Raw genomic sequence first — 72,089 nt, 5'->3', positions numbered from 1 at the left:
AAATCATGCATAATTTATTCCAAATGAATTTTTAAAACTAATAAAGGTAATTTAATATTTTTAGTTGTATTTTTTTAGAATGCCAAATATCAAATTAATTTTTTTTAAGAACTCTTTTGTTGAGGAGGACAAAATCTGGAAATATTAGATTTTTCGTCCTCAAACTTTACTCATTTTTTTCAAAACTTTCCTTCAAACATTTTGAATTAACAATATTAGTCCTCAATCAAGTCATTTTTGACATAATTGTCTGCCGTTTACATTTTCAGTTATGTTGGATGGAAAATGACATGTGCCTCTCACGTTCAATTTTCAACACTACAAAAAAATAGATTTTTAAAAAGACGCATTGCTTTTTGTTAATACATAATTTTCATAATTATGTTTTATAATTAAATTTGATATAAAAACAAAAATCACGTAAATTCGAAAAAACCAACTCGATAAATTGTTTCACAACATTTTTAGAAATATTGTTTAAAAAATCAAAAAAATCTATACTACTTATAAAAGGAGGAATCCTACGGTGGTTTCTTCCGTTTTTTGAAGAGACAAAAATAAGCTTTGGCAAGTTCAAACCTTTAAGGACAATTGAGTAATATAAACTGATTGTTAATTATTACAAATTAATATTAACTTATGACATTAAATAATTATATTATTAACTATTGCCAAATATAGAATGGACAAGTTTAAATTATTAAGGTCAATTTATATAACAACAAATCTAGATGCACTTACAATAGAATTAACGAAAAAATTAATAGCAACATAACAGTTTAAAATTAGTTTTAATTATCTTAACATATATCGTTATCTAAAATGTAATTAAAAAAACTCTTTATTTAATTAGTTAGTATCAAATTTCTTCAGTTGAAGAATTTTTAACACTCTCCGAATTTTGAATATCTATGTCTACTAATAAAAAAATAGTTTATAAAATTCATAATTTTATCTATGCCAATCAGAAATTACTATAATATGTAAGATTAGAAGTACGAGTAATATAAATAAATAAATAATTAGTTTAATTTATTTATAAAAATAAATTGTAATCTCATTTTGAATACAATTTCTATAATTCACAAATACTCAATATTGATAAGCAAAAACTGTCTGATTCCTAATGATTGTTTAACTAATTCCTAATGTATTTATTAATATTTAATTAATGGCAACTTTATTGAGCTTGAAATTTGTATAGTCTCAAGTCTTTAATGTAGATTCATTATACCCTCAAACAATTTTTGTTTAAAAAATATGGCATTAAAGATAAATTGCATATGTTTTTGTAATCTGTTTTATGCTCTAGACATACCGAAAATAAGGTTACGCCATGATCCACCACGGCACCACCACCTACGACCATAAAAAATGTGGAGAATCAGACAAGAACCATTGGTGGTTACATAACATCTTACATTGATTTTTCAAGAGATAGCTCTTCGCATTTTGCGGTTTCAATGGCAGTAATGCCGATATGCACGGTGACAGGAATGAATTTAATCATTATCAGACAAATTATGAAAAAAAAACCCTGAGGTAAGGTCTAATTACAAAAATCCCCTCATATTTGTGTGATTACGAAAACCTCCTGAGGCATGTTGTCGTCTTACACAGTTTCCCTACGATGTTACTTTTAACGGAATCCTTTTTATTCCAATGGAACATTCATCTGAAAAGGTCATTTTGGCCATTGTTGGGTAATTGTAAGCATATTAATTACTTAGGGGGGCATAATGTAATATATTAAAGAAAAAAATTGTAGTTACTTTTAATTTTGAAACAATAATGTATTTCTTGTGTTTATAATTATTGAAAATGGAAAATATATGTAAACGAATTAAAGATATCTTGTAATATTAAATTTTTTTATTCGTTTTGTATTTGTTTTGTTTATAATTTTATAATTATTTGTTCGATAAAATCGTTTCACATATTTTGGAAACATATTCCCGTATTTCTTATTTTAGGTTAAAAAGATTTTCATTATTTTTTAATAAATTTCTAATAATATTTCAATTTTAACAAATAAAATTTAAAAAGTATATATTAAATATAAATAAATTATAAAAAAAAATATTATTTTATTCGTCAATAGTAACATCATAGGGGGCATGTGTAAGACGACAACATACCTGACATTACATCGAAGGGTTTCTCATAATTTATCATTTATTATTTTTTAAATAACAGAAGGGTAAAACAGACAAGATACATTTTATGTGAATTTAAACGGTCAAACGCTGGTCAGAAGAGGATTTTTATAACTACATAAACATGAGGGAATTTTTTTTTAATTAGGCTTTATCTCATAGGGGTTTTCATAATTTGCCCTAATTATTATAAAGATACATGTAAAACTTATATATTAATTATTTGTTATTTTACCTTTTTAGGTTGGCTTCTATTTGTTATATATTCATTTCTTGGGTGACTGATTTGACTTCAAATTTTCTAGACCACGTAAGTATTTGTTGACAACAACAAATATAATAACACCTCAGGCTAGACTCAAATTGTAAATTTGGAGGCAAGTTCTCGAGATTTCAATACTTACAATTTTAATTGATATATTTGATAAGTTTATGTTATATTGTTTCTTCAATAATTGAAATTTTTTTCATTAATTTTGGATGTTTTAGTTCCAGTTTGTACTCTCGAGATGTAGCATTTTGGCACTTTGCATCTCTAAAAAATAATATCACGTTCACCCCAATATAAGTTTCAAGATTAATGAAGATAATTTCATGTATTAGTAGCATTTATAAATGAGTTTCTTTTATGTGATAAATATAATTCAAAAATAGAATTCTGATATATAAATTACAAATTTACTGGATATGTACCACTTTTTCGGAATTGGTAAAAAATTGATGATTTTTTTTGTATTAAAACGATACATTTTATGTAATTTGGTGAAAAAATAGTTAAAGCATATAAAATTAAAAAAATTAATACGTTGTACATAGAAAATAAATATTTTTATATGGGTGTGGTCATCGATGGTATTTTGATCTTTGCATATATATTTTTGTGGTGGAAAGTGTCAAGTTAAATTGTTTAGTTCTCCCCACCATTCAACCATTTAATTTCACACTAAATTACTAGAAAATTTCCGTAAATTATATATATATATATATATATATATATATATATATATATATATATATATATATATATATATATATATATATATATATATATATATATATATATATATATATATATATATATATATATATATATATATTCTTACTAAAGATCAACCAAACAAATAACATACTTAGAGAATTTAGCTAAAAAAATTGGGTTGCAATGTGATCGATTAGTTACCTTTTGAGAGTGCAAAGTGTTGAATGCTATATTTTGAGTGCCAAGTGGAATAAATAAGTCATATCGGAAAGAGAAAAAATGAAATGAAGTTGTAAAATCTTCACAATATTTCAATTATTTTGGCTGACATGTTTAGGGTTTAGGGTAGTTAACATATATCTCACTGCAAATATTGTTAATTTACTCATTTTCTTGAGTTACAATTTCAATGTATCTTTCTGGGTTATGAATATGATCACATGTGGTGGTAATAGATGTTTCCTTGTGTTACATTATATTACAAAAAAATTTTGAAGAAAGTTTGAATAAAAATTAATCACGTCAGTGAAAAACATTACTACAATGATATTGATGACCCACAAAAAGATCATTTCACTCACTCGAAATTTAGCAAGAAAAAAAAAATGAAAAGGAAAAAAGGGTTTAGGGAAATGGATCAATAAAATCCAAGTTCTTGCAAACTTTTGAGAATTTTTTCTTGCTTACTATGTGAATGAGAAATCTTCTTAACCTATAAATCAGGAAAATGAGTGTATTTGACTATATTTCTATTCCATGTCCTCATTATTTCGGCGAAGCAGTTTAACAACCAACTTTGTTTCATATCTTTAAAAAAATTCAATTCAGTCCCCAAATGGTTGTTATTAAAATAAGGAGATATATTCATAACTTACACTTTCACCCCTCAATTGCGATTTTCTTCATCGTTTCACCATTCCGCAATTCCAAGGAGTTTTTAGGTATTGTTGCAAAATTATCGTGATGTAATTTTTGGAGTTCGCTTCATGATTTAAAAACAAAAATTAAGATACAAAAAATAAAAAATAATTAATGGAATCATGAATACAAATATAAAGAGAAATTATATGAATCTAAACATTTTATATGATAATATTAATAGTTAAACTATAAATACCTTAGCTTTTAACAGTCAATAAATTCTATTTTCAAAAAGAAAAATAATGACAATAATAATCTATCTATCCAAGAAAATATGATAGTGTTCCAAGAAGAAGTTGCAAGAAAAAAATAATGCATATAAGAAGACATGGGTAAATAACATTTTCCAATGATGATCGATGTGAAAAAAAAAATCAAGAGGAAAGAAAAAAAAATATTAAATGGAATATAGAACACAAATATAAGTAGAAATTATGAATCTATACATATTGTAATATTAGACAAAGTTTGACTAATGAATAATATCAATATACTCCAAATAACTTCGATATTTTAATTTTATTATTATTTTGATCGAATAATAATATCAATATTCTTTCTCTTGTTTAGGATGAACTCCACCAATATCGATATATTTGAGTTTTGATTTGGGATCACATGCATAACATCAAATTTATACCTCTAGATTACAATTAATCGCAATTGAACTAAGTTGGACCATGGAGCTTGTTGTTACATATCCAGACAAAATGGAATGGGCATCGAAGAAGTAAAGGCAGGAGTGGGGAATTAGGGCTCAACTAGAAGAATTTGGTGTTCAAGAAGACGACAGCGTTTCGACGCACGGGTTTGGGCGACGACAGAGCAATTTTGAATAAGACGATTGCGCTTTATGGGTCGAATCAGGTAATTTAAATATGGCGGCGGTTATATGCAAGCCCGTTTTTTTATTAGTTCAAATCCATATAAAGGAGTTTATTAGTTCAAACTCGTAAATTAATCTAATTTTATTACATGAAGACCAAAGATGACATATATACCCTTATCCACAAATAATACTCAAATACAAATAAATCCTATTTTTAATTTGTTCAAAACCAAAAATAAAAAAATAAAAAAAACAAAAAGAAAATATCAAGACTGCCGCCAGACCGCCGCGACGCCGACCAACGAGACTTCCACCGCACCGGCGATGACCAGCGACCCACCCACCGCACCATTACCACCACCGCACCACCACCAACAAGTAAGTCCTTTTTACTAAACTTTTGTTTGTAAATTCGAAAACATTAATCGAGCATTGATGTCCTTTTTACTAAACTTTTATTTATAAATTCGAAAACATTAATCGAGCATCGATTCTTGATAAATATCTATGAATGAACATTAATCTATGCTTATTTCTTGTTGGGTTGCAGTGCTTTGGCCGATTTTGGAAAAAAAAATGAGATTGAAATTGATTTTTTTTTTTCATTGGTTTCCCAAATCGGTTTACCAAGACCGATTTTTGTACACGAAAATCAGCGTCATAATGGCGATTTTTGTTAACCAAATCGGCGACACAATGTCGACTTAACAAGTCAAAATCGGCGTTCTAATGTCGATTATTGAGTACAAAATCGGTTTTCGGATACCGATATTTTTCGGATTTTGTTTTTTAAATAATACATTATATATTTGGTTAATTGATATTTTTAAAAATTTTGAAACGAAAATGTTTATCACCATTCGGTGGCGTCTACCAACTCCTTTAACCCAATCGAGTAGAGCTTTCCGTGTCTCAAATATTTATTCGTAGATAATTCATTTGAATAATCCTCCATCAATTCCCTAGGTTGCTGCACGAAAGTATCAGAAAACGGTCTTAAAAAAACACATGTAATAAAATCGGTACTTAAAACCCGATTTTTGTAGTACAAGTGGGCATGACAATACCGATAATACAAAAATAAATCGGTGTTGTCATGCCTATTTGTACTACAAAAATCAGTTTTTAAGTACCGATTTTTATTAAAATAATCGGAATGTGGTTACCGACTTTAGTAACAAAAATCGTTATTTGCAGACCGATTTTTGGTATCGTCGAATTTTTTTCCCAACAAAAAACAAACGACCCAAAAGCAAAAATAAACGGTTTAAAACATACTTCATTGTGTTCTCCACCCTCGTAAACCACCATATCATTGTTTTCTGGTTTCATCGTGAATGTTTGGTATGTATTTGATAATTTTGGTGTGTAGGATTTCTTGGTGGGTTTGTGAAGAAGAAGGAGGAGATTTTTAAGTCGTGAAAGAAGGAAGATGTGTTTCTGGATTTATGCATTTTATTTGGTCTTGCACAAAGGAAATAATTTTTTATTTTTTTTGTTTTTAATGTTTTGTGTTTTTTATTTGATTTTAAATTTCATTAAGGATAAATTAGTATTTTTATGTTGGAGGTTTTGAACTAATAAAAAAATGGGATTGCATATAACCGCCACCTTTAAATATTATTGAAATAACAATAAATGGGGTTATATGATAAAATCCAATTTTTACTTCTTAATAAATCCAATTTTTAAATTGTTATTTGCCATAAATCCAATAAACTAAAATATCTTATATGCCCCAATTAATTATTCTAATAAATTAAAAAAAATTATGTTCATATATGCAAATCCCCTTAATATACCCCCATATCACGCCATTTCAGTTTCAATTTTTCCTTTTTTTTTTCTTTTTTTTTTTTATGGTTTCCTTTATTTCAATTTAAAACAAAAATTGGTTTTTCTATTATTATTATGTTTTTCGGTTTTTTTTTCATTATTTTTTTCTTATTTTTATTTTTCATGTTTTTCTTATTTTTTTAAACAATGGCTTTATTTTTATTTTTCGTGTTTTAATGGTTTTTTTTCTTAATTCCAATTTTTTTTTTAAATTGTTTTTTTCCAAAGCTTTTTTGGATAAAAATGTTTTTTTTTTCAATTATTTTTTTATTAATTTTTTTTTATTTCGATTAAAAAATTATTATTTGTTTAATATTAAAAAAAAATCCAGCAGGTTTATCAAAGTGGAATCCACTGTAAACTTATCAAAATCCGCTATAAGTTTGTTGAAAACCACTATAAATTTATCAATATCCACTACGAACTAGACGAAAATCCACTATAAATTTGTTCAAAACCACTATAAATTTATCGAAGACAAAGTCTGACATTATGAAAAACCACTCTGTATAAACCGCTATATAAACATGAAAACCACTTTGTATAAAGCAACTATAAAAACATGAAAACCACTCTGTATACATAATTATATTAACATGAAAATCACTTTGTATAACCAACTATATAAACATCGAATTAAAAATTTGTATTAAAATCCACAAGTGGTTTTAAATCCAACTGCTATAGGGATCACAAAACTTGTATATGGAAATGTGGTCAGTGAGGTTTTTATGTGCCAAAATATTTTATTCATCAATTCCAGCAATTTTATGTGTAAGATCCAGAAGAACAATATATTCAAACAACTACACCAGTATAAAGTACTACTGTGCATATCCATATAACAACACTATCTTGGGAATGGTAATTACAGTAATGTATTATTAAAATCACTAATTATCTTGGCTCGGATAATTACATTAACGTATTATCAAAATCACTAATTTCAAATATGCAACAAACTTAGAAAATTACATATGTCCTACTTAATAAGGTCTACTATAAAAACAACATTACTAATCCATAAAAAAACAATTTTTTTTAATAAATCCAGAAAATTAACAGAATTAAACAATAACAAACATGTTCATCTATCTATAAATCAATTATCAAAGTAATCGTCTACTGAAAATACGATACTGGAATATATTCACAAATTATGTGAAAACCACTATGTGGCAAGCATATGTGAACAAGCATATTCCAAAATCCACTATAGAAAAAGAAAACACAGTTAAGGAAAGATAATCAAGAGTTGAAAATTAAGGAAATAATAACTTACGAAGTGATATCAAAAGAACCGAACATTTTTTTAGTGGGAAAAAAGAACCAATATGAGTTTGATGATATTATTAGAATTATGGAAGCAAACAGTAACTTTACTGTGTTCCATTCTCAATAGCCTTTAATGTCAGGGAGAAAATAAGGAGATCGAAATTACAAACAATTATAATATAGGCCAACAGAATCAACATCTTATATGCATATCTCTCCCGCCGCACGGCCCTTCACAACCCCGAAATCAAGCAACCCGTCATACGCGCCACCACCTACCACGATTCCTCCTCCGACCGCCGCAATTATTTCCGATGCAAGGCCTCCGCTGTCATGGGGTGCTAACAAACGGTGGCGGCCGCCTGTAACTAAACCCAACCACCGCCTTGCCTCTAGCCATAGATGACGCCAAGTCCACCGTGATGCGAATCAAACGTCTCGTGTCTGAAACCCCAGTCATCATCTTCAGCCGATTGTACCGTCGTAATGGAGGAAGAATCATCGAAAAGAAGAGAGAGGCGGAAGAGAGATTTGTGCGTTTATTGAGAACGTGATATATACAGAAAATCAAAAGGCGAGATTTGTGGATTCGTTGGGAACGTGATTTAGAATAGAGTAAGGGTATAATGGTGATATTGAATTTTTTTTTTAGTAAAAAGTGTTTTGGATTTATCTTAAAATGCAAAATAAATTTGGGCTCATTGTAAATGCACATGTCTCATCGAGGGGATTTTGTCAAATAATCCCATAAATAATTAATTGTATAACTAACTTTAAATTTTGGGGAAATGACAAATAGCGCCATGACAAGGGCACTTAATTAATCAAGGGATATCCAAATAATTCCAGCTCATTCAAACTTATTTGTAACTAAGGAAAACACTTTTATATATATATAAATTACCCTCAATTCCTTGAAACCCTAATTCAACTTCAATTTGATCATTTAAACCCTAATTTAGCCCGATCTCACCAATTAACCAATTTTGACCAGCCACTTCCGGTGGCGTTGACTTTTTTGTTTTATTTTTTCAAAAAACAATTCTTAAAAAAAATATTTTAATTAATATTATTGTCTTGGCTGCTAAATTACTGTCTCCAACATTAATTTAACTGTCGGAGACAGTAATATTACTATCTTCGGCGTTGAGGTTTTTTTTTTTTTGATTTTTTTTCCTTAAAAAAAATATTTTAATTAATATTACTGTCTTGGTTGCTAAATTATTTTCTCTATCAGTAATTTAAATGTCGAAGACAATAATATAATTGTCTGAGACAGTAATATTACTCTGTGAGACAGTAATATTACTCTGTGAGACAGTAATTAATTTTATCGTCTTGGCCTGCAATTTTGCTGTCTTTGACTGTAATATTGTTGTCTCCGACCGTAATATTACTGTCTCCGACCGTAATATTACTGTCTCGTGCAATAATATTATTGTTTGGGACAGTAACATTAGTAATATTACTGTTCGGGAAAGTAATGTTCATAATATTACTGTCCCAAACAGTAATATTACTGTCTGAGATAGTAATTTTACGAGACAGTAATATTATTGCTTGGGACAATAATATTAGTAATATTACTGTTCTCGTATTCAATATTACTATTTCAGATAACAATTTTGTTGCTAACACAGTAATTCAGAGAGAAAAGAATTAAAAAATTAAAAAGTCAACGCTGGATACCGGCTGTTAACGCCGGTTGCGAGGCCGGAAAAAAAATTTCAGTAAAGAAAAGTTTTTCAAAAAAAAGTCAACACCGGAATCTGGCCGCAAAAAAAAAGTCAGAAAAAAATTTATTTTCTGAAAAAAAAAATTCAGAAAATTATTAAAATGGGGTTAATGTAATATATTTGTTCAAATCCGAGGTCAATTTGTAATATTGAGGAAGTTAGACTGTATTTGATGGAATTGATAAAAATTAGGGTAATTGTAATGTTCCCCCCAAACTATAGTGGTTTTGCACTTTACCCCCTAGACTAATTTGTCTTACAAAATTTCCCCTCAACTCAGGAAATGCTGGTACGGTGCCTTAAATTGGCAAATTCTCGTCTATTTCGCCGAAATCACACCCACATGAGCTGCATGTGAGATTTAGGAGGGCACAATTGTCAATTCTATCACAATTAAACCTAGCCCTCCTTTTTACAACAATTTTTCCTCGTTTTTTACTAAGATTTTCCCTTTTTTTTTTATTTTCATTCCCTTGCTATAAAGTACTCTGCAGCAATGTAACCTAGGCTCCTTATTTCGTTGTTCTATTTTGTTATTTTCTTGCTGGAAATGGACGTGAGTTGCTATTGTTCAAGGAAGCCAATTTCAAAAACTTCATGGACATATTTAAATCTAGGAAGAAGATACTCCACTTTTCCGAAGTACAGGGTAGTTTTTTCTTGTATATACCTTGGTTTATGTATACTTTCAACACCTTAAAAGAGTTCTCTATTTTATATTCAAAATTTGTAGGAAATTGGAGGATGCAATTACTTTGTATGGATTGACCCTCCAATGTGTGAAAGATCGCGCATGATTATACCCGGTTTACTTCGCAAGACTAACAAACACGAGGAGGAGTTGAAGAATAAAAGTTTGAGAGAAAAATGGATTTGGATGGTGTTTGTAGATTCATGGTGTGTGATGTATTTTATTTTGTGAAAGAAGAAAATAATTTTGCAGAATATTGGTGGCAGAATGATGTATCTGACTATGTGTAATTGTAGTAGGAAGTGAAAAATTGTGGGTTAATGAATTTGGTATTGTAATGCTTTAATTTCTTTGTTGTATGTAATATAATGAAATTATGCTTTTATTGGCTCAGTTGTAATGTATTTTGATGTAATGTTAAACAACAAATTATGTTACAGTAGTGTGTGTTTAATTTTGGATGCAATTCGTTGCTTTATTATTACAGTAGTGTGTGTTTAAAATTTGGATGTAATTTGTTGGTCTCATGAATTTATCTTCTTACAAAATTATATTGAGTAACTAAGACAACAGCGGTAAGGGAAAAAACTGACTATTTTAGAAATACACACTTTCTCCAACTTAGATTAGAAATTCTTAAAAAAAATATATAAAAAAAATGTACGCAATAACGTAATATAATATATTGTCAAAACATAGTGCAACTAGCACAATCTGTAACAAAGTTAAACATATTACATCCTAAATAGTGGAACTTGCACAATCTATACTAAAGCTATCACAATGCCAAAAAATAGTGCAACTTGCACAAATTGTGTCCAACAAAAAAATACTTTCGTTATGCAGAACCATAAAGGCTTACAAAACATAATCATCCAAATGTTAATACAAAACAAAGTCATCAAAAAGTGTGCATATTACAAAAAAAAAAATTAGATTTACCACTGCATATTAACAACCAGTGTCATTCTTCTTGCAACATTTTCCATTTTCACTTATCTTTTTTCTTTCCTAGTTACTTGCAACTTGGATTTTCTTTTGGATCTTTTCTCCACTTCCACATTCATTGTTGCCTTAAGTATCTCCTTATCAACCTCTTAAAAAAATGCATTAGCACTTAAGCTTATAAACTGCAAAAATAACAACATAGAAAACTTACAAAATCCAGTAATGGTTCATACTCAGCCATCAATGGCTCATTCTTTGCCCTCGATGGATCCTTCTCAGCCATTCTTGATGTTTTTCTCTAGGAATTTAAATGCAAATACAATTAGAATAAAAAAAAATGACCTATAACTGAAATAATATATTAAGTAAAAAGCTTATTACCTTTCTTTTTGGTTTCTCAATTCCAGTAGGATTCTTCAATGGACAGCCAAGAGCATTGTAATTTTTTTGGTGACAAACACTGCATGACATGACCACTCCTTGCCTTCCTAATTTTCCAATATTTTTTATTGTCCTGCCAACTTGTGCTGGTATTTCTTTGGTTGATCATTCATCTGGCTACTTCTAACTACTATGATGTTTTGGCCTTCCAGACATTTTTTCAATCTCATGAGGTAGCAAGTTCTGTTTTTCAGAATGTGACCAAGCATCATTCCCTTCCATGGTGTCCATCAAGTGGCTATATACTCTCATATAAGTCTCATTCTTGTAACAGTCCTCCACATAATCTTCAGGAGTGTATCCCATGAAAAACATTCCAATAATTGCATGAGCACAAGGGATACAAGAGAGCTGCCATCTCCTTCAACTACAGGCCCTATGTTCCAAATTCACCTTAAGCCTGTCCCCATAGCAACTTTCCAATTCAAACTGGTTGCTTCCACTCCAATGTGCATTTTACTCCATTCATTTTTTCTTCAACTCTTCCAACTGTCTTTGGATGTTAGAGCATATTTCACCATTATATTTTGCCATCTTATCCCTTTTTACATAAATCCTCTTCATCAGAATTATCCTAATTTCTTATAACATGTCAATTATAGGACAACCTCTAGCTTTTAAGATCATGGCATTAAAGCTCTCACACATATTATTCAGCAAGCTATCACATTAGGATATTGTACAGAACCAAGCTTTGCTCCAATGGGTTGCCGGCCTTTTAGCAAGCCATTGATATACACTTTTGTCCATTCCGTTCAGGTCCCTCATAATTCTTTCAAAGTCAACAACTCTAGATGTTCTTGCAGCCTTCCACAATATGTTTTTGAGAGCTAATCTACGATGTGACAATTTAAAGTTGGAGTATAAATGCATCACACATAACCTATGTTCACAGTTTGGCATCAGAGCGTCCACTGCATCAATCAACCCTTTTTGTTTATCACTCATTACTGTCCACATACCACAATTGCCTATCTCTAGATCAGTTTTCAACAGGTTAATAAACCACAACCATGATTCTCTTTTCTCCTTTTCAACCACTGCATAGACAAAGGGGTACATGCAATTATTAGCATCAATATCAACAGCGCATAGCAATATTCCACCATAATCAAACTTCAAGTGGCACCAATCAAGGAAGATCATAGGCCTACAACCATCAAGAAATCCCCTTTTTAGAGCCCCCAACACAAATAAATTATTTTAAACTTAAGTTCATCACCTACAACTTCAGTTTTGATTTTCACAGTAGTGCTAGGGTTAGTTCTAACAATTTCAGAGGCATATCTCCAAATAAGGCCATATTGTTCCACACTAGAACCTTTATTTATTTTCTTAGCCATGGTTTTATCCCTATACATTTGCCACCTACTAAATAAAAGTTTACAATCATTATGCACAGCTGCCATCATGGAATCAACAGGCCAATTGGGATTTGTCCTGATATGACTGGATATTTGTTTTCCAACCACTTTGAAGTTGCACATGTGACCCTTTATTTCATAGTGCACTCATGAATAGCAATAAGAATCTTAATCTGAAAGGTAGCCTCATTTCTCAGCTGGGATGCATAAATTTTCCAAAGACATGTTTTGTGTTTACAGATAGCTTGGACCTTGTTCTCCTCGTTCTTTTCAAATTTTATATGTCTGGCATGTGGCTTCATTAGGAAATCACAGGCCAATCTCAAATTGTGGATCTGCCATATCAACATTTGGATTGAAAACAGGGAAATTATTGTGAGTGAATTGACTCTTCATTTGTTTGCTTGTACACTCATCCTCGTCAACAAGTGATCTGAATCTCCTTGATTTTCTAAGTTCAAGAGCTTTAGAAGTGTTTTCCCTAAACAATCCCCATTCAGCATCAAAATCAACATATTGATCATAGTTGAAATCATCATCAGACTCAAAAAACTCAACTACTACAAAAAAGGTATATTATGACGCCCTTAACCGTCACTTCAGCCAACTATTGTAACGCTTCATCTATTGCGACGTCTCCCAAAGTCGTCACATAGGTGGCCATCATAATATCCTGTTGTGACGCCCCATCGTCCCTATATAGAGACTATTAGGATGTTTTTTTTCCGCCTCAACAACGGGTATATTGTGACGGCCGGTACCGTCACATTAACATTTTTTCTAACCACCGTAACTACCTCTTTATATGACGGTATTAGGTGTCTTTAAATCATGGTATTGTGACGTTTATGAGTGTCTCAACAAGTTAATTATATGACACTTGGTGCGTCTAGATAAGCATTTATTGTGACGGTTTTATGGTCTCAATATGCATTATTGTGACACTCCTCAGCGTCATGTTATTGATAATTAACTACCATAACTACCTTTTTATGTGACGGTATTAGGCGTCTTAAAATGTGGCTATGGTGACGTTAGTTTGTCATAATAAGTTAGATTATATAACATCGTATGTGTCCAGATAAATAGTCTTATGACATCCCATTACCATGCATATAGTGACGATTCGATTGTGTGTAATTGTTATGCACCGATACTATACAATAATGTTTTATATGTAAAACTAACACAACAAAATAATTGTATACACAAGCTCAACCCACAAACGAGCAAAAATAAAACTCATTTGCATGAACACAAAATTTTTTTCTTCAAATTGAATCCATTATAGATGCATATTCTCTACTCATACTGGACATGCATATTCTCATTTAGTACTCCACCCAGTTATAGATGCAAGGCCGCGGAAATCACTAATCGTCCATAATATGGTTGCACGCATTTGAAAATTTTCTTTCGTTGAAGCATCATAGGTGTTCACTCCAACCAAAGAGTTCCTTTAACTCAACAATTGATGGCTGCAAATATATATCAAGATTATTCCCTGGTTCTGTGGGTCCAGCTATAAGCACAGACAACATAGAGTACAACTTAATAAATATTGATATGGTTGACAAAATATTGATGTGGTTGACAGTAATATTATTGTGTTTACAGTTATTTTACTGTCAACGACGACAGTAATATAATTACGTTGACTTGTCAACAAATCTAACAAAATGAAAAAAAACAAAAAAAAAAAACTAAAAAATAATAATATTGTCGCTGACTCTAATTATACTGTCAACGACAATACAATTATATAAATGTATTGTAAACGACAGTAAAATTACGTTAATGTACGGTCAACGACAGTATAATTACTATTAATGACTATACAATTACGGTCAACGTTTAACGGCGGGCGTAAAAAAATGGATGAAGATTTTAGGAAAACAAAATCACTAAAAAAAGTCAACACCGGAGACCTGCAGTCAACGCAAGAAACCGGCGGCGGAAAAAACTGACAAGAAAAAGAAAAAAAATCGAAAAGTCGACGCGAACGGCAAAAAAAAATTCTATAAAAAAAAGTTATAAAAAAAAGTAAAAATTAGATTTTTGTTGTCAAAATTGATTAAGAGGGTGTTTGGCTAAGCATATAAGATGTTGAAAGGAACTTATAAGATGTTTTAGAGCTTATAAGCTCTTCCAAAGTGTTTGGTAATTTTGTAACAAAAGATCTTAATTTTTTTATAAATAAGTTGCTGGAGAGCAAATAAGATCTTTTTTTAAAAAGTGGATAATTAGCTAGAACCCCCTCTCCCCCCAACTTATATAGGTGGGGGTCCAATCTGTTAGATGATTATAGCTATAGGTCCCTTACCAAAAAAATAATATAAATTAAGTAAAATGATAAGTAAATTTACATAAATACCCCAAACAATGTATTGTTTTATTTTTGGAAATAAGAGAGCAAATCTCTCATATTAAATGATGACGTGATTCATTACTTATAAAAAAAAAGTGACGTGACTGCTGAGAAAAGTTTTGAGGGTGGAGGGAGAAGAAGGTGAGCGGCGTATGAGAGATTGAAGGCGGCGGAGTTTGATACGATGTAAGGCAATTAAGAAAATTCTCGCCCCGATCTTGAGTAGTGGTTCTACGGCAAGCGACCAACCAGATTTTATGACCTCTTAACGGGCGTTCGAAATCCACCTTCCGCTTCGTCCCCTATAGTATCTCCGTCTTGGGCTCCACCATCCTCTTCGAATTTTACTGGTTGCACTCCATTGATTGGGTTAATTACGACGACGGCAACCCTAGGGTTTGTGGCAGAGCTAGGGGTAGCGTCAATGGATTTGGGGTGAGATGTTGTTTGTTGGCAGTAAGTCTCTTTTTCCGTTTTGTTGTTTGCAATTTGCAATTTCATGTTGCACATTAGTCTTTCATTCAAAAAGTTAGTGTTGTTTTGATTAATTTGTTTTCTTTTCTTTTTAGTTTTTTTCATTTTGCATTTTGCAATTTTCAATTTCATGTTACATATCGTTTTCTCTTTTTGAACTTTTTTTTGGAAGAGTAGATTTTTTGTTGTTTGATGTTTGCATTGGCGTGATGTATATTTTTTTTTTCATTTTGCAGTTACTGTTTGCATTCAGATGATGCAGTTGCTTGTTAGCATATGTCAAGTCATTGGCGACAGGGTTTTTTAATTGGGATGAGAGAGTTTATGGGATATTTTGATTTCAAAGAGAGATTTTTACGTGATTTGATTTAGGAGAGAGATTTTGGAAATTTAATTTGAAAATAATAATTTCCTTATATTTCTTAAGGGTATTTTTGGCACAAACTGTATAATGAACCTATAGAAAAATAGGACTTATGACTTGGATTTATTGCTATAAAGTTTAATTTCTAGGGGGCTGCAACAAATTGCCCCTTTTAAAAAATACATTTACCCCACCTTTTTATTTAAGATCTTATAAAGAGTAAAAATAGGAAATAAGTTCATTATCCAATCACACTAAAAATTAACCCTAAAAATAAGATTTAACATCTTATCAGCTCTTAAAACATCATATCTGACGTAACAGCTTACCAGCTGTTTAAAATAATCGTAGCCAAACACCCTCTAAATTAGGGTTACAATAAAGAATTGGGCGTAAAAGGGTGGGGTTAATTTTATCATATACATTATTTTTTCATTTATTTATAATACATATGAAAGGGATGGGCTTATTAACGAAAGAGATATAGCCCCTGAACCTAGAATAATAAAGATGGTTCGTCAGAGACTTATGCAAAAAAATCCCTACTTAGATTACCTAAGAACCCTTATACTATCATTGAATGATTATTTATTTTTGTGATTACATATCTACAAATTTGCAATCCATTATACTGCCAAACTGTCCAAAAATATTTGTAATTGAACCATTGTTTATCATTATTTTTGGCAAAGTAAAGACTTGGTCTTTAGACAACTAGATCATTTTCTAGTAGTGTCTAACATGAGACTTTCAATAAGACTATCTTTATCTTAGTGAGTTTAATCTATAAGATTACATCGTCTAGACCCTCGTCTTTGACATCAAACATTTAATTTTTATTTTTTTCCATTATTTTCTCAACGTTCAAAATAATATCATGATCACTAACTATCTCATGATTATAATGTCGTCTATAGACATATACTTCCATGTGTTTTTAAAATAAACACACTGGTCACACTCGTTATTACGAGAATTATTTGATACCACAATTTTATCCAATATTGCTTTAGAATAACTTAACGAGTTTCAATATCTTGTTATAAATAATCAAGATTTTTTCATAGCTATCTAATTTAGGGTTATAGGACCACCCTTTTAATTCTTCTTTTGAATAGTCCATCTAAACTTTAATGGTTTACTACTTGGAAGAAGACAAACTAACTTCCACGTACATTCATCTAATGTAGACAACATTTCATTAGTTGTCATTTTCCCATTCTATAACTCATAAGTTATATATTCAATCAAAATCAAACGTATTGATTTTCTTTGGCATCTTGTTGTATCTTGGTTGTTTATCACTTTGATGATTTACCACTCTGATTTGCTCCAAAATAGTTGAGATGATGACGTGTTCTCGATTAAAGGACTCATTTTGTGCGATTTAACGTCTCTTTTTTGCGCGATTTAACGCCTCATTTTTGCTCGATTAAACGACTCATTTGCTCGATTTAACGACTCATTTTGCGCGATTTAACGCTTCATTTTTCCACCGATACATTAGTTATTATTGTATTAATATATTCTATCCAGGTGATGGATAATTTCATGTTTCATGCCATCCACCCTACACATGACTTATCCAGGTGATAGGATAGTTCAATGAAAAATAATCTATATACAGACCTTACTCGAGCAATAGTTCAGCACTTGTTGAGTAACATGCATTCTTCGAAATGTTTTTCAGCATGCAAAGAGTTATTGCCATGGAGGAATGGCACATTATTAAATAGAGAATTTACCTCGCAAGGATATTAGGAGAGGTTCGAGCTTTCATAGATTCACGTTTGAGGTGGCGCTGCGAGCTTCATAGGACCAATGCGAGATAGGAGAGGACTACAAGTCTCGAAAAATCCCGCTTCGAGATAAGAAAACGAGCTCAGCAGCAAACAAGATCGTTAAGTACTCGCTTTTATAACTTGCTTTTATGTACGAGAATAACTCTGGCCTCGACGGGCATTGGGTCGGCGAGATTCGGTTAGAGAGCACCAAGATGGCTACATTCAAGCCGGCGAAATCTGGCTCGGAGTTGTGGGAGAATTGGCATAGAAGTGCGAGCAATGTGAACGCAAGCTCCCGGGATAAAGTAAGTTTTCAGCAATCTCGCCGAGGGGACAACTCCGAGCTTTAGGTAGAGAATGCGAGCTAGGAGAGAGCCCCATTTTAAGATAGAAATATGAGCTCCGATAAACCTGGTGGTGTTAACACTTGACCGCCTTGACTCGTAGTGATCTCTTGCTGAGGTGGAAACCTCACATCGCCATAAAGATATGGCTTGTATTTTCTCTTCTCACATAATCTCCTCTCGTAATAAATGTGAGCGACAAAAAGTCCAATTACCATAAATGAATTTGAGGTGTGAGTTGTGAGTGCGAGCTTCAAGGTTTCACCAAGCGTCAGGTTCATTCCGAGAACTCCGAACTTCAAGAAAGCCCAGCCCCGCTAAATCATGGGAATAAACTTTGTGCCTCGAGGGATCTTCTGGGGTATATGAGAGAAAATTTGAGCCCTTGAATTAATAAGGCATGGATATCTGTTAAGCAATACCAAGCTAAGGGGTAAGGTCTAGGCCTGTGGCGCCCGAGTACCCATGCTGATCGGTGACCTTAGATGGTCAGGTTTAGAGAGGCGAGTTTAAGCATCCCGCCACCGATCGAGAAAAGAAAACCAGGTTGTCCGAATACATCCCTCAGACGGGTTCTGACTCAATATGCATCCACGGAGGTGGTGCTGAGTAGAGAACCAAATTTGCATAAGTGATAGGTCCGACATATTCGGCTCGACGGGCACTGGGTCGGCGAAATCTGGCTCGGAGTCAGCTGGCCAAGCCCCAACCGATCAATACGGACTTCAAGAATTCGTTTCCGAGAGAATAATGTGATCTTGAAAAACTCCCTCTCAAGGAATTAGTTTCGGGTTTTGTGAAAACCATCATCTCGCAACTTATAAATCTGAGTATTGTCGAGCTTCATAGAGAGCCCAAATCGTTCACGAGAAATATTCGAACTCATTCAAGATCGAGATCTCAGAAGATTGAGCTTATAAATGGTGGGCATTCAGAACCCCTCAGTTGATTGAGACGTCTGGCCCAACCGAAAGGGCTTGTAAATAACATGCAGCGGGCTCTTGGAGAATTATGTCCCATCATTGAGCTCGCAAGCTCAAAGTGTTCGTCTATCTTTTTTTTTTTTTTTTTTTTTTGTAATCCCGATGTAGATCATGTCGACAAATGCGGGCTAATATTGCTTTTGGCTCCAGAGGAGATGTAACTTCTATTATTCTGGACATAAAGACATATGTCGATACTTTAGTTTTTGTTCAATTCATGTACCACTCCCCCAAGTTATATCTCCGATGGGTGAATGTTTAGTGCACAAGACATTTTCCTTTCGAACACCATGTGAAGAAATGTTGACCGACAATCTCATGCTTGTCAACGCTGAGCTAACCAGTGGCACAAGATTCTCGGTACTGAACACCATCATATATCCAAAAGGGTTTGGATAATCGTCTCTTTTTAGTGTATGTTGTTGTGGTTATGTTTCTTTGTTTTGTTTTGATCGCATCGAGCTCATGCAAGATCGCTGAGTTCTCGAGGTCCCGCTTCACGAGACGGGTTCAAGTTTCTTGAAGTAAATATGACTGACGAAAATTCCGATTACCATAGATAAATCTGAGGCATGAGTTGTGATTGTGAGCTTCAAAATTTGCTCTTTTTCAACTCGTAGAAGTCTGATAGGTCTCATGTTGATTTCATAAATTTGCTAAGTGTCGAGCTCCTCAGGATGATATCTGAGTTGTGCAAGAGGAATGCAACCTGTAATACGAGCCTCCAAAAAATCCCGATGAAGACGAGCTCGAGGGATCGAGCTTCTTGTTTTAACTCGCAATGACCATATCCTAGCTCGAGTTTGATGCAAAGAATGCGCAAGACAACTCCTTATGTTGTAATTATCTCATTACGGTGTGTAGTGGCACTCAGCTAATCCGTCTTGGAAACCATTTACCAATTCCGAAATGATAAACACAAGGATTCATACCCAACTCGGGAGGTGATTAGGAGAGGTTTCTTCCTTCGTAACTTTATGCTCGAGATGGCGAGCGAGGTTCATATGACCAGTGCAAGGTAGAAGAGAACTACAAGCCTTAAAGAATTCCACTTCGAGATAAGACACGAGCTCAGCGGCAAACGAGATCTTTAATTACTCGCTTTTGTGTCCGAGATATAACTCTGGCCTTTTAAGAGCTTTAAGAAATATTTCCCGGAGTTTGAGATGTACGAGGCAAATTTGAGCTTCAAGAAGGGCGAACTCTGAAAAATTCAAATCTCGGAGAATTTTTAACAACCATAAGTTGCTCAAGAAGACTGTCTCTGTAAATGTGGGTTCCTCGACAATACATTTGTAAGTAATATATTGGTGCTCCAAGCAATAAACATGAGCCCCACGAATCATTGTTTTAGAAATAAATCTAAACTTCAGGAAACTTGAGCAGCAAGAGGTGATTTTTGAAAATATTCGAGCTAAAGAAATCCAATTTCGGGAAAATCACGTTGAGAATAGTCCAGTCGACCTGGCTCAATTGGGGCTATTATAAATAGATTTGCTCTTCTAGAAACTCAAGGGAAATAATTTGCGAGCTCCAAGACCAGCGAATCTTTCGTGAGTCATGGTCAGCTTATATACAGATAGTCCTCAAGTTGATTGAGACATTAACCAAATCAAAAAAGGGGCTTGTGAATGATTTGTACCGAGCTCTTGGAGAGGTTTGTCCCATCATTGAGCTCGCGACTTCGAAATATTCATCTCGTGGTAAAGAAACTCTTCAATTCTTCTTACTTTCTATCAATCCCATTGTAGATTTCGCGTTGACAAATATGGGTTGAAGTTGCTCTCGAGTCTGGAGGAGATGTAACTTGCATTTTTTCTGGGCATATATTGATACTCTACCACTCCTCCGAGTTATATCTTCGATGGGTGACTTTTCAGTGTGCAACGGAATTTTCCTTTGGAACACCGTGCGAGTCAATTTCAATTGACAATTTTGTGCTTATTAGCTCCGAACTAACAACCGGCACAAGACCCCCGGAAAAATTATTATTCCACACCTCTTTTCAGAAACTGTTGAACACCATCCTATGAAAACCAAATCATAGATCCAATTGTGTAGTGTTTTTATGCCGTGATTGAGTCGTCCCGTCTCGTCTCGTATTGAACCGCATCGAACTCATGCAAGATCGAGCTCCAATATAAGCTTATCTCATATTTCCACAAGTATTATTGTAATGCTTCCCACTTGTAATGATTTTTCATGGGCCAGAACGACCTCTGCCCAAACATCTTTCTCGGAGGTCAGATTGCCTCACTGTCTCGATAATTGGGAAGAAGTCTTGATCAAGAATCATTTCGATTTCCTCTTGCCACCCAATTTGATGTTTAATATCATACCTCCTCGATAGTTGTGTTGTCAAATGCTAATGTGTCATTATTCCCATCTCTCAGTAAGAGATTATACTCGGTAATAGCTCGTCCCAGCTTCTCAAAGTACAGCTCGACTGCCATAGTCTTATAAACCCAAAATATCCATCAATTGGTCGATGAGCTCTGTTTTTATCTCACTCCTTTCAGCAAACTTCGGCTTGATTCTATCCTGCAGGGTCACCTGTTGCGTACGGTCTGGCCAAGATATGATTTATAAAACGAAGTCGCGGCTATGCTTTCATAAAATGTGCCAGCAAAAGCCTACTGTTCTCCTGGACCTTCGATCAAACACTTTATGTGCACCATCAGGACTTCCATCTTTCACTTCGGTCTACCCAACCAAAAATTGTCGGTATCCAGCATTCTTCGACAATCGTTTAAGATTGCTTCATAAAACTGAACATTCATTGTCAACAAAACTAATAACTCGAAGTGCTCATAATCCTGCTACAAATGCGACATGGGTCGGCATACTCCCTTTTTGTTCGTTCTCCCTATTTTTTTATTTTTTTTTCAAAAATATCAAGATTTTGGAGGTTCCAATCCATAACACAAGTGCCAGAATAGTGAACCCGGGCGAAGAGAACCACCCTGATATTAATTTCTACACAATTTGTTGCTTTCAAAGAGAACCGTCATGCTAAAGCTTTAGCCGTAGTTCAGATACAGATGCGCGTTTTCAATAGACATAAAAAATCACGAGTTCCTCTTTCCAACAACTTCAAGACAAACATGGAGCTCGATTCCAGCCTTGGAAGTTGACCAAGTCATAAAATCTCTGGTGCAACTGCAATCCGATTGGCGAAGTGTTCAGCCCAGAGTGTCCTCTTTGGGGCCTTATATCGAACAACTTGCGGGTGGGTCTATAGATTTAGGCAAAATCATACGAGGGGATAGGGGTACTTCGAAATTTTCCCCTTCTCTTCCCGATTATTCTCGATCTCAATCTTTCCACATGTGGTGATTTTTCGAGATTCGATCCAGACGAGGTCGACGATACTTGGCTCGGCGGACATGGGTCAGCGAGACATGGGTAGGTGAAACTTTGCTTGGTCGACGGGATCGGCAAGACTTAGCTCGGCGGACATGGATCGACGAGCACTGAGACGGGGTTGAATCCAGGTTCCAAGGAAGTCAGCTTCTAGAAATCAGAATAGAGCATCGGGCTTAGCCAAATCGTATAGAGAAAATCAAGCTTCCAAAATAACCATTTTGAAGGGTAGATACGATCTCGAGACTCGTGTGATGTTGGCTTTGGCATGATTCACAACCACTTTACCTTATAACTTTCGTTCTCCACTGTTTTGCCAAGCTTAAAGTTGAAGCTAACTTGCTCGGTGTTTGACAAGCTTCAACAAATGTCCCTCTGAAAACTTCTTGGCCTCCTTTCTTTTCCCAACCTGATTCGTCAAGCTCTTGACTCAAAATTTGGACTCGTTACATGTTGTTTACCTCGTGAATCTACTCTGATTTCTTTTTCTCTTTAGATTTTTGTCGAGTTCAGCCATTAGGGCAAGATTTATTTCCAAATTCTTCTCTTTGTACTTCATCGATTCATCTGATCTAGATTCCAAGCACCACATTTGAGCCCCTTTCTTGGTTTCCCCTTAAAAAACTCCCCAAGAAATACAGTGAACCGTTCTTCTTCGATCTTGCAGCTCATTATCTCCAACTTCATGGAGAAGATCCCAAAAATCAAATCATCTCACGTCTTAGCTCGAGATCCTTCCCACAGACGGCGCCACTTGATTATATTTGCTCCAAAATAGTTGAGATGATGACGTGAAGATATTTTGGATGATAGCTTGTCGGGGATTCCGCCGGAGGGATACCTGCAACGCCGGGAGGGGTTTCCCGGCGTAGAAGCTCCGACAATCAAGTCAGTTTTTATCCAGAGATAATCGAGTGTGATATGTAAGAGAGAACATAGAAGTGAAAGTTGGTGATAAGTGTTCTCTTGGGCCAGATATGACTTTGGGCCAAATACAAGCGAAAACCCAATCCACGGCCCAATAAAGAGTTAGGAAACCCCGTGAGGACAATTTGGTCCGTATCACACTCCTACATATTTTAGCTTCGTTGTTCATCACTTTGACAATTTACCACTTACACATTTATAAGTTCTCTTATTTAGAATTTATGTATTTCCTTTCTTGACAAGAAAATCCAATATAATCAATTTGCATCAAGAATGACTATCTTATGCACAATCATTATTTGCATATTCAATGAAAATGCACTTAACTATTTTTGGCCTCTTATCTTAGGTACATTTACCTCGGCCTTAACACCCCCACATTTCCAAATATTTAATAATGTGGTTAACTCGGGATATCTAATTTTCCCCACAAATTCTAGAGTATGTATTCTAGAATTTATCAATATGATATCCATATACTTTTTCCAAGAGCTTCAGTACTCATTTTTTAATTCATTTGTCAAAGTTGGTGATAAGTGTTCATTTTGCATGATTTTCACTTATCAATTCTTCGAGTTTTGGTCTTCGTTCGTCCGAGTTTTCGGCTTTATTTGAATATATTATGCGTTTCTTGTTTTATTTCTATTTTAAGTAAAGAGAAGCTATTTTTGCCGATTCGAAACGATTTTGGAAGAGAAGCCGAAAATCAAACCAAACACGTGCAAAAGTGCATTATCGCGGGTTGTGGCACTGTTTCGTATTTCAAGCATAACTTTTGCATACGACCTCCGAATGAGCTTATTCAAGTGGCTTTAGGAAGATAACTTCAAGATCTACAACTTTTTCGCAATGCAAAATTGTCAAATTCGGGCTAAAAAAGGGTCAAAAAAGTTTTTTATGTTAATGCAGAGGCCAGATCACGATCCAGAAACACCGGATCGCGATCTGGTGGCAGATTCCAGTAGCAGCGAAAAATTGGGGCAGATCGCGATCCGCACCTCCTGGATAGCGATCTGGCAAGGCGGTGCGTAGTTTTCGAGGCTGCCAGCGCGATCCAAGAAGCCCAGATCGCGATATGGGCACAGAAATCGAGACAAGATATTTTTCTTTGATATCTTACTATAAATAGAAGGTCTTTTTTTCATTTTTTCAATCTCTAGACTTATCTCTCGACCTTTTCTTCGGTTTTCTATTCGGTTTTCGCTAGTTCTTCGCGGGAAGCTTCGACGAGGGTTTCGACGAGGGTTTTTCATAAGCTTTTCTTTACTTTTTGTTTATGATTTCTCGTGTTCTTCATTTTGATGCTACGTTTGTAATGAACTGAGCATTTTCTTTTAGGGAAATAAAACCTTGTATATATTGATTTTGATTTCCAGATATGTGATCTATTTGTCGTTCTTTGATTCTGTTTATGTTTTCCTGTATCAAATGTGTAGCACCCCGTTTACTTTATACTCTATACCGGAAAATGGTATAAAGGTTTTTCTATTAAGTTGCAGCGGAAGACCTTTTAAAAATACGGTTTTGTTTTTCGAAACAAAGTTCTAGAGAAAGGGGGTAAAGTTTTCTCTAGTTTTGAAAATACTTGAAGTGGTTCGCTTCAATTTTTGTTCAATAAAAATCTTTCTTCAAAAAAAAACCTTTGAAGTCGAACCCTTCGTATATTTAGTCAAAAACATTCTCTCTTTATTCGGTGCCACATTTTCCTTTAAACATTTTCTTGCTTCAAATAATAAATTCGGATTGTGGTGGAGCTCTTAAGAAATCAACATTAGAAAAGAACAAGAATAATCGGAAAACATTATATTATACATAAGGGTTAAAAATGGTTTCCCGATAACATATTCAATTACTACGGATTACAATCCACTAAGAAGATTCAAGTACCAAAACGGAAGTTTATTAAAATCCACATATATTCCATACGGCTCGATTCCTCGACTTTCCCCGGACTTGGTTCAACTTTGCTCCTCGGATTCGGATCATGAGCTACCTACACCAAGATAACATCTATATGAGCCTTTAAAAAGACTCAGTAAGAATCCGGAAGAAATAACAAGGTTTTGAAAAAGACTTTACACATAATTTATATATATACACACATATATATATAGGCATACACGAACACATAATAAATTTACGATCATTCGAAACTTGCACTTGCTATACCTTACCTTTACCTTTCCTTAAAATCTTTCAAGGATACTTTACATCCTTTCATTTCTTTCAAAAGTCGGATACTTAACACCCTTCTTTCTCTTTACTTTAATATGCAAAAGTCGGGTACTTAATACCCTTCTTTTCTATACTATAATATGCAATATGCATGAAAATGAGACTTTAGACTTTTAAGACTTTTCATGAGAAAACATTGGGCCCGTTTGGAAAAACAATCGTGGAGTTCGGCAATAAGCCGTGTATTTTGGAGCTTGTGATCTATAACTTTACTATAGTCACGACTATAACTTTACTATAGCCGAGTTAGTGGTTTATAATCCCGATTCCTATGTGAATCAGTCCCTATGTGGACAGGCCCCTATGTGGACCCCAACTATCAACCACTAACGGAATACCAGCCCCCCGTATCCCATACTTATTCACCTAGATCCACAACCAATTTCCAAACATTTTTAACTTTGAAAAATCGTGATGTATGCATCTTAGACTTACTAATGAATGACATGAAGCTTACATGATCTATCTATGTTTAATCAAATAAACAAACATAAAAGTAACAAGTATCACAACAATTATACTTCACATTTTCAATCAAATCATTGAACACATAACCATATAGAACATAGCACCTTTACTTCACATTTCATTCCATAAACACACATAAATATTTAATATCACATAGTAGCACCAAGAAGGGCATTCTTCAACTTTAACCATATTGTAATCACATAATCATATAACCAAGTCATTCATAGCATATCAATATCACTCATATCATGAATTATGAAAATTATCATATACGGCATTACTTTAGTCTAATCACTTAATACATAAACCTTTATTTCAAAAGGGTCACATAACATCACAAATAATATACGAAAACAATCAAGTATTCTAATTTATCATTATAAATCAATTAATCATTTTTCTAAATCTTGCACTTGATTCATAACTCCGTTCTAGGCTAGTACACTCTAATTCTCTCTTATAACATGCAACATAATACCTAAACTTAGATCATTAGACCATAACTTAGAGGTTTCACCTTCATCACTAACTTATCTTTCCTACCTCGTATATTAGAACCATGATCACAAATCATACTTTGATAAAAATAGTCATCTTAAGAAAATCAAACAGCTTTGGTATCCTAACTTTGAAAACTCATTTCTCTTGCACCACAAATCAAAAGAATTTGAAAGTTTTACTAAATACTCCTTTATATGTCTTTAAAACCACCGAGAAACAGTTTAGAAAAATCATTATCCGAGTAAGAGATATAAATAAATTTCTAAGGTGGTACAGTTTTGAAATCTGAACAGAGGGAGTCACTTTAAAAATTTATTGCGCTTTACATATTCATCCAAACCTTTTGAAATTTTAACTACATATACTATTAGGAGTCTTACATACCCCAGAAAAACAGTTTTAGAAAATATTTATGAAATTAGGATAAATAAGTAAAATGGTACAGTAGTGCAGTTTAAAACTCAGAACAGGGGACGGGACTTCAAATATTTCTTATAAATTATCTACTGTATCAATCACTGTCAAATATTATCACAGATGAGTTCTATAAGTTGGCGTTCTAATCCAATTGGACTTACTAAATTTTAAAGAGGAAAACATTAGATTTAATTACTAATTCTAAACTAACTCTAGTTCTGTACAGTTTCGGTAAATAATTCATAACTCATTCATTTCTACTCCAAAAATTACAAGCCACCTATCAATATGACCATAATAGAGAGATCTATCCTCATATAAAATTTCGTAGTTTTCATAAATAAACTCGTGGGTGAAACATGGGTTAAAATCCGTACCTATGAATCTGAAAATTTTACATATAACCATCTATTTCAAGATTCTAGACCCAATCAACTTATGTGCCTCAAATCAAAACCTTAAACATATAATCATAATTAGTAAATCTTAACATGCAATCATTATAAACATCGAGATAATTAATTTCATAGCATATAATCATCAAATTTTCGGTTTCCTCACCAATCTTCTATTTTCTTTCAAGAATCAAGAATCAAGAGCTAGATTCTCACATGCAAAGCTTTAAACATGAAATTAAACATATCAAAACGTCATCATCATTTTTCTCATCAAAGATCAAGGATTCAAGCATGGATCTTAACATGCATGTGGCTAAATATATAATATAGCATACTATGAGCACTTTCTTTCATAAAACTTTCGATTTCTTCAAACACTCAAGAAGGGGAGTTTTTCAAAAAGAGGAGAGAAGGAAATACTATTGATGTTAGCTTGATGTAGCAAGAATTCCATGATTCTTACCTTAGGATCTTTTCAAAATTTGAAGAACTTTGTGGATATTTGCAACCCACTAGAGAATCCTTCAAGAAATTCAAAAATTAGAGAAAGCTCTTAGGGGATTTTCGAAAATTGAAGAAAGAAAGAAAGAACAAATATTTGCTTACCCTTCTTGGTTGAAGAATCTCCTTTTGGAGATGAAGAACTATACTAGCTAGGAATTAATGAAAAAAACGAGAAGAAGATGAAGAAGAAGGAAGAGATTTAATGGGGAAGGCTTGAATTAGAAGAAGAGATTTCTTATTCTACTTGGAGCTATTTTGATCGATGGGGAGGGGGAAGGAAAAGGGGACTTGGCTGATTTTTTGGTTTGTGGAAATGAAGAGGAGAGGGTGGTATTTATAGAATTGGAGAGGCTTGTATTCTTAATGAGTAAGTATGGAGAGGGGTCTTTTTTGCAATTAGGAGAAACTTGAAATAATCTAGAGGGACTTCTAGGCAATTTCATTTAAGATATCTTAAAAATAATGCTAAATGAAAAGCCAAGTGGAAATGCACATGGAATAAGTGTATGCATGCAACACATACAATCCCAGCCAATTTAAAAAGAGGAAATTACTATCAATTAAGCATATAAACTTTCTAGTGTGAGAAAATAAATTCTTATGTTACTAAAACTAAATCCACGTAAATCACATAATTTCACATAAATAGCAAATAAAGAAAATTGAAAAGCAACTAATAAAATTCGCACATACAACACATATTCATGCAAAGGAGACGAGAGGGAAAATACGGAAATCGGGTATCGGAAACGCGGGATGTTACAAAATGCTTTCGATTGTTTGGCCAACAGTTGAATTGATTGTAAATGGGAATGAACTCGAGAGAGGATTTCTCGTTTGATTTTAGGAAAACATAGCTCGGGTTGTGGAAACGGAGACGTGATGCACCTCGGGTAGCCCTTAAGGACTTGACCTAAATGCTCTCTTAATATCAGGTTCTGAACGGAGCGACGGACCTGTGGGTAGACTCTAACTACACTGGAGACGGGGGTTAGGGTATTTTAGTGTCTGGGTTAGCGAACATAGAATTGACGATAGGTTCGGATCTGTAGATCTTTGTCGATAGTACACTGGTGGATTTTACCCTAGAAGCCATCACACGTCGGAATTTCTCGCTTTTACTGGCGGACCGTTGTTTTTAGTATTGTTTCCTTTTAGCTTCATTTCATCCCCCATTCTTTCGTTCGTCTAGATAAAGTTTAGGATAGTATAATTACGGTACTTTGTAGATTTAGGAACATAATTCCATGTGGATCGATATTTGGAATTCACTATTCTACAAAACGCGATACTGTACACTTGCGGTTTTTATACGTAGGTTTTACGCGTATCAGTTGGAATCTTCCAACTTTCTTTCACATAGCATTTAAATGCTTCGAAATCCTTATTTTTATTTTATTGATAAGGATACACAATGTAACAAAATATATTTCTTCTTTAGTTAGAGAAATATTTTGGATCACCAATATAATTTAATTACAAAGTATTGTATTTCTTTCTCTCAAGAAAGCACAAAAAGAGGAAACTGCTCAAGATACTTAAATCTTGTCAACAAATAAGATAATAAGATTTCCTCCGTTTCTTCGAAAAGAGAAAACTCGTCAAGATACTTAAATCTTGTCATTAAACAAGAGAATATTAATCTCTCTATACGAGGATTGATCTCCACTATTCAATATTAAAGTTAGAATATGCCAATTCTAAACTTAATCGTTCATAATTTAGGATTGTATGTCCTAAACATGCCGTTCAAAATTCAGCCAAATCCAACGATTTAATTCTACAAAACGAGCTCTCAAGTAAACTGCTCGAATTTTCTTTCAAGAAAACATCCATTGTTGTTTACAACTATTTTATTTAAAACTCAAAATATGATCTTATCTATTCACATTGTAGATTAATATCTTTTAAAATGGTCGAACAAATTAGTTAGTGAAAATACGAAAAGATTAGCCGAGGCGGGAAAACTCTTTCCTTAAGACGATATTGCCCCGCTACGATGCTTACATTTATTTGACAATCGTTTCCCAAGATACATCGGCTAAACTCGGAATATGAGCACTCAAAAAAAACGAGTACAAAGAACATTACTTTGTATCTCAAACTCATGAAGCGAATACGGAAGAAAACATTCTACGAAGAATATTTCGGGCTAAAGAAAGAAGAATTCCATTGAACAAAATTATGGATTGAATTAATTTTCTATGTTATGAAATCAAACATGTGGAGTTTTTTATTTATAAGTTTCCAATGTTTGTGATTAATAGACACAACCCTCAGAAAATTAAACAAATGAAAAGGTGTGGCCCATACCTCTTGATATTGTCACACCTATTTGATCAAATAGGTGCCAAATAAACTTTTTTTAGTTTTCATTCAAAAAATAATATTTTAAGAATAAAATTTCCAACAAATTGTGTAATAACAAAAATGAAAATAATAAATTAACATATATATAGCTTAATTATGTAGTTTAAATATCAAATGTCTTTTCATGTGCTATATTTATACTAAGGTGAGAGTTTATTTTCTTCTTATTGTATTTTTTTCCGCTTATTGAAATTTCTGATGTAATTTAATTCCTACAAAACTACATTTGAAGAGCTTTCCAACGATATATTAATTATAAGCATATATATGTAAAATTTTAATTTAAAATAAATTATTTTATTTTAAGTTAAGCATTAGATACCTAAAGTAGTTTCAAATTTTAAATTAGTTCTCATATAATTTTAATTGCTGATGAACCGAAAGTCTTGGCTAATCAGCTCAAGGTAAAGGAGCTAAAGAACGGCAGATGTGCTATTGTCACCGGAAAGGGACCATTGGAGAACCTTGCCGACCACCTTGCCGATCCCATTAATAACAATGCACATGTTGCTTGCTAGTGTGTGTGTGTGTGTGTATATATATATATATTAAGTATATATATATATGGGGATCTGCCCTTTTTTTTGGGCCCATTTCTTTTCCATTTTCTTTTGGCCCAATTAATGCCAAAACTGTGTCGTTCCAATCTCCCGGTCCAATCATCATCTCCCATTCTTTTCTTTTCCATTTAATTTTGAAGCAGCTCGACCGCGACACGCCTGCTTGATTTTTTCTTTTCATTTAATCTGCTTGTTCCTAAACGACGTCGTTTCGCTGCCTCACACATGGCCAACAATTGTTGACCTCCACCAACAGTTGCTGACCTCCGCCGCTTCCATGCCCGCCCCCGCCGCCGCTCTGTTCGATGCCCACCGCCCCTGCCGCCAACGTCACTTCCTACCTCTTTTTCATACAATTGTTGATTTGTCCCTTTCCAATCACATCCGAATTGGATAAATCAGGAATTGAAGAGTCATAATCTTTGGGTGCACCGTCCTTATCTCACAGTTATTATATGTTCTGTAATTATTTTGTTTGATGTCACTTTCAATTCTTGTCGCCGCTGTTGACTTTCCGTCGGCGCGTCTGTTCATTCCGACATCGATTTATTTTATTTGCTGCCTCGTTAATATTGGGGATCTGCCCTTTTCTTTTTGGGCCCATTTTCTTTTGGCCCAGTTAATGCCAAAACTGTGTCGCTCCAATCTCCCGGTCCAATCAGCATCTCCCATTCTTTTCTTTTGCCATTTAATTTTGAAGCAGCTCGACCGCGACACGCCTGCTTGATTTTTCCTTTTCATTTAATCTGTTTGTTCCTAAACAAGGTCGTTTCGCTGCCTCACACATGGCCAACAATTGTTGACCTCCACCAACAGTTGCTGACCTCCGCCGCTTCCATGCCCGCCACCGCCGCCGCTCTGTTCGATGCCCACCGCCTCTGCCGCCAACGTCACTTCCTACCTCTTTTTCATCCAATTGTTGATTTGTCCCTTTCCAATCACATCCGAATTGGATAAATCAGGAATTGAAGAGTCATAATCTTTGGGTGCACCGTCCTTATCTCACAGTTATTATATGTTCTGTAATTATTTTGTTTGATGTCGCTTTCAATTCTTGTCGCCGCTGTTGACTTTTCGTCGGCGCGTCTGTTCATTCCGACATCGATTTATTTTATTTGCTGCCTCGTTAATATTGGGGATCTGCCCTTTTTTTTTTGGGCCCATTTTCTTTTGGCCCAGTTAATGCCAAAACTGTGTCGCTCCAATCTCCCGGTCCAATCAGCATCTCCCATTCTTTTCTTTTGCCATTTAATTTTGAAGCAGCACGACCGCGACACGCCTGCTTGATTTTTCCTTTTCATTTAATCTGCTTGTTCCTAAACAACGTCGTTTCGCTGCCTCACACATGGCCAACAATTGTTGACCTCCACCAACAGTTGCTGACCTCCGTCGCTTCCATGCCCGCCATCGCCGCCGCTCTGTTCGATGCCCACCGCCCCTGCCGCCAACGTCACTTCCCACCTCTTTTTCATCCAATTGCTGATTTGTCCCTTTCCAATGACATCCGAATTGGATAACTCAGGAGTTGTAGAGTCATAATCTTTGGGTGCACCGCCCTTTTCTCACAGTTATTATATGTTCTATAATTATTTTGTTTGCTGCCGCTTTCAATTCTTGTCACCGCTGTTGACTTCCTGTCGGCGCGTCTGTTCATTCCGGCATCGATTTATTTTATTTGATGCCTCGTTAATTATGGGGATCTGCCCTTTTTTTTTTTGCCAATTTCTTTTCCATTTTCTTTTGGCCCAGTTAATGCCAAAACTGTGTCGTTCCGATCTCCCGGTCCAATTAGCATCTCCCATTGTTTTCTTTTCCATTTAATTTTGAAGCAGCTCGACCGCGACACGCCTGCTTGATTTTTCCTTTTCATTTAATCTGCTTGTTCCTTAACGACGTCGTTTCGCTGCCTCACACATGGCCAACAATTGTTGACCTCCACAAACAGTTGCTGACTTCCGCCGCTTCCATGCCTGCCACCGCCGCCGCTCTGTTCGATGCCCACCGCCCCTGTCGCCAAATCACTTCCCACCTCTTTTTCATCCAATTGCAGATTAATGACATCCGAATTGGATAACTCAGGAATTGTAGAGTCATAATCTTTGGGTGCACCGCCCTTTTCTCACAGTTATTATCTGTTCTGTAATTATTTTGTTTGCTGCCGCTTTCAATTCTTGTCGCCGCTGTTGACTTCCCGTCGGCGTGTCTGTTCATTCTGGCATCGATTTATTTTATTTGCTGCCTCGTTAATTATGGGGATCTGCCCTTTTTTTTGGGCCCATTTCTTTTCCATTTTCTTTTGTCCCAGTTAATGCCAAAATTGTGTCGTTCCAATCTCCCCGTCCAATCAGCGTCTCCCATTCTTTTCGTTTCCATTTAATTTTGAAACAGCTCGACCGCGACACGCCTGCTTGATTTTTCCTTTTCATTTAATCTGCTTGGTCCTAAATGACTTTGTTTCGCTGCCTCACACATGGCCAAGAATTGTTGACCTCCACCAACAGTTGCTGACCTCCGCTGCTTCCATGCCTGCCACCGCCGCCGCTCTGTTCGATGCCCACCGCCCCTGCCGCCAACGTCACTTCCTACCTCTTTTTCTTCCAAGTGCTGATTTGTCCCTTTCCAATCACATCCGAATTGGATAACTCAGGAATTGAAGAGTCATAATCTTTGGGTGCACCGCCCTTTTCTCTCAGTTATTATTTGTTCTGTAATTATTTTGTTTGCTGCCGTTTTCAATTCTTGTCGCCGCTGTTGACTTCCCGTCGGCGCTTCTGTTCATTCCCGCATCGATTTATTTTATTTGCTGCCTCGTTAATTATAGGGTTCTACCTTTGTTTTTTGGCCCATTACTTTTCCATTTTGTTTTGGCCCAGTTAATGCCAAAACTGTGTCGTTCCAATCTTCCGGTCCAATCAGCATCTCCCATTCCTTTATTTTCCATTTAATTTTGAAGCATCTCGACCGCGACACGCCTGCTTGATTTTTCCTTTTCATTTAATCTGGTTGTTCCTAAACGACGTCGTTTCTCTGCCTCACACATAGCCAACAATTGTTGACCTCCACCAACAGTTGCTGACCTCCGCCGCTTCCATGCCCGCCACCGCCGCCGCTCTGTTCGAGGCCCACCGCCCCTGCCACCAACGTCACTTCCCACCTCTTTTTCATCCAATTCCTGATTTGTCCCTTTCCAATGACATCCGAATTGGATAACTCAGGAGTTGTAGAGTCATAATCTTTGGGTGCACCGCCCTTTTCTCATAGTTATTATTTGTTCTGTAATTATTTTGTTTGCTGCCGCTTTCAATTCTTGTCGCCGCTGTTGACTTCCCGACGGCGCGTCTGTTGATTCCGGCATCAATTTATTATATTTGCTGCCTTGTTAATTATGGGGATCTGCCCTTTTTTTTTGGCCCATTTCTTTTCCATTTTCTTTTGACCCAGTTAATGCCAAAACTGTGTCGTTCCAATCTCCCGGTCCAATCAGCATCTCCCATTCCTTTATTTTCCATTTAATTTTGAAGCATCTCGACCGCGACACGCCTGCTTGATTTTTCCTTTTCATTTAATCTGCTTGTTCCTAAACGACGTCGTTTCTCTGCCTCACACATAGCCAACAATTGTTGACCTCCACCAACAGTTGCTGACCTCCGCCGCTTCCATGCCCGCCACCGCCGCCGCTCTGTTCGATGCCCACCGCCCCTGCCGCCAAAGTCACTTCCTACCTTTTTTTCATCCAATTGTTGATTTGTCCCTTTCCAATCACATCAGAATTGGATAAATCAGGAATTGAAGAGTCATAATCTTTGGGTGCACCGTCCTTATCTCACAGTTATTATATGTTCTGTAATTATTTTGTTTGATGTCGCTTTCAATTCTTGTCGCCGCTGTTGACTTTCCGTCGGCGCGTCTGTTCATTCCGACATCGATTTATTTTATTTGCTGCCTCGTTAATATTGGGGATCTGCCCTTTTTTTTTGGGCCCATTTTCTTTTGGCCCAGTTAATGCCAAAACTGTGTCGCTCCAATCTCCCGGTCCAATCAGCATCTCCCATTCTTTTCTTTTGCCATTTAATTTTGAAGCAGCATGACCGCGACACGCCTGCTTGATTTTTCCTTTTCATTTAATCTGCTTGTTCCTAAACAACGTCGTTTCGCTGCCTCACACATGGCCAACAATTGTTGACCTCCACCAACAGTTGCTGACCTCCGTCGCTTCCATGCCCTCCATCGCCGCCGCTCTGTTCGATGCCCACCGCCCCTGCCGCCAACGTCACTTCCCACCTCTTTTTCATCCAATTGCTGATTTGTCCCTTTCCAATGACATCCGAATTGGATAACTCAGGAGTTGTAGAGTCATAATCTTTGGGTGCACCGCCCTTTTCTCACAGTTATTATCTGTTCTGTAATTATTTTGTTTGCTGCCGCTTTCAATTCTTGTCACCGCTGTTGACTTCCTGTCGGCGTGTCTGTTCATTCCGGCATCGATTTATTTTATTTGATGCCTCGTTAATTATGGGGATCTGCCCTTTTTTTTTTTGCCAATTTCTTTTCCATTTTCTTTTGGCCCAGTTAATGCCAAAACTGTGTCGTTCCGATCTCCCGGTCCAATTAGCATCTCCCATTCTTTTATTTTCCATTTAATTTTGAAGCAGCTCGACCGCGACACGCCTGCTTGATTTTTCCTTTTCATTTAATTTGCTTGTTCCTTAACGACGTCGTTTCGCTGCCTCACACATGGCCAACAATTGTTGACCTCCACCAACAGTTGTTGACTTCCGCCGCTTCCATGCCTGCCACCGCCGCCGCTCTGTTCGATGCCCACCGCCCCTGTCGCCAAATCACTTCCCACCTATTTTTCATCCAATTGCAGATTAATGACATCCGAATTGGATAACTCAGGAATTGTAGAGTCATAATCTTTGGGTGCACCGCCCTTTTCTCACAGTTATTATCTGTTCTGTAATTATTTTGTTTGCTGCCGCTTTCAATTCTTGTCGCCGCTGTTGACTTCCCGTCGGCGTGTCTGTTCATTCTGCCATCGATTTATTTTATTTGCTGCCTCGTTAATTATGGGGATCTGTCCTTTTTTTTTGGCCCATTTCTTTTCCATTTTCTTTTGTCCCAGTTAATGCCAAAACTGTGTCGTTCCAATCTCCCCGTCCAATCAGATTCTTAATGTGAATTTAGGTGGCCAGAGCTTTGCTTGATTCTCTTTTTGGCAATCTCACAGGTTCCAGTGCAGTATAGTAAGAATCGATACAATATTGCAATATTGTAAGAATCGATACATAAACTCAAAATTCAAATAAATCATCTTGCTTATAAAATATATCTCTGAAAAAGTGTTTTTGGGTGTAATAAGACATAGAAAACACAGGTCTTTTGGCCATGAAAAAAGCAGGAAGAGGGAGAGTTATACGGATATCATCCTGTTTCACGATTTTCTTCTCCTTTTTTGGTATATGCAAAATTAATCGAATACTACCACTCTGCATTTTGGTCAGAAAAAAAGATATAATCCTTTGACCTATTTGCAGCTTCTTATTGCATGTTGTTTGGTTATGTCGTAATTATTATTTATTACTCATTCTTATCTCACTACATCCTTACATTTTGAATGTTAGTCTACATATTTTTCAGGAAAGATGACACCTATTAATTGTTATGCTTCTTCTCTATGTTTTACACTGTTGTATAGGCTGCACGCACTTCGTGGTTTTTTCTGCTAGCTACCTAACATGATTATATTTTTTTCCAAAAACAGATTTAGCCGCTTGTTCATGGATATAAATGAGCCCTTTAGTTTGTATTACACAACTTCATTATAACATATGCAATTTTCTCTCTCTAGGTTTTCATCCTGCAGGCATTGGCGGTGATGGTCTTTCCCGCTATCGGACAGACTTCCATGAAATTGAGGTTTGGGAACCAACACATAATTGCTGTATCTTGATTTTTCAAAATGCTTGTCTACTGTGAGCTAATGCTTTTTTGTTTCCAGAAAATTGGTTATGGAAACTTCAACCAGGTTTTCAATGTCTTGAAGAGACTTGATGGTTGCATGTATGCCGTAAAACATAGCATGAGACAGTTGCATCTGGATGCAGAAAGGTAACTTAATTTAATTTACTTGTAATGATCAGCTGCTTGTATTTACGCCACTCGCTTGTTGCAGCAAACTTATGTTTAATACTGTCACAAGTGCAAGGCTTTGATGGAAGTTCAAGCTTTGGCGGCTCTAGGTTTGTTACATTATTATATTCTTAATATTTTTATCCAAAGATTGATATTTTTAAACTTTTCGATTCCCATTTTTCTCAGGGTACCACGAGAATATAGTTGGCTATTATTCTTCGTGGTTTGAAAACAAGCAACTTTACATCCAATTGGAGCTATGCGAGCACAGCCTATCTCTCGATAGAATACCTAAACTATTCACATAAAGAGAAGCTTTAGAGGCAATGTATCGGGTGAATGATTTTTGAATCTATAACGTGACATAATTGTAGCGGATTATTAACTTTCTGTGGTTTATTTATTTTATCTTGATGAGTTAAATATTTAATTAGAGTTGTTAAAGGCTGTTAGATGGGATTGACTATGACCTTTCCCAGACGAGATTTTTCATTGAAAAAATTGCATTCGTGCAGATTGCTAAAGCATAGCAGTTTATACATGGGAGAGGAGTAGTTCACTTGGACGTAAAGCCAGAAAACATTTATGTAAAAAATGGAGTTTATAAACTTGGTGATTTCGGTTGTGCGACTGTCGTTGATAAAAGCTGGCCAATTGAAGAAGGTGATGGTCGGTACATGCCCCAAGAAATCCTGAACGAGAATTATGAAAATCTAGACAAAGTTGATAAATTCTCGTTAGGAGCTTCCATCTATGAACTTGCAAGAGGGTCACCGTTACCTGAATCAGGTTCTCATTTCCTCACTTTTAGGGAAGGAAAACTGCCCCTTCTTCCTGGTCGTTCAATCCCGTTTCAGAATTTAATCAAGCTAAATTACCTTCTGCTTTTATGATATGAAAAGTAGGTCTTAATCGAGGATATCCAATCTGTCTTTACTATTAATGTTTGATAATTTTGGTGAAAACCATCGTGATAATTATGTTAATATAACATTCGTTTCTTTGAGTTATATAGACTTGGTGTAACAACCTACATAGCAAAATTAAATATTCAAGTTTTCAGAAAACTATATGCAGGGAAAGCTCGAGTTGAGCATTTTAAATGATGTTAATTATTATTTTATAGCGAGCATGTTCGATAAAAACGCTTTGCGTTGCTACAGATTAACTTGCGTACTGGTGTTCGATTTTCTTTTGATTTGTTAATCGTTCAGATGATGATGGATGCAGATCCTGTTCGTAGACCAACAGCCAAAGAAGTAGTTGAGAATCCAATTTTTTACAGGATTGGAAAGAACAAATAAATCAAAAGTATATAAGTATATAATTAGGTTTCTAGCAAAACTTTGCAGCCGGAGGTTCAAATGTTTAAATTTTTTTAGTCTTAACATTTTTTTTTGATTCCGTATTTTATTTGAAATATGTTTTTGGATGATCAATCTATACAGCTACAACAAACTGCAGGGTATTTTTGAAGTTGTTTGCCTTTCCTTTGAAGATTCTGAGTAGCTTGTCAATAATTTCGCCACTGCCCGGTGAGTTTCATGATAATTACCACTGTTGTTCTGTTTTTGCTTTTCCATTGTTACTACTGTTTTCTGTCGCTCTTTGAATATTCAAATTATGTGGTGAACAACAGGTTGTAGAGTTTAGGCAAGGTTTAACTTTCCAAGTTCTCGTGTTACTTTTCCTTTCGTGCAAACGTCTCATCTTAGTGTCTACCTTTCCTAAGGGGAAACAACTCCTTCGTTTGTTTGCTCGCTATTTTTTTGTCTTCATTGATAATGGTAGACTGTTATTTTTGGTGGATTATTTATGTTTTATATATATTATTTTTGGATGTATGCACAGGGATTCTGCTACCGATTTTTTATTTCCCTTGTCGATTTTCAGTTGGTGTTTCAATTTCAATGGAAACACTTAGCTTTCAGATCTGCTCGTGTGTGATGGCTGCAGTGTGTGTCCTCGAAACTGCCTCGACCCAAGAACTGTTTGAAGGTAATTTTTGTGCTTCTCGTATTTTATCCGATGTTAGGAACAGTAAAGGTAAATTATGCCATTTTACGTGTCTATGCCTCTGATGGGAAAAATGAACTTCAAGGGCAGGCCCCCTTGCCGATGCCGAAACTTCGCGGGGATGCATATGGCTTTTAGTTTCAATTTGTGAGAGTCAATTCGTTGAAAGTAATAATCATTGCGTGTTTATTGGCTATTTGTGCATTACCAATTATCTATGGGAGTTCGATTGATGTTACAATTAATTGTCCACAATTTAGAAATGACTCAAAGTTAGGTGCTATCTAATGGTATATAATGGAGCCTGCTTTGTTTCTCTTGAACTTTTCATATAGTGATGACCTTTTTTTCTACTTCTTGCATGCTTGTTTTATTTCTGTGGGAGTTAGTTTGCTTCGGTTATAGTTGGACTTTAAATTATTTATGTTTATATCTTTATATTCGTGATTTTTACAAGTATTTATTTAATTTTGACTCGATAGTTTATTCTAAAGGTGTGATATGATAGGAGTCACAACATGGGCTTCAAATATAGGATTTGATCTAATTAGATGTTATTTTCATACTTCGACTGAATTGAGGTTCAGTTCTTAATTGAAGCCTTGCTAAATAACACGATAAATATTGCCTTTTGCCTGGTATTATTTTCCTAAACACCTTCTAGCATGATCTTATTTCCTCCATCATATATCTCGATCTTATTTATTATGTTTTGATTCTTTATTGATTAATACTATTGGTTCATTTTTTTTATCTTCTTCTTACAAGTTTGTCCGTGTTATTATACGCCTCTGTCCTTTCTTTTCTTTGCCCTTCTTTTCATGGTATGTATGATCGACCTGTTTGCTTCTTCTTTTCTCTTTTCTTTAATTTGTTCTCGATTTTTTTCTTCTCTTGCTTCTTTGTCCTCAATCGTCGCCTGCAATTGTTGAATCGCCGTTGAATATTTCTCGATTTTGCTTCCACTTTTGGTTCTTCTCTGTGGGTGCAAGTTCTCGGGTCTGAATTGGATTTCCTACAATCTTGTCATTGGTTTTTTTTTTTTTAAATCATTGATTTTGTCATGGCTAATACAAGTCATCTATTTGTATAGAACATGCAGCCATTTTTTCATCTATTTAACGAATATTGGATTGCTATTCTATTTATATATGCAGATGTTTTTCAAAATAAAAGATCATTAGATTGGCAGAAGAGAATTAAGGTAGCTTGCGGTCACGGGCTTCAGTTTTTACACGACAAGGCGAATTCACCAATGATGAACCGCGTCCCTAACTCATCAAAAACTTTCCTTCACTTTTGCTATATATACGTTCTGAATGCAAACATTTGACAGTTAAGATATAGCAATTTATTGTCAGATCTTTCCGACGTCTTTAATTCGGAAACCTGCACATTATTCCTTCTGCCGTACAATCTTTGCCAAACAATCTTTTACTGTTGGACATAAAATAATCTTTTAATATCGGACACTACAACATTTTAGCCTTTATACGACGCATGTTTTACCCGACGGTTTGAAAACCGTCGTATAAAAGACCGTTCTTGACGCTTTTTGAATCGATTTTGACTCATAAAAACCATCGTATAAAATAATATTATTGATGTTTTTAAAAGGGAATTGCTTTTTACCGTTTGAAAAAGGCTATTTACCGTTCAAAAAAACTCTCTCTCTCTCTCTCTAAAAAAAATTGCTCTCAAGACGATTTCTTCACAAATCATTCTTATTGGTGTGATATACGAACATAAATGAGTTCATCGGATGAAGATCGAGATAGCGAACACAGCGAGGTAAAAATTCCGTGTTTTCGATCGAAAAAAATGGGCTAAACATTCAAAAGCCCAACTTGGGCGCCCGACAGTGCAGTGCACGCCCATGTTGGGCGTGCAGTTGGCTGTTACACGCCCATTATGGGCGTTTGTAGGCCAACTGCACGCCCAACATGGGCGTGCACTGCACTGCCGGGCGCCCGACTTGGGCTTTTGAATTTTAAACCTTTTTTTTTTTTTTTTTTTAAATCAATTTTTTTACGTTTTTTTCAGGACGATACGACTACATTTGAAGTTGATCATACCGATTATTTTACCACTACTCAGTTGTTTGACTCGAAGGATGAGGTAGTGGTTTGGGTGAGGTTCGTTGCAAGAGGTCTTTTTGTGAAAATAGTAAAAAGCAGCAGTCCTAAAAAAAAGATTTTTTTGACTTGTGACCTATTCGGGGAAAAACGAGAATGTCCATCAACTAATCCAGACGCGCGCCCGAGAAGGACCGGTAGCAAAAAAATAGGCTGTGGTTTTCATATTGTCGGAGAACTACGATGGGATGATAGATGGGGGTCAGAGTAATATACGGGAAGCATAATCATGTTCCGATATACAAGTCCGGGCATGGGATGAGTGCATTGTCTCAGGAGGAGGCGAAGATCATTAGTGATCTGTCACAAAGTCATGTGCCGCCCAAGAAGATTTTGGCTAACTTGAGACAAAATGGTTTGGGTCTCGATGCTTATTCGAAACAAATATACAATCAGAAGGCGAAATTGAAAAGACTATCTAGGGGTGACAGTACAGTGATGCAACATTTGATTAGGTTGCTTGAGGAGCATAACTATTACAAGTGGTTCCGTACTGATGAAAGAACACATGCAGTTACTGATTTGATGTGGGCTCACCCTCAATCTGTCGAATTGTTAAGTAAGTTTCCGTACGTATTACTACTTGACAGTACTTACAAAACCAATCAGTACAAATTGCCTTTGTTGGAGATTGTTGGTGTTACTCCTGTCGGGAAAAAAATTACTGTAGCAGTCGCATTTTTGCGCCATGAAAATGAAGACCATTACACATGGGTGTTGCAAAAGCTGAAGAGACTTTTCCCCCCTCAGACTCTACCTAGTGCCATTGTGACGGATCGAGAGTTAGGGCTCATAAAGGCGCTAGAGAATGTATTTCCGACCGTACCTCATCTCTTATGTCTTTGGCACATTAACATGAATGTGGGGCGTCGTGCTTCAAGATGTCTCGGCAATAGTAGGCGTCGCGGCACGGCTTTTGTACTTGGTACGTGGCAAACCTTGGTAAAATCAGTGTCTGAAGAAGATTTCGCCATGAATTACACAGCTTTGTTGGACGAGTACGCGAATTATCCAGATTTGATTGAGTATCTCCAATACACTTGGCTCGTATACAAAGAGAAATTTGTAAAAGCATGGACGGATCTAATTTTCCATTTGGGTAATACATCGACAAGCAGGTATTTATTTATAAGTTGTTAAATATATATACTTAACTTACTGTCATGTAGTTTATTGAAACATAGCATATTCTTAACATATTAGGGTGGAGAGCAACCATAGAGCATTGAAGAGATGGTTGGAATCGTCGACGGGTGGCTTCGACACATTTTGGGCACAGTATCACTCAATGATGAAAGATCAATTTAACGAGATACTAGCCGATTTTGCAAAATCAAAGAGGATTCGGGCCCAGACGATCAACGTGCCCGTATTTAAAATATTGTCCAGTGGAATTGTAACACATAATGCTCTGCAGATGTTGGACGATGAGAAGGATGAAGACATAGACGGTTGCGTCTGTTATATGAGGAAATGTCTTTGACTCCCATGCAGACATGAAATTCGTGCAAAGATGAATGCACGACGTGGTGTGTTTTATGCAGAGGATGTCCACATTTTTTGGAGGACATTTATTTCGGGATTCGGGGATTCCCTAGATGAAAGTGTTGGTTCTGTTCCCGACCACAGGTCACAGGCTATTGGCAGGCTAGAAGGGTTAATGAATGATTTGCGTGAGCGGTCAGAAATTGAGATCACGGACGTGACAGATGTCATTTTCGAACGAATGCATCCCGGGGCTATGGAAATGAATGAGCCACCAGTACTAGCCTGCCCGAGAGGTAGACCGCGGACGAACTCTACACAGAGGGATTTGTCAGGGCATGAGTTTCCATTATTTCCGGGAGAAGGTGAAGAGTCTGGACGAGGACGAGGACGAGGACGATCACTAATGATAGTAATAATAATAATAATACCTCTAATAGTGTCAGACATCCAGCAATATGCGCCGCCACAGCTCGCGTAGCCATGCCCAACTGTCGGTACAGATAGGCCAATGTAGCCGAACCCCAAGAATACTCGCAAATGAGATTGATTTCCTCTAACAGTGGGAAAAAATCTGCTCTAACCTTCGATCCACTCTTATCCACGAACAACAACTTTCCAAGCAAGTATGCAATATATGCTCGTACCCGATACGCGGAAGGAAATGTAGAATTGTCGCCATACTTCACCTCCAAATCATCTAACCGGGGTCCGCCACCATACCACCACTGCTCCATAAGTGCGGGTGCGACCCCGAAAGCTCTCGCACCAAGCTGGATCGCGTCGGCCTTATCCATCCAAACGTTAGGGCGAGTTCCACTAACTCGCAAACCCATGATGTAATGCACGTCGTGCAGGGTAATTGTCATCTCACCGAATGGCATGTGAAAACTGTTGGTGTCCGGCTGCCACCTCTCAATAAAAGCCTCTATGAGTGGGTTATTGTGCTGAGGCAGCGAACAATCACGCAAGTGATACAAGCCGGTACTCTCCAGTAGTGAGACACAATCATCGTCGTCGGGGCCCGGCCAAGTACACTTCGCGTGCGACCGTAATTTAACCATATGTCGACCCTGTTCAAGATATATTCATATATAAGTATACCACAAGCAAGTGTAAATATTATAAACAAAATTTATTAATATTAATAAGTATTACCTTTCCCTCCCAAATGTCGTAGGCAATGTGTGCTCCAAAACTTGGAATCAAGTGAGCGTATTTAGGTCCACCGGGTGTCTCACCGGTCAACATCCAAGGTCGAGAAGGAAGTTTTTTTCTCGGAGCGGTGCGGGACCTCGAGACAGGATTAGAACCATCCAAAGTACCACCCATCGGGACAGGAGGCGGAGTCGGAGTCGGAACATCCTCGTAATCGTCATCGGATGGAAAATCCGGCACCGGAAACTGATACTTCTGCTGAAAGCGTAGTTGTGGATCGTACTCGTACTCCTGCGGCTGCATATATGCATCCATGGGTGCATCCATCTCCTGCTCGGCCTCTGTCTCTGTCTCCTCCTGAATCATCGTACGTGGGGGTACAAAAGCACCAGTGCGTTCCCCACGACGTTTAGAACCGGTAACATTTCTATTATGTGTCCTTCCCTCCCGTTCCGCAGTATTCTCCTCCACTGGATCTGCAGGAGGACGAATCAGGAGTCCTTTCCCTTTTCCCAGTCCGAATTTTTTCGCCCAATTAGACATCCTGTAAACATAAAATTATTATAATTGTCTTTGAATTAACTAAATTATATTAAATTTACTAACTTATTTTAATTCAGAATAAAAAATAGGGTTAATGAGACAAAACCCCCTCATTAAGAAAAATATTAGAACTAACCACCCCTCATTATTTTTAATAAGTCAAACCCCCTCCATTAGTGTCATACCAATACTACCCTCACATTTTGTATTAGAAATCAGCCCCCCCACCATCTCTACCTAAACTACGGGATTCATATCAAATATTCATGGGAAAAAAATCTCTCCCCCTAAATCACGGCAATATGTAGAATATCATCCCAATAATTCACTAAAATTTGCCCATGATCTATGGCCTTCGGTGGAACCCTAGTTTTCTTCATTTGTTGGAAAAAAATTCACAAACGTGTGAATCGAGGAGAAGCAGACACAAAAACATGGTGAAATCAAAAAAATCGAATAAAGGTAGGCTGCTATGAAATCCGTTTTTCCTACAACATATAATTAGATTTCTCTGTTTTATGTCATAATACGACATATTTCCATTTTTTTTTTGTTTTCAATTTCAGCGACTATGAAGACTGCAAAAATGGTTGATTATTCAAAAATGGAGTTTGTAAACAAGCTTGTTTTTTAGACCTACATATCTATGGTCGCACTATTTGTTGACTCATAAATATTTGTTTCGTATGAAATTTGTTTTATCAGAGTCCACAACAAAGAAGAGATCATTGTTGTCGAAAAACTTAAAAAATTACGGTCATACACTCAGAGTTAACTATAAAATCGGATAGTTCACTATTTTTTTCCAGAGTCAACTATAAAAATTAGATAGTTAACTATAATTTTTACGATGTCAACTATAAAAAAATGGTAGTTAACTATATTGTTGCCAGAGTCAACTATAAAATCGGATAGTTCACTATATTTTTTCCAGAGTCAACTATAAATATTAGATAGTTAACTATAATTTTTACGATGTCAACTATAAAAAATTGGTAGTTAACTATATTGTTGCCAGAGTTCTACAAAAATTGGATAGTCAACTACAATTGTTCCGATGTCAACTATAAAAAATTGGTAATCAACTATAGTTTTCCATTAATTCACTATATTATATTTCAATTTAAGATACTATGGTGTTATAAAATGAGATGAGATGTATAAGAAAAGATAAAGTATTGAGAAGATATAAAGAAACTAAAGAGAAAAAATGAAACAGACGAGAATAGAGGAAATGAGGGAAGAGAAAGGAGAGAGAGAGAAGAGAGAGAGGAGAGAGAAGAGAGGAAATTGTGGAAGAGAGAGAAGATAGGAGAGAGGAGAGAGAAGAGAGGAAATTGTGGAAGAGAGAGAAGAGAGAGAATAGAGGAGAGAGGAGAGAGAAGAGAGGAAATTGTGGAAGAGAGAGAAGAGAAGAGAGAGGAGAGAGAAGAAAAATAATAAATGACAACACGTCAAAAAGGACGGTTGAGAAGAGAGGGGGGGGGAGAGAGAAAGAGTGGGGGAAGAAAGGACAAAATTGGAATAATAAACACGTGAGGGGGTCTCACAATTCCTAATGTTAATTTTAGATTTCTTTACAAATGGTAAATATTAAAATGGGCCTGGACTCTATTATTTTGTGTATTGAGGGGGTTATCCCTCATTTTCCCTAAAAAATATTTATTTTAAATCAGAAAAAAAAAAAAAAAAAAAAAAAAAAAAAAAATTAAACCGAACGCCCGGTTTGGGTGTTTCCCGGCCGAACCGACGCCTGGACCGGGCGCCGGTTCGCCCGGGAAACGCCCAAACCGGGCGTTCAAACAACGATTCCACGCCCAAGTTGGGCGCCGGCAGCATGAACAGACGCCCACTTTGGGCGTCCGTTCATGCAGCCGGCGCCCGACTTGGGCGTTTGGCTATAAGTTCCGAAAATTTCAAAAGCCCTACAAATCGATTTGTAGGGCTTTTAAACATGAAATTGGTTGCAAAATCGAGTTACCCATTGAATATAACACATGTAGGTGTTGAAATTACCTGAAAAAATCGAAGCCCAAGCTCGAAATTTGGTTGATTTCGAAATTTTTCGAAAAAAAAAAAAAAATTTCTGAAATTTTTGGAATGGGGGGTAATTGGAGAGAATTTAGAATTTTAGGGGTTTTAGAGAGATAAATTGTTTTTTACTTTGAACGGTAAATAGCAGTTATTAACCCGTAAAGAGCATTTTCTTTTTAAAACCAATTTCGACACATAAAAACCGTCAAGAAAAAAACTAATTTGATTTAAAAATAATCTTAAAAATGAACTTGATTTATAAATAATTAAACAAGCAAAAAGTTTCCCAAATTCACTTTATTACTTTTTCTCTTCCCGTCGATACATCTAGAAAAGCTAGGGCTTTTCTCCACCGCCGCTATCGCCGTCGCGGTCGCCACCTCCACCGCCGCTATCGTCGTCGCGTGGCGTCGCAATCATATATCCACCGCCATCGTCGTCTCCATCGCTATCCCCTCCTTCATTGTTGTCTCCATCGCAATCGGAATCCCTTCCTCCACCGCCACCGCCATCGCCAACGCCACTTATGTCTCCGCTTTCTTCTCGTATTGATTTTTTGCCCTAATATTTCTGTCTACCTACGTTTTACTTTTTAAACATTTTATTAGATAAATTTGCATTGTTGCCAATGGACTTCATCACTTCTAGACTGCCGAAATTCACTGTCCTCTCTCCTTCTTTAGCTCATTGGCTTGAATGTGCAATAAAAAGCTTCAACTTGGGGATGTGAATGCTGTCTCTATGAGCTTTGGCCCAATTGATTGCTTTCAGATAGTTTATCTAGGTAAAGTATTAATCCTTTCAATTTTAATTTGATGTGCTTTTCTTCAAGCCTTTGACTACGTAGATTTGTTTTTTTTTCCTCAGTTTTGAAGGACAAAAAATGCATATTATTTTAGCTGTATAATATCTGCAATTTTTGTTGATGAGAATCTTTTGTGTTGCACTTTTGTATTATTATATTTCATGTTAACTTTAAACCATTTTCAAAGGTATGAAATTTATCTTACAAGAAATAATTATCTGATTATAACACAGATTTACGGATATATGAAGTGTCGTAGTGACCACTGGAAAGGGTCCTTGAAGTCATCAATATCAGGAGGTATGCATATAATAGTGTTCTGAATATAATAGCCTTAAGGTCCACAATTCTCTGTTATCATTGAATTAATTTTGGTTCTAACAGGTTGGTCTTATTTCCGGTTGCTGCTCTATTTTACGTAGGAACAACTGAATCTCATCAACCAATATCCGAGCATCTCTTTTATGTGCAAGATTTTGTTGATGAGGTAATTACTGGAGTCTCCGTGTTTCAATCATTTCCGTTCAAATTTATTTGTCTTGGTGTTTTCTTTCTGAGTTGATGTACATCATTGCATTTTCATGACTTCTTTTTCCAGTTGAGGATACCTCTGAAATTTGAGTATGTTATACAGGGCTCATTCATCCGAGATTATCATACCTTATCATAAGTTCTCCAAGAGCCTTATACATTCGTTTTCCTGTGGAATACGGTTTAAAATCGTTTTGAAACAGAAGATTCTTCTGAAAGAAGGTAAGTGTTATAATTTAATCATATGTATATTCTGTATCAAGAGAAGTAGTTTTAATTTGGTAGGTGCAGTTGCCTGCAAGATGGTCTGATTCAAAATGAAAGTATTTACTGGTAATAAGTATTTTCTTGATTTTAGCTGGACAATTTGATACCCCCTTGGTTTTCATGCTCTACATGTTCAAGTACCTTTGCGGATTGATTTTTATATATAATATTTGGTATTATTGATTAATCTTGGGTTCTTTTCATACAGGTAAGCTATAGCATTGACACAAAACCATTATTAATGATAAGGATGTTAACAACTCAAGTCTGAGTGAGGGACGGATCGTTTCAATTAATATTACCCATTATGAGTAAGATTTTTCTACATTCAATAAAAGCTACATAATCAGTTTGCAAGCTTCGTCTATAAACTTCGTCATCCATATATTATCTCTTTATCCAACTTAAGTGTTTGGTCAATTTCTTGCTTAAATTTTTGCATATTTGATGATTAATTCTCTGAGTAAGGTCTTGATTGGATGATTCAAGAATTATGGCCTTGCAAGGCAGGCCCTAGTGCTTTTTTTAATGGGAGGAAATGTTTAGACAGATACAACTTCAGTTCCTCCAACATCAGGTCTAGGTAAACAATATATTACTCTTAATACTTAATTACTAAAGTTCTATTTAATTTAAACTAATATTGTCATTTACTTTCAGACATTGAGTATGCCCTGCACTAAACCAGCTCATAGTTATCGCCATCGTTGCTCTAATTCTCTTATGTTCATTTTATGGCGTTATATTAAACTTTCATCTGTTATGTTTTGTGATTTTTTCATGATTTTTAATATCTTTCTTTATATACTAAACTAAGATATGCAATTTTTCCAGATTTTCACATCTTTATGAGGTTTTATGGCCTCTCCTAAGCGATATCTCAAGGCTTGACAACACTACATGTTAATGAGGTGAACCTTCTTTATATTCTTTATACTTTCTTCATAATACAATTTGATTTCTTTTATGTTATTTCGTTTCAGTTTAAAGTGATCTACCAGTAGATATATTGTAGATATATTTTCTGGTGATGGAATAACTTGTTTTTTTCTCTGGATTGTACAAGGAACACATTGTACATGGGAGCATGGGATCAAGGACACACATGCCACTAATTAACCAAATTTAATTTAATTCAAAGTTATTAGCTTGTGTTGTTTTTGTTAAACTGAGATGTATAGACTAGGATTAGCTTGTGTTGTTTTTGTTAAACTGAGATGTATAGACTTTAGAAGTGAATGTAAGTGTTGTTTTAAAGATAATTTTCGTGAAGTTTGGTTTTGCATACTTTTGGAAAACAAGAATTCCTGTATTTGGGGAATCCTAGTGATTTTTGGCATTTGTATATGTTCGTGTTGGGAAATTATAATAATTTTTGGCATGCGGTTACATTTTTTAATAGGTTTCAGTATTAATTCGAAGAAAATATTGAAAAATATATACCAGTATTTATGACGGTTTTCAACTGTCGAGAAATGTATTCTTGACGGTTTTCAAAATATGTAAGAGTATTTACGACGGTTCTCAAAGCGTCGAGAAACATTATTCCCGACGGTTTTTTTACATGTGGATGTATATACGACGGCCTTTTTCTTGACGGTTTCGTGACGGTCGAAAACCGTCAAGAATAATGCTCCCGACGGTTTTTCTACTTTTCCCCACGGTTTTTTACCATCGCATAAAGCCATAAATGTTGTAGTGGGACACGAATAGTCGGGAATAGGCATCACGCAGGGCACCGCGCAGGCGCGGTGCCCTTTACTATATATATATATATATATATATATATATATATATATATATATATATATATATATATATATATATATATATATATATATACATATATATATATATATATATATATATATATAATGGACTAATTAAGTCGGTTTTTAAGAGTGTGTGTATTCCAAACAAGACACAAATATACACCGTGTACAAATTAGAATGTCCAATATAAACAGACTAAACATCATTGCATGAATGACTGATCGAATGTACTTAAACGGTAAATGTAGACCAAATATTGCCTCTTATGATTACTTTCTTTTCATGTATATAACTGACTGAACTTATGGAACTGAACCTCTTGCGGCCGTAGCTCCAGGGCCGTTACTGAGATTTTGGGGGCCCTAGGCGAGATTTGAAAAATGGGGTTTTTCTACAATCTACGTTAAAACTCATTTTTTTTCTTCTAAAAAGATGATAAACTCTATGTTAATTCGTTTTTGTAAGGTATATAGGCAAAAACAAGGCTATAAGTTTTTGATATAGTGATGTTAAGTTTCCGAGGGTTCGGGGGCAGCGCCCCATTTTTTTTATTAAGGGTCCTTATAAAAGTATCAATCTTATGGGAGGTTTCTTCCATTTTTTGCATGGACAATAATAACCTTTGGATAGGTACTTTTGGAGGTTAATTACGTAATATTTATTAATAATAATTAATCAGTACACAAACAAAATTCTTTTAATTAACTAATTAATGCAATACATGGAAGACTTCTTACGTTTCTTTTACTGAATCTTTTCATGTTCCTTTTCTCTATTTTCTTTTTTTCACCGTGTAAGTTGTAAATGACCCTTCATTGACGATTTAATCAAATGATAATTAACAATTAATTATTCATTGATTATTAAGCAATATATGAACACTACATAGAATATATAGTCGGTTGAGTATCCTTATACAATCCATCAATTCGAGTGAATGTGATTTTATAAAATTGAAAGTAATAGATAAGAATAATTGTTGCCTCCTTTTAACCTCATTAGTAAATAGCTTGGCAATTTACTAAAGTTTCATTTTTGGGGTTATTAGTATCAATAGATGTGTCTTTCTCTTTGTACGGGGAACATGTGTTTTGTTATACTGATTATATGCTTCTAATACATAATAAGTTTTTATTTCCAGGATTGTGGCCGATGGAATATGGACAAAGATATAACCTTGTATTTCAAGTTTCAAAAGAGGTGCTGGTTTTAACAGGTGAACGTACAGATAAGTGCTGCTGGACTTGCAGTATTTCTGATCATCTTTTATTGCGTTGTGCTACCGTATAATATTTTCTTTTGGAAGATGGTGATGGTGTGCTCTTAATTAAAAAAATAATAATAATAACGTTTGTTAATCCGATGCAAAAGACTCAACAAGAGAGAGTGTTCGTAAAACACATGACCATACGATTTTATATGTAGTTTGATCCTTCTATCTTTTATTTTCTCTTAAATAATTAGGTTTTGATATTAATGTGATCCAATATCATAACCATTTTATTAGTATGTGAATAAGTTTCTTAAATACATGTAATAACTTAACTATCAGATCTAAATCATACAATATAATATTCGATATTTTTACTAAATACGTATGCAACAATTTAAAGAAAGATATTGGAAGATTATCTATACAATTTTACCTTTCTTTCTCTCTTCTTCTTCTTCCTTCTTTTTTTTTTTTTTTGGTTCTTTTGCATCATACTGTAACTCTTGTATTGTTTTGTTTAATTTTTTTTATTATTTGACAACATCACATGAACCGAAACGTTTTTTTAATGTGAAATGCAGAGGGTGGGTGAGTTGGGGGATTCTGTTTCTCAAAATTTTGTTTTCTATCAAAAGGTAATAATCGTAACATGTAGAAGACTATGTATATGATATGAACTATCCTAGGTTGTATTTTCGTTGAACAAGCGAGAGAAAATGTATTTTTGTTCACTCATGTTTACCATTAACATGCTACTTCTTTCTGGAAATAATACACACAACATTTGCCATTTTCATTATTTTTTCAATCAATCAATGCAATAAGGGTGTAAACTCAGTAAATAATCCGTATTTGCCATGTTTGCTAGACAACTAAAACCAGGCTCAGGGATTTGATGAAGACAAGTTCATCACAAGATGGGAAAAAGTTAATTTCACCATCTGCGGATAAGGGTTTGATGATTTGGGGAGTAGCTCTAGAAGCTTGAGAAGCGCTCCGCAGTCGGTTCTTGGCGGTGTGCGTGAGGAAAAGAAGAGGAAAGTGAAATGGAGACGGATGCCTCATGGGCAGTGGATTGAGGGGTGGATTGGGGTTCGAAATGGCGAATCTGGGCATTGGAGTAGGATTTGGGCGCCGTAATGAGCGGTGAAGATTGGGGTGATAAGTGAAAATGAAGAGAAAAACAAAAAAGAACACGTACAACGCCGAAATTGTCATCAAAGAAAGCAACAAAGAAGCAGGGAATTGAGTGATAACAGAGAAATTGATGAAAAATTGTTAAATTACGGCAATAAAGCAAGTGAAACGCAAAACTATAAATACATAAGAAAATTAATAAGACACGTGCAACGCACGTGCACCTATCTAGTTTTCATTAAATAGCACTAAAACAAGTGTAAATATGTAAAAATAAATAGCTAATGCGCTATAAATTTAATAATTGGGGGCCCATGAGAGGAATTATTGAAACAAATAAAAATTGTTGATCAATATCTATTTATGAATTAGGGATCTTAATAATTATATATATAATATAATTTTTCTGAATAAATACTAATATTTTAAGGGTATAAAAAATTTGGGCCCCTAATTTTTTACAAAAATTCGGGGATACTTCGCCTCCACCGAGAATCGGCCTCGCGCGGCCCTCACAAATTATGCCATAAACTTCTTCCAATTTGAATCAAGTGTTGCTTGCAGGCATCGTCCTCCCTGTAATTTATAGGTAGCACAGTGAATAAATTATTCTTTGTGTGTGTGTGTGTGTCAGGATGTAACAGTTAAAATGTCAATTTTGTTAGCACAAATCCTAAAAAGATTATTGGATTCTCAAATTTCCTTAGTCAAGTCAGAATAATGTTATATATGCCTCGTAAGTGAACATCCTATGACAGATTTGAATTCATAAATTGCATCACATTTGACTTACCGGGCGGGCAATAGAACTTGGGAAATAAATTGAAAACACACACACACATATATATATATATATATATATATATATATATATATATATATATATATATATATATATATATATATATATATATATATATATAAATGAAAAGAAAGTAACCAACAGTGGTAAAAGATCAGACTAGGTAAAAGATTCCAATAAATCATCAAGGCTGACATTATTAGTAATTTTAATCTGCAGCCCTTTAAAAAATCAGACTAGGTGAAAGATTCCAATAAATCAGGGGTGACATTATTTTACGAGTAAACTGCAAAAAGTACATTCGTATAATTTTCAAATAGTAAAAACCCTCCTGTAATAAATAAACTAGCAAAAAACCTCTCATAAAATTATTTAAATAGCACATTTTGCCCATTATTCATTTGAGTGTTGACATGATATAAAAATACACAAATACCGGGATTGGCAATTAATAAATTCTTATATTTTATAAATATTTTAATTATTTTATTTTTGTTATATCTTGATTAGAAAAGTACAATGATGTCTTGTATTTCTATTTTTATTATCAGATATTTTCTGTATATATTTTAAATTATTCCTACATCAAAAGAAAACTTAAATTCTATTATTATATATTTCTTTATTTTGTATTTAAAAAACTTATACTGAATTTGATTACCGAATGTTTAAAAATATTTCAATTTAATTGTTTACTAATTTTTAAATAATATTTTAATTTCTAAACTATCAAATTAAAAGGAAAATATATATACATATAAATACATTTTGAAGGACAATTTCATCATTTCATGTAAATCAGCTACCAACGAGTGAGCAACACGAAACTCAACCAGGGGTTATGCCTTTGACTAAATTTCACGGGGGGTTTTGCTAGTTTATTTATCACAGAGGGATTTTTACTATGTGGAGATTACACAGGGGTATTTTTTGCAGTTTACTCATTACTTTACTAAGCAATATTTTACAATTAAAAATTGCTGGCGAAAAAAAAAAAAAAAAAAGAAAAAAAAAAAGCAAAGAAAGAAAAAAAAACAGTTCTTTTTTAGCTTAATTTGTGTGTCGTCCTAAATAATGTTTGTAAGGGAACATCACGAAAGAAACCTGATTAACTAATGCCCTTTGTTGACCCAGATTCCTTAATCTTGTCCTGGCTCTATATATTTAATAAAGTATTTGGTGGCCATATATTTTCATGTGAATGAACCAACCACTAAATTCCACAAGGCAATATAATGCCCATCGACGATCGATATAATATTGTTGATTCTCTCAGACAGATTCAAAGATCCATTGTCGATTAAAGACAAATTATATTTGTAGGAAAGGACAAGGCCTTTCCGCGTTTAAACAATTCATCACACCATATTAGCTCACCGTATATAAAATTATGGCTATAGCAAATATCGGATTGTACGTGAATAAAGTCGAACTAGCTAGCTAATTAATTCCATATATATTTCCTAACATAGTATGGATTGGGTATGGAGTACATTCCTAGTATGCTGCATTTCTCTTGTGGCGGTGCTTTACCACCGCCGCTACTCCACCACCAGGGCCAATCTACCGCCGGGGCCCAGGGGGTGGCCCGTGTTCGGCAACATGTTCCAACTCGGCTCCATGCCACACAAGACCATCGCGGGCCTCAAGAGCCACTACGGGCCCGTGGTGTGGCTAAGAATCGGGTCCATCAACACCATGGCCCTCCTCACCGCAAGAGCCGCGGCGGAGCTCTTCAAGAACCACGACGCCAGCTTCGCGGAGCGCACGATCACCGACGTGATGACGTCCCACAACTTCCACAAGGCGGCACTTTCGCTCTCCCCCTACGGGCCCTACTGGCGCTCCATGAAGCGGATGATGACCGTCGAGATGCTCGTGCACAAACGAATCGTCGAGACGGAGCCCATCAGGCGGCGGTGCGTATCCAACATGGTCCAATGGATCCAAAACGAATCATCATCGGCTGGCGGGCATGGGGTCCACGTGGCAAGGTTTGTGTTTCTGGCGTCGTTCAATATGTTGGGGAACCTAATGCTGTCGAGGGATCTCGTGAGCCCCGAATCGGAGGAAGGGTCGGAGTTCTATGCGGCGATGATTGATATGATGGAGTGGTCGGGGCACCCGAATATTGGGGATTTGTTTCCATGGATGAAGTGGATGGATCCTCAAGGGTTGAGAAGGAATGCTGAACGTGGGATGGGGAAGATTTTGAAGATTGTGGGAGGGTTTGTGGTAGAAAGGCAATCAATCAATGGTGGAGCGAATAATAAAGACTTTTTGGAGGTTTTACTTCAATATGAAGGCGATGACCAACGTCATATTTCGGATCACGACCTCAATATCATCATTATGGTAACCAAAATCCTTCCTCCAACTATGATTACATACCAATTTCCGATTTCAGCCGGTTCGGATTCGAAATTTGGATCAATATATTTCATTCTCAATTTTGAAACATTTCCAAAATTTCTTTTCTTATTCTTCAAACATTACATTTATGATTCTAATATTATTATGTATTTTATATTATAGTTTTTCAATAAACAAAATACAAATTTCCGAATTTCATTGATTTCGATTAAAACATTTCCCTTTTTAGATTAATATTTTGAATTACAAAAATTTCAATACTTCTGAATGTTTTGAATCAAATTTGAAATATATATGAGATTTCTATTTTCCATCCGATTGTAATAAATTTTGTAGAATATTAGAGATATAGTATCGATAGTATATATATTTTATATTATAGGTTATATTATTAAAAAAAAATCAAAATTTTCATTTCAATAATTCCAAAAATTTGAATTTTAGATTTTCCAAAATGATTCAAAATTAGTTTTTCACTTAGTAAAAAATTCGAATTTATTCGAAATTCTGTTAGCTCAACATATTTCACATTTGGTGATTGCAGGAGGTGTTCTTAGCGGGTTCGGAGACAACGAGCAGCACAACTGAATGGGAGATGGTGGAGCTGTTGAGCCACCCTGAAGCCATGAACAAGGCCAAAGTCGAGTTAGACGAGGTGGTCGGAAAAGGTAACACATTCGAAGAAAGCCACATAGATAAACTTCCCTACTTACAAGCCGTGTTAAAAGAGACCCTACGATTGCATCCCCCAATTCCATTCCTAGTCCCACGACGGGCAATTCACGAAACCGATTTCATGGGGTATCGGATTCCCAAAGACACTCAGCTTTTCGTGAACGCATGGGCAATAGGGAGGGATCCAGAATGCTGGGACGACCCTTTATCGTTCAAACCCGAGAGATTTTTGGGCTCGAAGATCGACTTCAAAGGACATCATTTCGAGCTTATTCCGTTTGGTGCTGGTCGGAGGATTTGCGCCGGAATTCCGCTTGCTCACCGGATGTTACACCTTGTGTTGGGGACACTGGTGCATGAATTTGATTGGCGGGTTGATGACATTGAGAGGAAGGGGATGATCGATACGAGGGAGAGGATTGGAGTGACGGTTAGGAAATTGGTGCCTTTGAAAGCGATACCTCGAAGGTGTTCGATGTAATGTAACGCGCCAACCGAGTGCACGATGATGGATCATACAATCGATTATATTTCAGCGGATTTTTTGGCATGAATCTTAAGTTATGTTTTCTAAAACTATCCTCGCGTGCGTCGTAGGAGATATATTTCATGCCTTTAAAGGAAATGTTGGTTTTATTTCGTGCAAAGATATATATATATATATATATATATATATATATATATATATATTTGTGTCATATTCAATTTTTTGTTATTGTTTCTCTAATTAAGTGGTGTAACAGTTTGTAAAAATAGAATTAAAATGTCTATTCTGAGTTCAAAGACAACACAACCATTTTTTTATGTTTGTTGTTTGCTGTTTATTGTTATTGTTGTGCACAATTAAAATCTCTCGACTGTGCATCCAAACTTCTTGGTTGCTGCAAATCTCTCGAGCACCGTATCACTACCACTCAAACACTAGCCACCACCTCTCACTCCACTTCTTACATTTTACTCCCCATCAAAAAAAGATTCATCGTATTCGTGGACAAGGATAGGTTTTGATCAATCCCGGTGGGTATAACTCCTCGTCGGACTGTTGGATCTGGCACTACTTCCCCTACGATTTGTTCACAGTCCGAATGTGTTATCATAACAACTTAACTCGCTTGCACTCTACATCTAGGGACTGGTCTGGTGGTGCGGAGTCATCAAGCGGCGAATCGGCCAGGAATCAGAAACGGATATGGTCGCTCTCTCTTCCTCCAAAACTCCACAATTTCATTTGGCAAGCGTGCTAAAAAATCTTACCAACAGGCGCGGAACTATCATCATAAGGAAAGCCTCATGCACGTGGTCCATGCTTCCAAAGGTATGTACATGATTTGGAACTCCCATTTATTCAATCATTTTGAATGTGGATATTTTGTGTGGGTTTGGGACTGGATTGAATGGTTGGAACGCAACCTGGACACGGATAAATTCCTTTTAGTATTGGTCATAGCGTGGAAGGTGTGGGGAAGTTAGGATTAAAGTGGATGAGCTATGTAATTACTTTCAAACAATGACTCACACAATCATATATATGAGGAGTCAAACTCAAGCATCGACGAACAGCCACCTCTAGAGGGACGATTCAAAATCAATTTCGACGTTGCCTTCCCCGTTGGAGGGAGCTACTATTTGGTTTCCATGGTAGTGCGGGACTCGACTGGTACACAGCTGTTGGTGGGCTGTCAATCAGTTTCATGGACATCCCACGGCGACTTAAGGGGAGGCTCACACCGTCACACGGCTATTTGTGGCTCTTTCAATAGCTCGAGGTCAAGGCTTCATGAATTCAATCATTGTGTAGGGAAATAACTTGCCGGTAATCAATGATCTTAAAGCTGGGGATCTTTCATCATCGACGCACGGTACTTATATCGAGGAGTCCGTATTGCTAGGTAGTTTATTTGAGTCATGTGAATTCTCTTTTGTAAAGTGCTATGGTAATCAATTAAAGCATAGTCTTGCGACTAAATTTGGTTCATCTTGTAATGAGGGCTCCCCTATCTCATGTTTTGGCGTATGTTCGCCTAATAAAATTCATCTTCCTTTAAAAAAAAAATAAAAAAAAATTACCGTTTCTACTCACTCATCCAAAAGTGCAGTTAACCATGTGTCTATTTTGTTTGTTGTTTATTCTTTGCTGACTTTGCAATATTAAAATATCTTCATTGTGTGTCTCCTCCACTCCAATTTCACGGCTACAAATTAGTCTAGCAACAGAATCACCACCACTCAGACACTCATCGATCATCAACTCATGATCCTCTTCACCATCCTACTTCTACGCGCGCCGGAAAAAAAAAAAAGAAAAAATCACCATTTGTCGCCACAACCACCATCTTCAGCCGTAATCCCATACCATGAAAGTTCCGTCTTTAATCAAGACTAGCATTTTACCCCCGTGCGATGCACGGGATAATATTTCAAATGAAAACGATGAGTAGTTTAATACATGATAATAACAATTATAATGTAATTTAGTGATATCGATTACAACATCAACATTTATACAAATTTAGTAATACAAACTCATTAAAAAAAACTATAAAAACTTAATCGTCATAATATGAAATTGATTATTAAATAAATTAATAAATTTTTTTGTAGAAAAAATAGGGTGGAAAATAGGAGATAAAATAAAATAATAATAATAATAATAATAATAATAATAATAATAATAATAATAATAATAATAATAATAATAATAATAATAATAATAATAATAATAATAATAATAATAATAATAATAATAATAATAATAATAATAATAATAATAATAATAATAATAATAATAATAATAATAATAATAATAATAATAATAATAATAATAATAATAATAATAATAATAATAATAATCGATGTAGTGGATTATGATTGTACTAGCGGAGATTTGGTGTAAACGTAATTAGAAAATGACTGCAAAATAGGAGATATAAAAATATATATGTATACACATAAATTAATTTATTTTTACAAATATGCATGACATTAGGGTTTCTTAGGTTACCCTAACGTTTATTTCTTCTATATATAAGATGTCTGAGAAAAAGTGAGAGAGATGGTTATTTAGAAGCTAGAGAGAGAGAAAGTGTTACGTTGGATTTGTTCCTTGATTACCCATAAAAAATATTTTCATATAAATATTAATTAATGGTATTTATATTTATATACTATTAATTTAATTTAAATTATATTAATTTTATTATGATACTTATATTTATCTAACAAAATTGATCACCGTATATAAGTTCCAAATAAGGGGTGTTTAGTCAATTATCCCTTTTTTCCAAAAAAAAAAAAAAAGTCAATTATGCCTATAATAAATTCTAATATTTTAAAAAGAAACTATAATGAGTCTAACTACACCGGACATATTTTTATATGGGGTATTTACAAATAAGCCCATCAATGGATATTTATACATAAAGAGATGTAGACAAAAAACTCATTTACCAATAAGTCCACACATGGTCCAGATTTTTGTAAAGGACTAAAATAATCCCTCATACTTTAATATGCTCCAATTTCATCCTTAACTTTATTTAACCTCAATTTGACCCCAAATTTCACAAATTATTCAATTTTGACCCAAAACTTTTTTTTTTCAAAAACTTTTTTTCCCGCCGGATTCCGGCGTTGACTTTTCAATTTTTTTTTCTCTTCCAGATTTTTTCGCCGGTCTCCAGCGTTGACTTTTTTCGATTTTTTTTCTTCTTCTTTGCTTTCTTTCTGTAACCTTTTTTTTTCGTTTAAACAACAATATTGCTGTGATTGACAGTAATATTAACTATATTACTGTTAAACACAGTAAAATTAAACTAAACTACAGTTTAACACAGTAATATTGTTATATTAATCTCTAGCACAATAATATTAACACAACAAAACTCATTATTATTGTGTAATAGAGTAATATTACTATGTTGACCGTTCAACAAATGTAAACATAATAAAAAACCAAAAGAATTAATATTACTGCGACTGACAGTAATATTACTATAACAACAGTAATATTACAATAATAGACAGTGATATTATTACGTTACTCCGTGAATAACTCAAACAAACAAAAAATCCAAACAAAATAATAATATTGATGTGGTTGACAGCAATATTACTATAACAACAGTAATATTAACGTCAACCACAATAATATTAATTTGTTTACAGTAATATTACAATAATATACAGTAATATTATTACGTTACTCCGTGAATAACTCAAACAAAACAAAAAACCCAAAAAAATAATAATATTGATGTTGTTGACAGTATTATTGTGTTTACAGTTATTTTACTGTTAACGACAGTAATATAATTACGTTGACTTGTCAACAAATCAAACAAAATAAAAAAAGAACAACAAAAAATAAAAAAATAATAATATTACATTAATTTACTGTCAACGACAGCACAATTACATAAATGTATTGTCAACGGCAGTACAATTACGTTAATTAACTGTCATTGACAGTATAATTACGTTAATTTACTGTCAGTGACAGCACAATTACGGTCAACGTTTAGCGGCGGACGTAGAAAAAATAAAAAAACAAACCAAACAAAAAAAAACTTAAAAAAACACTAAAAAAAAATCAACGCCGGAGACCGCCGGAAACCGGCGAAAAAATCCGGAAGAAAAGAAAAGAAAAAAAAAAAAAAAAAAAAAAAAAAAAAGTCAACGCCGGAAACCGGCGAAAAAATCCGAAAGAGAAGAAAAACAAAAAAACAAAAAAAAAAAAGTCAACGCCGGAGAACGACGGCAAAAAAAAAGTTTTGGGTCAAAATTGAATAATTCATGAAATTTGAGGTCAAATTGAGATTAAATTAAGTTAAGGATGAAATTGGAGCATATTAAAGTATGCTCCCAAAAAAAAGTCAAAATTGAATTTTTGTGGTCAAAATTGGATTTTTGTGGACAAAATTCATTAAATTGGGGTTAGAATTAAGAATTGGGTATAAAGGGTTGAGGGTAATATTGGCACATACATGAATGTTTCCTTTATTTATAATAAATATTAAAGGGATGGGCTTATTGGTGAAAGAGATATAGCCCCTAAAGCTAGAATAATAAAGATGCTTGGTTGCCGGTTGGGGACTTATGCACAAAAACCCTTTTTCAAATTATCGCTAAATTTTAAAACATGGGAAATGATAAATTAGAAAGTTTTGAAGAAAATAGGGTTTTTTTTTCCCTCTTTTAAAGCGTGAAAAATAGCAAAGAAAAGATTTGGACTCTCCAACATAGCCCCGCCCGTAAGATAACAATATGCTTATATATTTAATTTATTTTTCACTAAGTAAAATAAATAAGATTTAATGTATATGTATTATTGGTGTATTTTTTGGAAAACAAATCCAAATTTTTGGAAATTAAATCGAATCAAAAATTGGAAATTTCAAATATTTTTATATAAATCCAACTTCAATCCAAATAATTCCAATTCTTGGGTAATTTCACCATCTAAAACTTCATCAATTTCATAAATTAATAAGTTATCAATTAATGTATAAATTGAAGGCGAGGCCCAAGCGGTCCATCAGGCGATTTCTAACAGCCCAAGTGATGCAATGGGTAGATATTATTATTGAGGGTGGTCGTCTTCCGGTTATTGACGCTTTGAATAGGAAGGATGGCTCACTTCTGTCGTATGGTGCTATTCTAGAGGATTGTTTTCCCCGTTTAAGTTCCTTTTCTTCCTGTCTATTTTCGTTTGTTAAACGTGAGGGTAACTGTCTCGCGCATGAATTAGCTTCTTCTTATGTTTTGGATTCTTTGGAGGGTGTTTCCCTTCCACCTTTCTTGGCTTCGATAGCCTAATGAATACTCCTGGTTTTCTTAAAAAAAAAACAAATACATATAATTTAATAGCTCACTAAATTAATTTATAAATGTTTAGCTGAATATATATTAGAGATTATTTTAGGGACCTGTTGAGTGTAGATTTTACGCTCAATACGTTTACTTTACGTGTATCTTTTGTTTAGATTTAATTATATTTGTGCTTTAATTGATTGATTTTGTGTTTTATAGGTGAAAACGAGAATTATGTGTCCATAAAGGAAAAAAGATCAAAAAGAAAGGAAAAAGTTGCAAATAAGAAAATAAATCAACTTGGAAGAAGGAATCTCGCCACAGCTTTGGCAGCGTCCACCATTTCGAGCATATCTCTCTCATACAAACTCCAAATCAGCTGATTTTAGCGGCATTGGAAAGATAATTTCAAGGGCTACAATTCTTATTCACGCAACATGCCAAAATTCGGACTCCAACATGGCGAAAATCGAAGAACAAATCCTGATAGGGGAAAGTGGCGGAAATTGATTCCTATTAGGTTTCCACTACTTCCTTATCAAGAAAAGCCTATGAAAGCAACAAGTCTCCACACCATAAGGACGAAAATTTTACACCACAATACGCGAGGAATGAAGATCAACGAAGACTCAAGCATAGTTTTTCTTATTTAATTTATTTCTTTTATTTTCTTTATCATAAGAATCACGAGTAGCTAAGTCTTTAGTTTCTAGGATTTTATTTGGAACCCTATGTGGGATTTATGAACCCTTTTCTATGATTTCATGCAAGTTTTAATTCCGAATTATTTCTTATACTTGTTTTATTAAGTGCATGAACTTGATCACCTTATGTACTTTTATGTTATTGTTAATCGCATGAACCGGAAGATCGGGTTAATAATTAGAACTGTGGTAGAAGAGCCTCTGTGGTATTAACATAGGAATATAGTTAATCTCTTAGGTAGCCATTATTGAGATTTGTGCTTAATGTTGTGTTCTAGAATTAATTGCATAGGAATATAGTAATTGAATCTATAGTATTAGAATCGTAATACACGCGGAATCGGGTTATGATTATTTTAGCATCTCAGGTTAATAATCTGGGTTAATTGCTTGCATAATTGAAGGAATTGGGGGAGTAATAATCACATAGGGGGAAGAATAAAATCCTAGGCTCGTTTTCTCTGATTAAATCTTCGTTTTAAATTGCTTTCTCGTTTTTGCTTGCCTTTTAATTTAGTTTGATTTAGTTAATTCTCTCTATAGTCGACTGTGTTGGGTGTGCTTGATAATAATTGCTAGAATTTAGCGTCTAGGATTAAGTAATTAAATATTCCCTGTGGGTTCGATATCCGGACTGAATTGTCCACTTTATGACTTGTACGATACGTGCACTTGCGTGTAGGTATTACAATCAACAGGACCCCTCAATGGAAAATATTTAGATCTAACCACCAAGCAGGGATATTACATCCTGGTGCATGCCCCCTCCATTTTGATATTAATTTGAGATACCCCTAGCCACTTTGAAGTACATAAAATGTCCTTTTAAAATCAGTTTTAAATCCTAACCAACTCACAGCCGTCTCTCTCTTCCTCTATCAATTCGCAGATCCAAATCCCGCCTAGGTCTCCAACCGCCGATGTTACTTCTCGGACTCATAATTCTCTCTCTCCGGTGGTCGGAATTCGACGGTTTAACTACCGTTAGATTCCTCTCGCCGACATCTTTCTTTTGGTGATGATTTCATACAGTTTGGATATCTGGTTTTGTTTCTGCAATCGTTTTACAGTCGACGCGTATTTCGACGACGGTGGGTTCTGCCGAAGGTGTAATTTGTGTTCCGACAGTCGGGATTTGACGGGCTACCCACCGTTGGATTTCTCTCGTCTAGAACTTTATTTTCATGGCAGTTTCGTTCAATTTTTTACTGTGAAATTTATTTCTATAATTTTTTCTATTGCGAGTGCAGAACCTGGGGTGGTTAGCGGCGGCTAGGGTTTTAGTAGAAGGCACTTGGGGTGAGGAGTCATTGGCTGTTTGATCTAAAATTTGTAGCATTTCGCAGTTATGACTCTCTCTCTCTCTCTCTCTCTCTCTCTCTCTCTCTCTCTCTCTCTCTCTCTCTCTCTCTCTCTCTCTCTCTCTCTCTCTCTCTCTCTCTCTCTCTCTCTCTCTCTCTCTCTCTCTTAGTGTTTGTCGATTTTTTAGTGTTTTGATGTTTGTTCAATTTTTGTTAATTTGCACTAAAATATCTTTTTTGTTTTGATTTTGCAATTGTAGATTAATGGAAGCCATTGATCATCTCCTTGAAGGTGTAAAAAAATTTGGTTGAAGTCGGAGATGAATTTGATAATTTTGGCATCTGCTTCAAGTTAAAGTGTTTCTACGGACTGTGTACATTACTATACATTATTAGTAACATATAGTAACATGTATTAACATATGCATGTAATTGTGTATTTCGACTTGTATTTGTTGGTTATGAGTTGATTTATAATATAAATATTTAAATTGTGATTTTTTATTGTTGGTTATGATTTTTTTTGTATAAGCGTTGATATTTGTGTTTATACGTAATTGATCGACTAAAAAAATGGGCTAAAAAGAAAGAACATTACTACGAATGACTATAGTTCTTCAGGGGCATCCTAATAATGATTTCCGCTCGAGTTTATCCCTAATTTATTAGGCACCTATGGGGTATATAAAATACTTCCTCCGTCCCTTTTTATATGTCGTGTTTGGTGGTTACGCGTAGATTAAGATAGTCAATAAATATGTATAGATTATACCAAAAATAGCATTGTAAATACTAAAATACCCTTGTCATTAATTATTTTTTAATTAACTAATTAAGAGTGTTAAGGGGCAAAATTGATAAAAATGCAATTAATACCTTATTGGAACTCTAAAATGACAAATAATTTGGGAAAAAAAAAAAATACCCCAAAAAGACATATAATAAGGGACATGTGAAGTAAGCCCTATGTATTAATACAGTTAAACCTATATAAACTAATAGTGTTGTGACCATTAAAATCCTATTAATTTAGTGAAATATTAATTTATCGATAAATTAATAATTAATAATTTAACTTATTAATTTATGAAATTATTGTTATTATTATTTTCAATAATACACTTTTTAATTTATTTCGTATATATTATTCATTGTACCATTAGTTCAATGCATTATATAGTATGTTTCTCGAATGGAAGCACTTAAAGCAACAATGGTATTAAACAATTTTCTGTTGAATGATGAGAAAATTATACCAAAAGTTCTAACCATGTTAGGAAAAGTGAGGGATGAGATTGAACTTCAACTAGAAATAAGCGTCAAATCAATTATATTATATATTATTAAGCCTTCATAGATCTATAAAATGTGTATTGTACTATGTAATTTAAGAATTTTTTTATGAATTATTAATTAATATATTATATGGGGTTTCTTAAAAAAAAGTGTATTATCTTGTAAATTAAAAGAATTTTTTTTTATTTAAGCGATGTTACTAATTTATCGAAGGTTAATTTATGGAAATTCTAGTGTATGTATATAAATAAGAGGGGAATTTGTTTTTCTTAACGGTGTTTGTAATTTATCCTAAAGATTTGAGAGGAGATTTGCGTGATGTTTGTCTGATAGTAGACAAGTAATCCCACATTCGGTCGTACTAGTTTCATTTCATACCAAGAAATAGGAAAAATCCGTAAGTTGATGTCACAAATCCTCTAGATTTGCTCTTCTTTCCTTGCCTCTTCAGTTGACTCTATGACTCACTCTCTCTCTCTCTCTCTTCTCTCTCATCTTAATAAATAAATCGTCATTTTTTCCTCCGGAATTCCTCTTTACTTTGCACTTTCTTTTTTTTTTCGGTCACCACTGCTATAAATGCAGTAGTATTCTGTTTTGCTTTCCCTTTACTATTCACACTCTCTCTCTCTCTTCTTTCTCTCTCTATTCTTTCTGTATCAGATTTCCTCCATTGCAAACCAAGCATTCTCTCCATTTTCCTTTCTTCCATTTTCATATAACCCTCTACCTACTATTTCACCCAACTCTAATTCTCTCCACCATTTTATTAAAATAAAGAACAACTCTTCACCCTTTAAAATTTTAGATTTTTGTCTGGCATTGTTCGAGAATTTTTTTTTATTTTTTTTGCATTATTAAATTGATTTGTGGAAATTCTGTGTGGCCCACCAACTGCAGACCATACATACCCTTGTGCTTCAAAACTACTCATTCATCCTCCAGCCAGCTGCTTAACTTTCTTTTGGGCTCTCTTTCTCTCTCTTTATTTCCTTTTTTCCCACTTATTTCTTTTGGTGGGTTTTTTGTTTTTTCATTTCTGCATTCGCGTATCTATCTATCTATGCCCTTTCTTTGCTTCTTTCGATTCTCCACGAACAAGATCAACCGGGTTTATTTCAGATCACCGTCATATGTGAGTCCTTTCTCTCTCTAATATTTCTATTTTTATTTTTTATTTTTTTTGCTGTACCAAATCTGTTTCTTTCTTTATGCTTTGATGAGAAGTCATGGGTTTTCCCCAGAAGATTTAGATTTGGAATTGGGTTAATGTATCTAGCTGTGTGTGTATATCAGTGTTCATTGTTTTCCTAATAGGGTTTTTGAAATGACATCACTTGTGTTGTGTGATGATTTTTTGAGATTTACACGGTTTCTGGTTAAGAGGGGTTTTTGTTGATTTGCTTAAATGCCTTGACGAAATGCGCTTACAATGAAGTAGTAATCGTTTATCGCGGAAAGTATAGAAATAAGTCCCGTTGTTTTCATTTGCCAATTTTACTTTGGAACTTAATTATAATGTGATGTGTTTTTGGAATCCAGGATTTAATGGACTAATCGTTGTTCAGATATACATCTATCTACCATCGAAATTGCATAAAGAATGTCTTCTGGAAGTTTAAACACCGAGCTATCGAAGAAATACGGACCTCTAAAACTATGGGTTCTTATAGGCATATGTGTGGGTGCATTTATAGTTCTAATTCTCGGGATATTATCACTATGGGCAATGTTCCAACGAAAATCTCGAAGGACCTTAGACAAGTACTCTCATAGCCAAATCCCTAATGTTTCGAAAGATATCAGAGTAGACAGAGTTGGGAATCAAGAAAGTTTATTCTTAACAATTAATAACGCTAAATCGAGCGAAAAGACACCAGAGAAGATGCTAGTTCATTTAGGCAGGAGCCAATCGAGCGATACCGATAATATCAGCCAGTGCAGTTCAATGTACCACCACGAGAGGGCGTGTAGCTCTCATTCGGGTGAGGAAGGGAGTTCGGGTAATGCAAGAAAACAAGCTTCTTTGTCTTATGGTGCGTCTCCTTTGATCGGTTTGCCTGAAATGTCTCATCTCGGGTGGGGCCACTGGTTCACCCTTAGAGATCTGCAAATTGCGACCAATCGTTTTTCGGCTGATCATGTTATTGGAGAAGGTGGTTATGGGGTTGTTTATAAGGGCAGATTGGTCAATGGGACTGAAGTAGCGGTTAAGAAACTTCTTAATAATCTGTGAGTAACAACCCTTTCAATATTTTTTTTCAATGTGTACAAATTTGTATTTTTTTCCGTTACTGTTTATGGTTGAACGATAAATTGGATTTGTAGTGGACAGGCGGAGAAAGAATTTAGGGTTGAAGTAGATGCCATTGGTCATGTTCGACATAAGAACCTAGTGCGTCTTCTCGGGTATTGCATAGAAGGAGTTCACAGGTTAGGTTCTTGTTATATTAGTTTTGAAGCTCTCGTTATATTATTTTTATCGATTTTCTTGATGTTTTTTGTTGTTGTACTTTTAATTGTATTTCCAGGATGTTGGTTTACGAGTATGTAAACAATGGGAATCTTGAACAGTGGCTACATGGGGCAATGAGGCAACACGGTACCTTAACATGGGAAGCCCGTATGAAGGTTCTACTTGGTACTGCTAAAGCGTAAGTCGATTTTTTCAACTTTGAAAGTTTGCCACTTGAAAAAAAATTGATCCTTTTTTATTTCTTAACAGCATCCGCCAAAATAAAACGGTATTATAATCATTCTTTATTGCAGACTTTCATATTTGCACGAAGCTATAGAACCAAAAGTTGTGCACCGCGATATAAAATCAAGTAACATCTTGATTGACAATGAGTTCAACGCGAAAATTTCCGACTTCGGTTTGGCTAAGCTATTGGAATCTGGAGAAAGCCACATAACAACTAGAGTGATGGGAACATTCGGGTATATGTATTTTTATTTTTATTTAATATCTACCTATTTTTTGGTTTTCTCGGAATAATTAGAGGCCTTTGTAAATTTCAGTTATGTGGCTCCAGAATACGCAAACACTGGTTTGTTAAACGAAAAGAGCGACATCTATAGCTTCGGTGTGCTACTATTGGAAGCTGTTACTGGGCGGGACCCAGTGGACTACGGACGTCCAGCCGACGAGGTAGGTACTCTGAATCAATTCGTTTATATAAAAGGTGGTGAAATTGTTGTACAGGGGACTAATTGTGTGTGGTGGCGGCACAGGTAAATCTAGTGGAGTGGTTAAAAATGATGGTAGGGAGTAGGAGAGCAGAGGAAGTAGTGGACCCCACACTTGAAGTAAGGCCGAATACACGTGCATTGAAGAGAGCACTTCTTGTTGCACTTAGGTGCGTTGATCCCGATTCGGAGAAACGCCCCAAGATGAGTCAGGTTGTTCGAATGCTCGAAACTGATGAGTTTCCTAATCGCGAGGTTTGTCATATTCTCTCTCTAATAGTTGTTTGCCTAAAAACAAGCTTTGTTCTAGTTAATTTATTATTTAACGGAGTTCTTTTGAAACTAAGATAAGAGTTGGAATGAAATTGAGCATGTTATTGTTAAATCAATTATTAAATATAAAAATTGTGTGAAGAACTTCTATGAAGTAACACTACTACTAAGGCAGTGTTTGGAAGCCCTATTGAGCTTATTTTTATCTCGTTTCTTGGGGAAAGATGATTTAGGGAAAGAATTCTAGAGTGAAAGTAATGTTTATTAGTATTTAACAAAAGAATAATTACACTGTAGCAGCACTTAGATTATGTTTAAATCATGTCTAAAGCTGTTGGAAAAAAAATATTTTGGAAGATATGAGTCGAAAACGACCAAGAACTAGGCGAAGTCATTTAAAGTGATTTTTAAATGTCTCAGGCATCCGATTTATTTATTTAATTAGTATATTATTTTGTTGGTGCAGGATCGTCGGAATAGAAAAAGCAGGACGGCGAGTTTGGAAATCGAGTCGGCTAAGGATATTAGTGGTCCGTCTGAGAAGGAAAGCGGTGTAGATCAATCTTCTGAGACAACGGATAGAAACTGACACAACACACATCACTCTTTCCCCTGAATTATTGCTTCTCTCTCTAATTTTTTACATTTTTCGAAGTTCGTTTTTTCATGGAAAAGATTCCTCCGTGAAAAAAAAAAACCAAAATGATGGGTGAAATCGAGGGGGGAAAAAAAGAAACATGTCCTTGTACAGAAGATCAAAGGGGCCATCGTTCGTAGCATTACAATCATCTCTCTCTATCTTTCGTCGTTTCGTGTTTTTTGTTTTGTGGGTATTTTAACTGTTTTTACCTTTTCACTATTGTTATAAATTATTGGTCAGAAACTTTGTATTATTAACTAGTGAATGTTACATATATGTATGATTGATTGTTGATCAGCCAATAGTCCTGGAAATAAAGCGAGGTCCTGATAATCAATCAGTCACATGTTTGTTGATAAAAAGTTAGTCCGTTTGCAGCAGAATAAATGTGGGGTCAGGGAGCCTCTGTGGGGAATATTATCAAACACCATCACTACTACTGTGCATTGGCATCATCCTTTTAAATCTGGGTGTGTTTCTCAGAGGAAACATGGGCAAACACAGTATATTATACCCTACAACCTTTGAATTATGTGTCTCATTAATTTCCTGACTTCTTTTTTCTTTCTCTATTATGTTCACCTGTCAATAATCAATGCCCAATAATGGTATTTTGGTTTCTCCTTATGGCCGTATGTACTATATGTTGGGGTTTTAATATGCGCAAGTGTGCTGTTAAGAAAAAAACACTAAGAATTGATGTAGATATTTTTACTAAGTGAAGAACAATGGACATTATTTATGAATAAGAGGTTTTTAGTGCTGGAAATTCTTAGTTTTTAGTTGTTATTGCATATAAAAATCTGATCTTGGTTACAATTTATAGGGTAGGAATGGATACAAATAGACACTCTATTCCAAGTCTCAAGATCTTTAGAAATGTAAAAGTCTTAACAAATTACAAGAAAGCTTCTTGACTTCTACAAGTCAAGTCTTCATCTTGGAATGATGTTCTAACTTCTTTATTGAAAATATGAATTTTTATTTTCAACACCCCCTCTTCATTCATAACTTTTTTGATTCTGTTTTGGTTTCGAATTTCGGGTTTTCTGGTTTTTGGGTTTCGGGCTTCGGATTTTTGGGGTTTCGGGTTTCGGACATAGTAAAGGGGATTTAATGCGCTTTGTATAGGTTGGGTTATTGGATACGGGATCCTCGTAGTAGGATGGACCAATATCTAACAACTTCTTGAACTTTTTAAACTTCTCGATTATCACGGCTTTGGAAAGAAAATCAGCAGCTTGATCATTGGTATTAAGAAACCCCATTGAAATTTCTCCTTCGTTAACAATATCACGATAAAGTGGTGACGTAGCTCGATATGCTTGGACCTTGCATGAAAGATCATTGCAATTGTACACATGTTACCACAAAAGATAGTCGCATCTTGCACTTGTTTTTCTTGCAAATCCGAAAGAATTCTCCTAAGACAAACGGCTTTCACAAGCGGCATCCGTTGATGCAATATGCTCGGCTTCGCTTGAAGATAAAGCAACTGTCTTTTGCTTCTTAGAACTCCATGCAATCACCTTCGAACCAAGAGAGAAAACATAGCCCGAAGTGTTTTTACGATATCAAACGAACCTACCCAATCTCTATCCGTGAAACCGTTCAAGGCAATATTTTCTTCCTTTTCACACTTCAACCCTAGCTTCTTTGTTCCTTGAAGGTATTGAAGGATCCTCTTTGCCGCTGCAAAATGAAGCTTGCTTGGCTCACTCATAAACCGCGAAACATAGATAACGGAGTGCACTATATCGGGTCTTGTGTTTGTGAGATAGATAACCGAACCAACAAGACTTCTATATATTTTTTAATCCATTTTTAAACGCCATCTTCTTGTTGCAACTTCTCATTTACCGCAAAAGGTTTGCCACGGGTTTGCAATTTCCCATGTTGAATTTTTCTAACAAATCATCAACTTATTTTTCTTGAGAGATAAAAATCTCCCCCTCGGATTGTTTTACTTCAATTCCAAGAAAATACTTCATGAGTCTCAAATCAGACATCTCAAATTCTTGCATCATATTTTTCTTGAATTCATTAGTACCAAGATAAATAAGATCATCAACGTAAAGAGAAATGATCAAAAAATCTTGAGTAATTTCCTTTTTAACATAGAGTGAGGCCTCACTTGGACTTTTTAGAAATCCATTCTTGCAAAAATATCCATCGATTTTGCTATCCCAAGCTCGTGGTGCTTGTTTTAATCCGTAGAGAGATTTCTTCAAATGATATACTTTTTCCTCCTTTTCGGAAACTTCAAAGCCTTGAGGTTGATGAACATAGACTATTTCTTCAAGCTCTCCATTAAGGAATGCGGATTTGTTAACACCACGATGAAGTTTGTTAACACCATTGATCAAGCTGCTGCATTTGCTTTTGAGTTCGGATTCCGAATCTACTCCAAGAAAGGTACGATCATTGCAAGATATTTATGAGCATTGTGATATTTCTTTCTTTGGTTGTGAATCTCAGAATTATGAAGAAGCAACAAAAGAAGAATTTGGAGAAAAGCCATGGAAGCCGAAAATGAAATAATTGAAAAAAATAAAAC

The 72,089-nt window shown here is 35.1% G+C and overlaps 4 protein-coding genes and 2 long non-coding RNA genes across 15 annotated transcripts; 5 read left to right on the top strand and 1 right to left on the bottom strand.

Annotated features, from left to right (window-relative positions):
* Positions 1-25,573: 25,573 nt before the first annotated feature.
* On the bottom strand, positions 25,574-28,601 carry LOC105959890 (uncharacterized). The gene is made up of 3 exons (XR_016029367.1): positions 28,412-28,601; positions 28,269-28,327; positions 25,574-25,776 (listed from the first exon to the last, which is right to left on the bottom strand). It is a non-coding gene; the product is annotated as an uncharacterized LOC105959890 (long non-coding RNA).
* A 7,805-nt stretch (positions 28,602-36,406) lies between these two features.
* On the top strand, positions 36,407-38,722 carry LOC105966657 (wee1-like protein kinase). The gene is given in 6 exon segments (XM_088811980.1): positions 36,407-37,158; positions 37,241-37,353; positions 37,444-37,481; positions 37,561-37,709; positions 37,890-38,241; positions 38,587-38,722. Coding segments are annotated over 6 exon segments (873 nt in total). The 5' UTR covers positions 36,407-37,029; the 3' UTR covers positions 38,679-38,722.
* Positions 38,723-41,720: 2,998 nt separating this feature from the next.
* Positions 41,721-43,405, top strand: LOC148765835 (protein FAR-RED ELONGATED HYPOCOTYL 3-like). The gene is made up of 2 exons (XM_088812370.1): positions 41,721-42,643; positions 42,729-43,405. Exons 1-2 carry the CDS (start codon positions 41,721-41,723, stop codon positions 43,006-43,008), a joined length of 1,203 nt encoding a protein of 400 aa, XP_088668496.1. The 3' UTR covers positions 43,009-43,405.
* A 3,587-nt stretch (positions 43,406-46,992) lies between these two features.
* On the top strand, positions 46,993-49,533 carry LOC148765834 (uncharacterized). Of its 10 annotated transcripts, none has more exons than XR_016029246.1 (9): positions 46,995-47,290; positions 47,429-47,529; positions 47,784-47,850; positions 47,973-48,037; positions 48,185-48,303; positions 48,557-48,659; positions 48,817-48,931; positions 49,183-49,259; positions 49,415-49,533. It is a non-coding gene; the product is annotated as an uncharacterized LOC148765834 (long non-coding RNA). The 10 variants fall into 10 exon arrangements; XR_016029238.1 differs by having other exon boundaries at positions 46,997-47,290; positions 47,935-48,037; XR_016029242.1 differs by lacking the exon at positions 47,429-47,529 and having other exon boundaries at positions 46,993-47,290; positions 47,935-48,037; positions 49,009-49,259.
* Positions 49,534-54,705: 5,172 nt separating this feature from the next.
* On the top strand, positions 54,706-56,890 carry LOC105966655 (cytochrome P450 76A2). The gene is made up of 2 exons (XM_012991246.2): positions 54,706-55,628; positions 56,191-56,890. Exons 1-2 carry the CDS (start codon positions 54,747-54,749, stop codon positions 56,800-56,802), a joined length of 1,494 nt encoding a protein of 497 aa, XP_012846700.2. The 5' UTR covers positions 54,706-54,746; the 3' UTR covers positions 56,803-56,890.
* Positions 56,891-65,707: 8,817 nt separating this feature from the next.
* On the top strand, positions 65,708-69,834 carry LOC105966695 (putative receptor-like protein kinase At2g42960). The gene is made up of 8 exons (XM_012991278.2): positions 65,708-66,565; positions 66,973-67,662; positions 67,759-67,863; positions 67,962-68,084; positions 68,200-68,370; positions 68,452-68,581; positions 68,665-68,874; positions 69,359-69,834. Exons 2-8 carry the CDS (start codon positions 67,034-67,036, stop codon positions 69,479-69,481), a joined length of 1,491 nt encoding a protein of 496 aa, XP_012846732.2. The 5' UTR covers positions 65,708-66,565; positions 66,973-67,033; the 3' UTR covers positions 69,482-69,834.
* The last annotated feature ends 2,255 nt before the right edge of the window (positions 69,835-72,089 follow it).

The sequence above is a fragment of the Erythranthe guttata genome, chromosome 13 (genome assembly GCF_056151865.1).
Source record: "Erythranthe guttata isolate IM_541 chromosome 13, IM_541, whole genome shotgun sequence".
In the NCBI taxonomy this organism is placed as follows: Eukaryota; Viridiplantae; Streptophyta; class Magnoliopsida; order Lamiales; family Phrymaceae; genus Erythranthe; species Erythranthe guttata.
The sequence above is the reverse complement of the archived record's forward strand: the minus strand, read 5'-3'. Positions and strand labels throughout refer to the sequence as shown.

Bases quoted from the DNA above. Each gene is read 5' to 3' on its own strand.
- LOC148765835 (XM_088812370.1), top strand. From the start codon at position 41,721: ATGGGGGTCAGAGTAATATACGGGAAGCATAATCATGTTCCGATATAC. The intron at 42,644-42,728 runs GTATTTATTTAT...TTAACATATTAG, and splicing joins GGTAATACATCGACAAGCAG to GGTGGAGAGCAACCATAGAG.
- LOC105966655 (XM_012991246.2), top strand. From the start codon at position 54,747: ATGGATTGGGTATGGAGTACATTCCTAGTATGCTGCATTTCTCTTGTG. The intron at 55,629-56,190 runs GTAACCAAAATC...TGGTGATTGCAG, and splicing joins ACCTCAATATCATCATTATG to GAGGTGTTCTTAGCGGGTTC.
- LOC105966695 (XM_012991278.2), top strand. From the start codon at position 67,034: ATGTCTTCTGGAAGTTTAAACACCGAGCTATCGAAGAAATACGGACCT. The intron at 68,371-68,451 runs GTATATGTATTT...TGTAAATTTCAG, and splicing joins AGAGTGATGGGAACATTCGG to TTATGTGGCTCCAGAATACG. The intron at 68,582-68,664 runs GTAGGTACTCTG...GTGGCGGCACAG, and splicing joins ACGGACGTCCAGCCGACGAG to GTAAATCTAGTGGAGTGGTT.